This window comes from Marmota monax, unplaced genomic scaffold, assembly GCF_021218885.2.
Source record: "Marmota monax isolate L192 unplaced genomic scaffold, Marmota_monax_Labrador192_F-V1.1 WCK01_AAM20220418_F8-fsc00044, whole genome shotgun sequence".
NCBI classification, from domain to species: Eukaryota; Metazoa; Chordata; class Mammalia; order Rodentia; family Sciuridae; genus Marmota; species Marmota monax.
The window spans coordinates 12396525-12468613 of NW_026695198.1; the positions used below are offsets into that span (position 1 = coordinate 12396525).

At 35.5% G+C, this 72089-nt stretch overlaps 1 protein-coding gene across 3 annotated transcripts; it reads left to right on the plus strand.

Moving 5' to 3' along the window:
* The first annotated feature begins 11554 nt into the window (after positions 1-11554).
* Ubxn2b (UBX domain protein 2B) lies at positions 11555-45516 on the plus strand. Of its 3 annotated transcripts, XM_046428558.2 has the most exons (8): positions 11555-11683; positions 17687-17790; positions 22589-22739; positions 25156-25239; positions 26020-26129; positions 28468-28605; positions 38459-38620; positions 41799-45516. In XM_046428558.2, exons 1-8 carry the CDS (start codon positions 11600-11602, stop codon positions 41959-41961), a joined length of 996 nt encoding a protein of 331 aa, XP_046284514.1. In that variant the 5' UTR covers positions 11555-11599; the 3' UTR covers positions 41962-45516. The 3 variants fall into 3 exon arrangements, with proteins under 3 accessions (XP_046284514.1, XP_046284515.1, XP_046284516.1); XM_046428559.2 differs by lacking the exon at positions 38459-38620; XM_046428560.2 differs by lacking the exons at positions 38459-38620; positions 41799-45516 and adding an exon at positions 26453-26543 and having other exon boundaries at positions 28468-28600.
* Positions 45517-72089: the final 26573 nt, after the last annotated feature.

The following is a 72089-nucleotide window of genomic DNA, read 5'->3' on the forward strand; positions in this document are numbered from 1 at the left end:
ACTGATGTGATGCTTGCATAATTTTGAAACTGCAACTGAGAACAATTCTAACTTCTCTTACTGCTATGAAAGAAGGAAGACCTCATTGGTTGTAGTGAATTTTGCTCCAATTTCCCAAGTTCCTATTTCCTATTGCACTTCTGAGGCCACTACGTAGTATCTTTGTCACAACTTTAGAGTAACATGAAAGCAGATGTTTACTCCTAAGACCACTACTGGAAAAACACTTAATGCTCCCTGCTTTAAATATGTAAATTATATTGAAACAGTCATTAGTGCCACAGAAAGACTTCCCATACTCCTACAGGCACATGGTAGGAATATAGTTCCCCAATTTCTCATTTGTTAGGTGTGGTTATATGGTTCACCTTGACAAAAGAAATGTGAATAGATTCAAAAACTTTAAGATCTGAGCATGATTGGCCAAATTCTGCTGCCCCATCCCTATTGTTCCCAAGAGTGAAAGTGGCACAGTTGTGATCTCTAAGTGAGGATAACAGGGGCAGAGTCTCCATCAGTCATTGTCATCTCTGTTGTTCATAAGCCACTGAGGTCTATGAATGATTTGTCAACATACCATGGCCTTTTCTTACTGACATATACAACACACTTTAATTGTAAATGCAGAAAAAAACCCCAAATCATTCCTCAATGCTGTCCTATCTTACATACGGTTAGAACAAACTAAACTATGTAATACTCAATACTTCAGCAAATTAAAAATGGATATTTCCAATAGGCAGATCTATTAATTAATTGCTTATAAAAGGAATAGCTGGGAGTCAAAAGTAAAACTACAACAAGCAGAAAGAGAATCAATTATATCCATCTGGAGTGATAGTAGCTCACCCCCCTGCCAAACTGCTTTCTGCAGTTTTAGTTATAGTCAATTCAAGTGGGAAAACTTTAGGTGGAAATTTTCAGTAATAAACAATTTGTAAGTTTTAATTGCACCCACATTTGAGTATCATGATAAAATCTCACACCATTCTGCTTTGTTCTGTCTGGAATATGAGGCATTCTTTTGTCCATTGTATCCACAGTGTATATGCCACCAGCCCACATACACTTAGTTGTTAGTAGCCATCTATAACAACTGTCTGTGGTGTTACCAGGCTTGCGTTCAATTAACCTTTAGTTTACTTAACAATGGTTTCAAAGTACAAGAGCAGTGATGATATGATAGTAATTTAGATATGTCAAAGAGAAGCCATAAATTGCTTCCTTTAAGTAAAAAGATGAAAATGCACAAGATTATTTTGAGAGAAACCATACACACATAAATTTAAAATCAGTATATTGTTATAATTATTTCATTATTATTTTTAACCTCATGCTGTCCTTAACTTTTAAACAAACTTTATACATAGGGTTATGTCTTATTTGTGGTTTCAAGCATACACTGGGGGGCATGGAGTGAATCTTAAAGTCCTGAACCATCAAACTCCCAAATTTCCCAGTCAAAATTCTAGTAGAGGTGATTTTACTTCTGTATTTCTTTTATGTCAACCATAAAAATTTAGATCCAGAAGATAAAAATGTCTAGTCATCCTTTTATCTTCTAAAAAGAAGATAATATTAGACATTGGGAACAGCAAAGGGAAACGATTTAAATGACAGAAAAATGGATGTCTTTGCAGTAAGCCTAAGGAAGGGTAACTGACATAAAACTGGAGCCTAGATATGCACTCTTGATATTTTTGAGGGATTAGGAGGGAGAAGTGTAAGTAAAACAGGACAACAGTGTCCACCTTAGAATAAAATTATTGTGGAGTTTAGAGAAAATGTTTTTGTGTTTCTACAGAGTTTGAGGCTTTTGGAATAAATTTTGTGTATCCTGGATGAGCAACAAGTCCTGAGAAGTTAATTTTCAACACTATATTTGGTGAGAGGACTTCAGAGAGACTTGTGGGATGTGTGTATATATCAAGGAAAAATGAGGCCCAGGACCCTGGAGACATCTCTAGGTTAAAAAAGAGACACCAGAGTTCACATGGTTCTTGGGAGAATATATTTCTATTCCAAAAGGTTAAGAGCAAGAACCTGGGATCCTTTCCATTCCATCTCTGTGGAATGAAGTTCATCTCCTCTTCTCCTTCCTTCACTTAAAAGTATTTTCAGTATTTCCTTGTCACCCCAGGGAGCATTGGGGTAAAGGGTCAGACAGAGTTATTGGGTTATACATAATAATAACTTCTGCTTTTGATCCAGAACATTTCATGTGTGAATTCAGGGATAAATTCATGGTTGATATTGAAAACATCACACTTAGAAAAGCTAAGGAAAATAGACCCAAATGCCATTCAGGTCTCTTGACTTCCTAAGGACTCGATATGAGTTGTTCTAAACTCCATAAACTCTGTAGAGTTAAATGCACTTTTCTAGATTTTATGAACACTCTGAGAGGGGAAGGAAAAGTGGTCATGTTCTCACGATTCCATTTTCCAGGGAGTTCCAAACTCTATGGAATTTGTATTTTCTACTCTACATGTTATAGGTGTTGCTTTGTCTTCATTCTTATATGTGAGACTCAGTCCTCCCAGTTTTTTTTAAGACTGTTTTATTTAAAAGAGAAAAATAAATCTGATGGCTTAAATAAAATTCAATTTTATTTTATTTATCTTTCACATAGATTTTAAGCTGGTCCATTCTTAAAAGGGAATGCATAGAAGAGAAAACAAGAATAGCTGAAAATTTAATAAAACCTCTACCAAATGAAGTTAAGAAAATAGGAAATTAGACTCAAAGAAGGTGGAAGAAAGAAAAAATAGATATTAGTAAAATAGAAATCAAACACACAAAAGAGAGAATAGCAAAACCCAAAGTTGGTTCTTCAAAAAGAAAAAAGATTTATGAAGTCCCAATGAAATTAATTAGGTAAAATAGAAAAAAGATAGTATTAATAAAAGTCAAGAATTTTTTTAAAGGTATTGTTATAGTTCTTACATATAATATAAAGTCATAAGAGAACATTATGCCCATCTGGTATAGTTCCAATCTGGAATGTCCTCCTAAGGCCAAGATGTTAAAGGCTTGGTCCTCAGTTCAGCCCTATTGGTAGGCAGTGGACACCTTAAGAGGCAGGGCCTATAGGGAGCATTTTAGGTCATGAGAGGTAGGACTCTGAAGAGGATTATGGGACCTCATCTCTTCCTCCTTTTGTTTTAGCTCCCTGGCCATGAAGTGAATGGTTTCGCTTTGCCACACTCTTCCACCTTGATGTGCTGTCACAGGCCTAAAGCTATAGGGCCAAATGATCATAGACTGAAGCCTCCAAAACTATGAACCAAAGTAAACCTTTTCTCTTTATAAGGTGATATCTCAGGGACTTGGTACAATAATGGAAAGCTGATTAACACATCATCTTATGTAAATAAATTTGAAACTTAAATTAAAAATTGAAAAAGTATAAAACTGACTTGAGAATAGAAAATTTAAGGAAGTTATTACTCTTAACTAAACTGATTTGTAACTTGATAACTTTTCTCAGGGAAGATATAGACCCAAATACCTTTACCAGTAAATTCTACCCAACATTTAAAAAAGGAATAATGACACTGACACTATAATCCAGCTCATCCCAGGACTGAAAAAGGAGAAGTACCTCCCTATCAATTTGATGAGATCATAATAAAATTGATCCTGAAACTTAACAAGTAATTTACAAGAATAGAAAATTATAGGCTACTTTATTCATGAACATTAATGCAAAATTCCAAAAGACATTGGTAGAGGTTTTATTAAATTATAGGTATTCCAGTGATGTCAGAATAGGTTATATAATACCGTTATGGTTAAATATGCGGTGTCCCCCTCCAAAGCTCTTGTGTTAATGAGGAATATTCAAAGGTAAAATAATTAGATTACAAGAGCTATAATCTGATAGTCCGTCCTAGTTTGAATAGAGTAACTGGGTAGTAACTGTAGGCAGGTAAGGCATGACTAGGGGAGGTGGGTCACTGGGGGCATGCCATGTAAGGGTTCATCTTCCTTGTGGCCACAAGCCTTCTCCCACTTCAGCTTCCTGGCTTGTATGAGGTGAGTTGTTTTCCTTGGCTATTCCCTTTCTCCATGATGTGCTGCTTCACTTTGGGTCTAGAGCAATGAAGTCAGCCATCTATGGACAGAGAACTTTAAAACCATGAGCTCCAAATAAACTTTTCCTCCTTTACATTGTTCTTGCCAGATGTCTTGGTCACAGAGACCCAATGATGACTAACAAATACTAATCTCCTAATTGCAGGACAGAAGACTGTTCGAAGCAGATGTCTTAGAAGGGGCGAACACAGGTGTGCCGATCTACATTTACTGACTATTCACCTAATGACTCCCCTAACTCAGTGTTACATAAAAGAAACAGAGATCAAGTAGACAATAGCAGTCTCAGTGAGTTGGGAACTCAGAGGTCAGAGTATAGACCTTTTTAAAAAGCACAGGCACAAGGCTGGTAGCAGCAAGACAAAATGTGTTTGAAGGGGAGTCTCAGTTAAAGACAGACACAGAATTATGAAGCAGAATAAATGGAAAGGACAATTGCCAGCCATATGGACAGAGTCAATGTGGCACACAGCATCAGGGATACACACTGGTGCCTGGGGTTGGTATCTTGAAGTGAAGGAGGCTCTGCTTCAACATTGATATCCACTTCCAGGGAGATGTCTTCATTCCAAGCTTCACTAAAAGTTAAAGGCTGAGACTGGTACAAAGTCTACCTGCCAGATTCAATATTTGCACAAGAGCTGGAGCAGAACTAAGCCTTATGACAATGGGATTAGAGAAAGCAGTTGTGAAGAATTGGGAGCCCAAAATAAATGGTCTCTCAGATTGAAAGGTAAAGCACTTTATTCTCACACAATTTGCAGAGAGAGAGAGAGAGAGAGGAGAGAGAGAGAGAGAGAGAGAGAGAGAGAGAGAGAGAAAGGGAAAGAAAGGAGTGTTTCATTTAATAACTATATATAACACAAGTACAATTTACTGTTATTTTACATTTCTTAAATGTAGAATAATATGTATCACAATTATAGTCAGTATAGAATAATAATGCATCACAATTATAATCAGTAATGTTAGCAATACTGCAACATCTATAGACCCAGATTTTTCTTAGATAACTTGATAGCCATATTATAAAGAGTCTTTAGAACCTATCATTTGCATCAAGTGAAAACCTAGTAAAGTGGAGTTAGCATGTTACTTTCTGGTATCTCCCACACTACTAAACATCAGATATAAAATAAACATTCTAGTATATTCAGTCAAATTGTCCTAGAAATAGTTGTTTAATTTTTGGATGAACACCAAACACTTCAAAGTTCAAGTAAAATATCAAGATTTTCTGGGCCCCTTAAAATGAAAATAACACTTCCTGGTATTCTGAAGCTTAATCCATTATTGTTAGAGTGATAACCTCCTCTACTACAGAAATTTTAAGATTTTTCTCTGTATTATTTATAATTCTTAGCAATAACCATAGAATAAAGCTTATAAGAAAAGTATTTAAATAAATTCAAATTGACTCAAACACACCTACTATAAGGCCACAGACTACTTTTGTTCATTTAAGCAGAAGCAAAAATAATAAACAAATTTGGGATGCATTGGTTGAAACTTATAAAAAATTATTCATTCATAAACAATGAAACCATCTCAATTTCTCTGGTGTCTCTCTATGGGGAAGAAAACGGCCAGAGTGCTATCTTAAATATCTACACTCTAAACATAGAAAAAAATCTTAATATTAAGTTGAAATTATAAATAGAAGAAATTAATAGGCCTCTATGCAAATTAGGATAAAAGTATACTAATGAATTAAATGAAGTGGTACAGTATGGTACAAGGGGATAAATTATGCAGGAATGTATAGGCAACATTATTAATCAACCAAAGCTCTACAGATCAGAAGTAGATAACAACATAGACAGACTTAATTATTGTAAAAACAAGATGTAAAGACTAGAGATTCAAAGAGAACATTCATAGAGCCAAAGACAAAAAATATCTTCACATACAATAATTCAGGAGTAAACCTGGTCCAATTGAGCTGAAACCCTGAATCCACATCTCGCCTTCATCCCCACTGTTTTAGGCAGCTCTTCATCACTGTGACCAAAATACCTGACAAGAACAACTTAGAGGAGGAAAAGTTCATTTTGGCCCATGATTTCAGAGATTTAGTCCATGGTCAGCTGATCCGTATTTCTCTGGGTCTGATATGAGGTGGAAAGCATGGTAGAAGAAAGTAGTTCACCTCATGTGGCCAGAAGTCAGAAAGAGAGAGAGAGAAAAGGGCCTCAGGGAAGATGAGCCCAACCAGGGCAATCCCCCAAAGACCTGCTCCCCTAGCCATGCCCCACCTGCCTACAGTTACCACCCAGTCAGTCCACTCAAACTAGGATAAACTGATTAGGTTACAGATCTCACAGTTCAATCATTTCACTTTCAAACATTCCTGCATCAACACATGCATTTTTGCAGGTCACTCATATCCAAATTATAAGACCCTCTGCCACTTCTATTTTTCAGTCTCATACCTTCCACCTAGAAGATATCTCAGAATGTTTTGCTGGTGCCCCTCTGACTTCCAGTCTCACACTTTCCCAATCCATCTAATCCATTATTAACATATGGTCAGATATTATCATCTTCTCAACAAAAATATTCGATTTTTCACGATGGTTTCTAGAAATAAAGGCCAAACTCCTTAGCATTGCATTTATGATCCTTCTCGATTGTTTCTGACCTCTTATTTCACTGCTTAGAACCTTTAGTTCTTCTCGTCATTCTCCAAACATGCCCTGTACATTCTCCCCTTTGAATCTGTGCCCTGTCCCCTCTGTCTGGTAGGTCCTTGCATCATCTTCATCTGCTGAAAATCTCCCAGTCCTTTAATGGTTAGTTCTGATGCCACCCTTTCTGGTACCTCAAGTCCCCTCAACTTGAATTCATTTTACCTTCTTTGTTCCCATAGTGCTTTTTTATGGTAGCAAATTTAACTTTAGATTTTACAAGTATTATTTGCATGCGCTTAGATTCAGAGGATGAGAAAAAAGATATTTGTTTTTCATACCCTGTAGCATTGGTAAAATTTGGTAGGTTACTGATAAAAATTGTTACAATTAAGGTTTAAGTTTTCATACTTACTGAAATTTCACACAGTGAATGTTTAATAAAATAGTAAAACAAGCCTTTCTAATTCAACTATAAGTCCCCTTTGGGCTCTTTCTGGCTCTTTCAGGCTTGGAGAGGAGTAATTTCACCCACCCAGGAGAAGTTCATTCCTGCTTAGGCACCACAATCAGTGAACACATTGCTGAGAAATTCTACTGCAATTCAGGTGTATTAATTACATCCTATATCCTGTGAATTTTAAAGTTGGAAACAGATAACCAAATGGATTGGAGAAAATCCATTTACATATGAAATTCAAATAGAAATATATTAAGCATTGAAAATAAGCACATTTGTGACTGTGGGGTGGGGATGGAAGATAATCAGGACATATTATCAAGTTTCTATTAAGAACAAGCATTGGAGATAGAGGATGTCATAGTCTAGAGACATCAGGTAATAATACAATAAAAAATCCTTCATGAAAGTACTAAGTGCAGAGTTCTCTAGTTGTATAGGAAAGTCACATTCAAATGAATGATCCTGCAGGATGAAAATGTGTTTATTGGGTAAAAGGAGGGTAAGAAAATTCCATGCCAAGGAATTTTGAGGGGCAAAAGGACATGGTATATATGAAAAGTGATGAGTGGCCAGAGACAGCTAATGTACGTGGGGAGAGAATGAGGTGATGCTGGAAAAATTAAAAGTCTACAAATTAGGAAGAGTTCTATATTCCATAAGAAGGAGTTAGTGTTTATCTTCCTCTGTGTCGTGGGGGTTTGGTCAGAGGAACAACATGGTCATCTTTGTGCTTTTGAGACATCATGCTGGAATCAATAGGGAAGGCAGAGTGGAGGCAGAGGCATGTGGTGAATCAAGTGTGACAGCTTAGGTGAGAAACTGTAAGAATGTGGGTTCTGTCCATGGAGGTAAGGATGAAAAGGAGAAGACATAGTCAGGAGATATTTTGGTGAAGAAATCCAAAGATTTATTAACTGTGAGGTTAAATAAAAAACAGATTTAAAAATGGCTCTGGTTTCTAGCTGAAGTTAGATGATGATAAAAGAAATGATAGAATGAAAAAGTAGCAGTTTTAAAAAGAGAGGTTTGGGTTTTAAATGAAATGTTTCTGAGACATCCAAATGAAAATATCAGTTGGAAAGACAATTAAAAATATATATCTGGAATAAACAACTGGGTACTGGATAAATAGATTTGGGGATCCTAGATGCAGTCAATCCACATTATTTGCAGTTTTGATATTAGCAAATTTGCCTACTGCTAACATTTTTAAAATCTGTCATTCACAATCAGTATTTGCAGTGCTTTTGTGGTCATTCACAGACATGCCCAGAGAAGCAAAAATTGTGAGTCACCAAATGAACATGTTTCCAGCTGAGGTCAAAGAAGCTGATGGTCTGCCTTTTTTGCTTCAGCTCTTAGTTAAACTAGAAACAAATGTCTTTTTTAGTAATCTATTTAGTGCCATGTTTTTAATATCTTTGTGCTTTCCTTTGGTGGTTTTACTATTCAAAATGGCCCACAAGGGACTGGGGTTGTGGCTCAGTGGTACAGTGCTTACCTAGCATGTGTGAGGCACTGGGTTGGATTCTCAGCACCACATATAAATAAACAAAGATCCATCAACAACTAATAAAATATTTTTTAAATGGCCCATAAGTAGAGTGCTGAAGTGCTATCTAAAGTTCCCATGTGTATATGCTTTAATGAGAAAGCACAATGAGTGTTAGATTATCTTCCTTCTGGAATGAGTTGTAGTGCTATTGGCTGTGTGTTCAATGTCAATGAATCAACAGTATATATTAAATGTGGTTATATATTGATCTGCTGAAAATGTAACCAGAAGCTCATAGGAACCCTCACCATGTATTTCCCATAACAACAATGTTCCTGTACTCAGTAGTTCAGTGTTTCCTGTGACTTTGTAGCATGTGTACTATGAATAATGAAAATGTATAATACTTCTATTATTAACATACCTACTATTTAAACACACAGTGCAAATTTACTACTTACTGTTCACTCTGTGATAGTAGATCCGAGAGAGGATAATATAAATAGTAAAAGCATATACAGCATAAAGAGGGCCAAAGTCAGAACCCTAGGGAACATTATTTAGAGGGTGAACAGAAGATAAAACCATAGAGAATGTTCAAAAGGGATGATCAGGTAGGTTGAAAAAGGGTGTTGAGAAGTATCCTGAGGAAATCTCAGGAAAGGGATAGTCATCTGTGTTGGGAGCTACAGAACAGCTCCCAGGAGACAGAAAGATGGTATAAAAAGAAAAGTTTGCACTTTTCAATGCAGTGGACCTGAATTTAAAACTTATTAGCCACCTAATAGTTGAGTGACATGAGAAAACTCAGCCTGTTTCCCTGGTCCTCAATTATTTCCTCTATAAAACAAAAGCAACACCTTCCCAGAAAGCTCTACAGATTATACAAAATAACATACAATCCATAAAAAACACCAACTATATATTCTATGTCCTATAAATATTAAATATAAATATTAAAAAAACAAGCTGAAAATCTCTTAAAAGATAGAGCAAAGCCATTGTTATTATAGTGACCTCTGATCTTGATCTCTGAGATATCTAGCAGAAGTAAAATTACACAAATGTGAGTCCCATTTCAGTTGGAGTTGGAAATAGTTTATAAATGGATAGGCTTGTATTTCTTTCTGGTCGCTCCTGAAGATCTCTGTTATTTATCCTTACCTTCCATGAATGGAAAATGAGCTTTGAAAATAGTCAAATCTGAGTTTGGGTTATGGATCTCTCTTGCCTTCATTCATCCATTCATTCATTCAACACTTATTAAAAGTACATGTTCCATCTGAATCTGGCTCAAGCCTATGTAAATTGATTGTCTAGATATGTTTCTACCCTACTATCCCATAACCATCTTTTGTAATTTCTCCCAAACTTCAACCCTGTATTACGCTGCTGACATAAATAATGATAGTTCAAATATCTATGACTTGGTACTTACCTTTACTTGTGGTCCTTTCTGGTCCAAGTTCTACTTGGAAGTAAGTCCTCCTCAAGACTCAGCTGAAATGGCACTGTTCAATTCTTGTTAAAGATAGAGTTAGGGATTTTTAGTGCAAAATTTTGCATTAAAAAGAGTATTGGAACAACAAATGCAAGGTTTAGAATCTGGTATTCCATTTAGTAGAGGATGAATTTAGTCATTACATATGTTTTCTTTGGTATAACATAGTAATTACTAATTTTACAGAGAGATAAATGAGATTTCATATGGAATACATTCTGGGGCAGAAAAAAATTTCTCTCTTGAGTTTCTAGCTGGGCCTAAGAATTAAATTGATATAAAAGAGATTAACAGGAGAAAAATGTGCAAATTTTAAATAAAATTTTACATGTACATGGGTGTCTACCAAAGAAAATGAAGGAAAATGAAGACCTGAATAAGCATCCGAGTTTATATACTAGACTGAACAAAGAGTGGAAGTTTTGGAAAAGGAACTAGGAAGGTGTGGGTTAGTTTTAAAAGGTCTGTTTGTACAGACTTCTCTGGGCCTTGACTCCTTGTCTCTGGTGGTAAGACTTCTTTCCAGGGAAGGCATCTTTCACATGAGGATTGTTTCTTCCTTTCAGAAAGAGAAAGGAAGGTTAAGAGTGATCTTCTTGCACCTGCTGTTTTTTCAAGTGCCTTTGGCTGAAAAGAATTAACACGCCAAAGCAGCATATTTGGAGGATATATTTTTCTGAGCTCCAACATTTGCATAGTGCGCACAGTAGACACCAACAGAATATTCCCCCTTCAAACCCACCCCACGTTCCTCTTATAACACTTCCTCAAAACTCCACCAAAAATTACATGTTATTGTCTGTTTACATGTTTCTTTTGCCCACTAGATTGTGAGATTCACAATGACTGGGCCTATTTCTTTTTGCTTTCATATCGCGAATGCATAAAAGTACTCGGGATATGACAGATGTTTAAATAAATCCCAGTTGAATAAAGAAGGATTAATGGTCTCCAGTTGGATTCTAAGTTTTCAGGGTGCTCTTTGCTCCCAATACCAATCCATGCTGTGAAGGCCATGTGCTATTCAGTCCTTGACAGGGAGGAGAGAATTTGACTACCACTAGGCAGGTGAGGCCGAATGTTCACCTGATCAAACATCCAAAGGACGTTTTCCTTGCTGAATTAGGAACCGGTAAGTCATCGCTGCTCGTTAGGGCAGTCTACAGCGCCTTCAAGTGTGCAGCAGAGTGAACTCCAGACTGCAGCCGAAAAATATTAAGGAAAGTAGACTGACAGGCGAGAAAGCGCCGGCCGGACGCAAGCGCTCGGGAACCAAGTCGCAAGCGCGCTTCGTTGCGTTCCGCCCAGTCCCCGGGAGTTCACGGCACGGCTCCGCCCCTTCTCGCAGTTGCTAAGCAACTACCCCGGAAGTCGCAGGAAGCGCGTCCGCGGCGGGCGCCGCGAGCCGGCGGAAAATGGCGGAGGGTGGTGTTCCAGAGCCGGAGGAGCAGGAGAGGAGGTCTTCTAAGCCAGGGCCCCCGAGCGCGCGGGACTTACAGGTGCGCGAGTTGCTGAGGCCAGGGGTGCTGTTGCGGGCGGGGCCGGGCCGGTGACAGTGCGAGCGAGCGTGGGTCAGAGGCCGCTTTAGACCGGCTGAGCCCTTTCTGGACTCCCTCTAGGGATGGAATTGAGACTCCTGCTTGGGGGTCACTTCAGGGAAGTGCATTGCACCGTGGTGGATTTGGAAACAGATGCCCAAGTCTCTCCCGGGCGCACCTCGTCCCCCTTTTACCCCGTGTACAATGCACGAAGCAGCTGTTAGTTTGCAAGGGCATTTTGCGGCGTCGGGTGAGCTTCCTTCCTGAGACTTGAGAGAAAGAATTAGTAAGGACGGTGATAAATCCGCAGACACTTAGGAAGTAATAATGGGTGCTGACTTTTTCTTGTCTCAGTTGCCCTTTCTAACTTTATTATTTAAATGTAAAAGTAGTTCCTTTCCATCAAGTACCTTTTTTGGAAGGGGGGAGGGTTAACTAAAGCAATTCATCCTACACATGCGTATAAGGTGGTTGTGAAGAGTGGTCTCTAAAACAGTGCACTTAGAAATGGGGAGGGAAATAAAAACTTTGTATTGTTATAGGACACTGACTTAGTTGGCTAAATACCAGTGCACCAAATCTTATTGTTTATCAGATTCTAACATCACTTGGCTAATGCTTGGCTTTTTTCTGCCCTCTTATAAAATCATTGATAAAACTCAACAAATAAATCTAAGGAGCTGTCACTAAAAATAAATGTGATTGAATCCACAACCATTGACATAAGGTTGTATTTATAGCCACACTTTGATTCTACTTCTTTGAGCAAACATGCTGACCACCTGCCATGTAACTTACTGCTAAGCTTTGGGAAATGCAGAAATAAATAGGACATCTAACCCATAGTCTGTGCTGGATACTGTGGAAAGTTATTAAATGAAATTGTAGGAGGCTACCAATTTAAGTAGGGCATCTAGATTGGGCCCAACAGACGAAAACAAAACAGAACTTAACTATAACTCAGCTTTGATTGGTTACATGTGGCCCTGTACCCACTTTACTAGTTAAGCTGTTAATGGTTGATTGACCAAGCAGTAGCTAATTAAGTTTTCTGTGCCTCCCTTCCATTTTTCTATAAATGTTATAGGATCACATTGTTGCTTGGAGTTTTCCTAACCTGCTTTGGTTTTGGGAATCTCCCCTTCATAAGTTGTTTTGCTTGGCTTTATTTTACTAATAAGTAAATTCTGCTAAATTTAGTTGGTCTGAGGAATATCCCTTTTTAACAGTACAGAAGTGTAAAAGGCATTTCTACCTTTTGGAAACCTTCATACTTTTTTGGAGAAATAGGATAACATTTAATGATGTATCATTGAGGACTGAAAGAAGTAGTTCATAAGGTAGAGAATTTGGAGAATGAAGAGATCATTTTAATGTTAGATGAACTCAATGATAGTTCCAGTGCCTGTAGTTTTTTCAGTAGTAAATAAAAGCAAGGAACACACAGCTTCTATTTACCTCATCTTTTCTAATATAGAACTAAGGGCAGTGTGGGGTGTTGAGAAAATGGATTAGTGGCTAGATCAACTTTGGTTTGCATTTTGGTCCTGCCACTTCACAGTTGTGTGAATTTAGGAGAAGTGTCTTAACTTCTCTCAGCCTCATTGTCATCATTTGTAAATGGAAGGTGTGATAGTGATGGTGTGGGTTGTGGGGATTAAGTAATGCCGATGGAGGGACTCCAAAAAATCCCTATATTATCCTTGGGCTCAGCCCTTTTACTATGTAATCATTGTTTAGTGCCATTAAAGTTAAAATAACCTCAGACCCTTTTCTAATTTAAACCCACTTCTTTTTATGTGCACAGTAAGCACTTGCTACTTGGCAGATTACTTACATACATACTTAATCCAGTGGATTATTAATGATTTGAGATGTTCTGATGTTAATTTTGAGAACCTTCATTTCTCCCCTAAATTGGAAGATTCTTTTTTCATCTCCTATCTGCTTTATGGTAGGTAGGTCAGTAGGAATGTAATTAATTTATGAATGTGATTTGGTATATCAAATACTGTATTTATTGATATTCTTTCCCTTAGAATCTAATTAGAATATAAAAAAACTTGTAAGAAATTTAAAAATAATGAAAATGATGATTATATCAAGAAATAAAGTATATTAACAAAGGTTAAAATAATTGGATAATGTTCTTCCCAACTGGTTTCATGGACATTGATTACTTATGGATTGTCTTGTTTAATCTAGACCTGTGTAAGTGGCTACCCAGTTAAGTGCAGTTTTCAGTAGATTCTTCTTACTTCCCTCCAATTCATGGGACAGGTTACCTTGGCAACAGGTTGGAGCAGGGCAGGTTCTTGATAACATCCCTCAGGGGACAGTCTCCAACTTCCCAGACTCACTCAAAATTGGCCTCCTAGATCCAACGTGACAGGATTTACCTATCTACACTGATTGCCTGTCTAATTCTGGCTTCATAATTATGTTCTGTGGGAAAGTTTGGGCTAGTACTATTAGTGATGAGAGTAAGTCTAAAAACATCTCTGCTGCTTACTAGTATTTCTGAATGTTTGCAAGATCTTTATGTGTTTTGGAGCCCTTCAGTTCATCCACACACAGGGTTTGGCTTTACAATTCATTAAGATATTGTTTGTTTCTGTCGCAGTTTTCCTCCAGAATAAAGTCAAAAGGAAAAATTTTCTGTTCTTAATCCTTTGCTTCCATATTGAGGTTGGAATTTGGGGTAGAGGGTGGATTAGGGATAACCAATATTAAGGAATTGGATTTGAATTAATTTGGATGATCTTGATAATACTGTAAGTCAGGAAAGATTAAGAATGTCTAATACTGTGTTAAATTTGCTGCAAGTATCCTAATCATGTTGTATATCATTATTCTGTAACATTGGTTCTCAACTTTAGTGTGCATCACCAGGAAGACTTGTTAAAGCAGGTTGGGCCTTGCCCCAGCTTTAACTCAGTAGAAATAGAGTGGGACTAGAGTATATGTATTTCTCACAAATTCCCAAGTGATATTGGTGTAGCTATTCTGGATAATAAACCCTTATTACATCCTGTAGTACTTGTCACCATAAGGCTGAGAGTATAAGTATTGCTAATCTCTTGCTGTATACTTGATTGTCTTTAGTTACTTTGCTTCAGTTTTGTTTTTCCATTTTTTAATTTGTTTTGCTTCAGTTTTTAAAGTTTTTCACATATCAAATTCTAAAGGAAAGATTCTTAGTACAGGTTAAGTATTTCCATAGCCTAAAATCTTGGGACCAGAAGTTTTTCAGATTTGGGATTTTTTTCAGATTTTGAAATTTTTGCATAGATTTTACCAGTTGAGTATCCCTAACCTAAAAATCTAAGCCCCCAAATGGTCCAAAGTCTAAAACTTTTGGAGTGCCAGCATGATGCACTCTCTCTGTATTATAGAAACCTTTTCTTAAATTTTGAGATTTTATTGTTAGTATGTTGGTATTGACAGTACTTCAATTAATTTTGATCAATTTAAAATAATATTTTGTTTTTGTGGTGTCATCTGCTATATCAAATATATAAATTACGCTTTTAAAATATTTACTAATGAATTTATGTTATATGATACAACATGGCATCAACTTCCTCTAAATATCATTTATTTATCTCTAAGTTAATGATATGTCATAAGTAACTAAACCTTTCAGCCAGGTAGACTCCTTACTGTGGTTATCATTTTCCCAGTATTCTTATTTTGTTAATATGTTTCACATTCCATGGAGGCAAAGGCATTATTTTATTTATTCATTTATTTTTCAGAAGGAAAATATTATTTGATTGGCAGCATTTATTCAGATTTTCTTAAAGCAGAAAACAAGGAAAAGAAATATAGCAAAATCTCAATTAAAAATATATATATATATCTAAATCTGTATCTCTGATTCATGTGTTAGTCTTTCAAAACTCAATGTGGATGGTAAGTGCCAAATAAGTACTATCTTAGAAATAGCTTGGGAATCTTAAAATGTAAGAACAAAAGTACACAATTACAGATCGAGAGCATCCCTAATCAGAAAATCCAAAATGCTGCAAAATCCTTAATGGTTTTAACACATGAGTATTGGATTTTGGAGCATTTCAGGTTTTAGAATTTTGGACTAGGGATGCTCAACCAGTAGATTCTGTGCAATTATTTCAAAATCTAGACCTTTGAAGCCTAAAGCATTCTATTACAAGCCTTTCAGTTAAGAGATACTTAACCTGTAATGACAACATGATACTTCATATAAATATTGTTAAGGAGATAACATATACTATGAGGATTTAGAAAAGAAAGATATTTAGTTAAGAAAAAAAAAAGCTTTCACATAGGTTGTTTGAGAAGGCCCAAATACAGATAGCATTTGGCATCAGTGGGAATAGGAATAACATAAAAGTAATTCTTAGAGCTGAAATAATATAATCAGCTAAGTAGGAAATCTACCAAAGAACATCATTCTGAATGAAGAGATTTCAGGGAGGTAAAATTGCTGAAAACTTTACATTCACATCATTGTTCACAGGTTTTTTTCCCCCTTTCCCACCTCTTTGTTTTTTTAAGGGTGGGATAATAAAGGACAATAAGCAGATACATAGGTAACACTACTGGAAGAAATCTTGGGAAAAATGAATCATTGATACAATCAGTGCAAAACATTTTTAAAATAATAATCTTTTAGGAGTGGAACCAACTTGCTTTGTGCTTTATGTACCTTATGAAATTTTTTATAGACATTTAAAGATTTGAGAACTAAGGCTAAAAGAGCTTAGGTAATTTGTCCACAATTACACAGTAAGCACCTAAATTAAGATTTGACTTCAGTTCTTTAAGATTACAAAGCAATTTATAATTTAAATTAGAAATCTAAAATTCCATGTTAGAAGTATGAAAATAGTTGTACTTGTGAGGGGGTAGGGTAGGGATTAAAAAAATTAGAAAAAGTAGAGCCTTTCATTTTTGTGTTTTACGTATAATTTATAAGTCTACTACTTCCATCTTCAACAGGTTGGCTCTTCTTTTTGTACTGAGGAAAGAATTTAATTCATGGAAATGTTTTTCATATTTCTGTGCTTCCAAAAGGAGCACTTTATCAGTTTTGTTTGTTTTTGACCAAAAAATCCTAAGGACTATGGTTATGCTAGTTGTAATTGAATAGCCTAGCCACAAAGGACATTAAGGAAAAATTTTGAGTTATTGTCCAGATGTCAAAAGTGAAAAAAAAAAATACTGAAATATTGGAAATACTGTTTTTGAATTCCTTTTCTAGAACAAATATAGTTTGTTTATTTCATTTTGGAGATATCCAGATATATATCTATAATGTATAATTTGGTAACATTGCTATCTAACTGGTACATAAACCATATACACACACAAACACACTTAATTTATTTTCTTATTTCATTTTCAGAAACTCATTTTGCTAAATTTGATGAAATTTTATATCTGGTAGACTTTTAAACAGTATTTTTGAAAAAAATTTATGTGCTTGAAATTTGAAAATACCTCAATTTATTTTAGGAGGTCTGATAAAAAAGCCCATATTCATGTGAAACATTTTCAAGAATTCTTAAGGCTTCTCACTCTCCAGATAGCCCACTTTCTCCCTTGAATATGTATGCCTTACTTTCCTAAATAAGTCTTTGCCTCAAAAAATATATATATATTAAAAGAATTGGAGAATTATGGAGAATTATGCAGATATGAATTTTTAAGTGAATTCTTACCTAATATGGATTTTGAAACTTGGTAATTGAAAATAAGCAACTACTATGACTTCATTTTGCATTTATAAATAGAATTTTGAATAATTTTATTAAATCACAATGAGTATATTTTGGAAGGGTTTATCTTTTGAAGCAACAGTCTTCATTTTTTCGTTTTAAGTCTTTCCCACTCAATTTCAAGTTAATATTTCTATCCATAAGTAATATAGGAGAGTTTATTTCCAGTGTTATGCTTTATAACAAGTCTGTTATTGTGTAGTTGGCCTTGGCAGAATTATATGAAGATGAAGTGAAATGCAAATCTTCCAAGTCTGATAGATCTAAAGCTACCATCTTTAAGAGCCCACGAACACCACCTCAACGGTAAGCTTTGTTTTAAAAAACTATAGCCCTTTTAAAGTTAGTAATCCCAAATTATTTTAAATGGTCTTGGGTTTTTTTTTTTAAAACTATGATTTCTTAAAATTAATATTATTACTATTCCTATTAATATTACTATTCCTAAAATTTTTATAGTCAAAATGCTAAAAGAAAATTACCTTAAATACCTGGTAAAATAGGCATCATATGAAATAATGTCTTGAATGCTGTTTTTCTTAGGCACAATGGTTCCTTTTTTTTGAGTCATAGGACTCATTGAGGATCCAATGAAACCTGTGGGCCCTTTCCTTCCAAAGCAAAAATAATGTGTGATTTCATCCGATTTTAAGGGTTCATTTGTTTCTTAAAGCCCATCCGTGAAGCTGTCTGTCTTTTTGTTGTTCGTTTAAGACTCTATAACTTCTAACTCTACTTCTGTAGTATCATGCTTTGTCTAATAAACTACCTCCTGGATAGTATTTGCTATTGCCAAAATCCCTGAACTATAAAGAGAACCAGCTGTGGAGACTTAAGAGATAAGAATCAACTATACTTTATTGCCATGAATATTTTCATTAACACCTTGTCAGTACTAGAAATCTTATCCCTGTGGAGAAACTTGAATTTAGTTATTATGTCTTATTCTCAGAAAGTCTGTAATTTTATCAAAAGTTAAAAAGTTAACTGGAAATCACTTTTTCTTATTTGTCCCTATACATTCTTTTTGTACGGGAGTTAAAAATGACATGTTTTTCTGGACCTGAATAAAAATAAAAACAATATTGGTAACTTCTCTACCAACTTTTTATATTAAGAATTTGAAACCCACAAAAAATCAAAAAGTTAGTTCAACAAATGAATGCTGTATATAATTCATATGTATTCACTAATCATTACTATGTTAAAACATTATAGTGGTGCACACACACTCTCATTTGATTTACTCAGCTATTTCAAAGGAAATTGTAGGCATCATGGCACTTTACCGCTATGTTCTTCAGCTTGCATCCTCTAAGCACACACATCTTTGTAACCTTACTAACGTATTATACCTTAAAATATTAACAGTGATGCAATGAGATATTGTCTTTACTCTTATACTTCTTACAGCCTTTTCTTGGGATTAGGATCCAGCCAAGAACCATATACTGATTTTGATTATTCCTATTTTGAATCTTTGAAGCCTGACCATTCTCCCTTCCTTTTTATTGTTTGTTTTTAGCTTGCCTACATAATCTAAACTTTATTACGTTGACTTTTTAAAGAGTCTAGACCAAATGTTTTATAAAATATTCCACCTTCTAGATCATTGTTTTCTCATGATTAGATTCTTGTTAAAACATTTTTGTCAAGACTACTAGATAAGTGATACTGTTTGCTTTTTATTATATTACATCAGGAACCATATAATTTCAAGTTTTTCCACTATTGGTGAATATGTTCACTTGGTTAAGGTGCTGACCACCACATCACTCCATTGTAAGGTACAGTTTTTCTTTTGTAATCAGCAGGTTGGTATCTTGGCATGGTTTGAATATCCTATCCTATCATTTAATTCTTATTTGTTACATATACGTATATACGTATAAACAACATAATTTTTATTGCTTCCTTAATATATGCATTCTCCCAAGTTTTAAAAGTACTGAATATATTTTTGTATGCCTAAGTTTTAATTATTAAATATTTGGTTTTTGCTTCCCCAGTTTGAATATATTTTGAATGACTTAATTTACTCTTGGTGTAGCAAATCCAAAATTTGAGTTTTTATAATAAAAGATAAAAGTATTACTAATTTTCTTGCTATCCTTGTATAATCCTTAAGATATTTCAATCCTTAAGATATCAGTGGTTTTACTTTTTTTTTTTTTTTGCTGACATGTTGTTGTTGTTAATAGTTAGATAATGTATTTTGTTTTGGTTTGGTTTTGGTGCTAGGGATTGAACCCTTATGGTAAGCATGCACTCTGCCACTGAGCTACACCTCCAACCAATAATGAGGTTTTTAAGGATTTTGTACCTCAGATTTTATCTCTAGAATTTTTATGTATTAAAAGGATAAACTCCCTTAAAAGGTGAGACTTATTACACTATTTTTAGTCACCTAAGATACAGTGTATAGCAAATTATTGGCAATCTTTTTTCTAAGTGATATTTTTCTAACACTGAAATATAAGCTTTCACATTCAGTATCACCATTTGCCCAGTGTCATTGTATTTCTATTGTTTATTTAGTGTAGAAAATATTGCTTCTGTGTCTACCTCCTTGAACACTGTTAGAAATCCAGACGGTTATATGTTCCTTGTCATTTTAAACTAATAGATTTTCATTGTCTGAAATTTTAGACATAATATTTTTGTTTTTAGTTTATAAGAGAAGGTACATAATCCACAGAAAAACCTTCAAAATACAGTCCAACACCTACCTTAACATATTCACCCACAAAAATCTACATATCACACATAAAATTTAACTGTCCTCTACAAAGTTGTATTCTGGTATTGTTTTCAGAATTAAATGAGATAAATTGTATAAAGTGCCTAGTACACCATTGTACCTTAAAAGATTATTAGACTCTAGCTAGGTTTGGTGGTGTATTCCTATAATCCCAGCAATTGGGGAGGATGAAGCAGCTGGATCATGAGTTCAAAGCCAGCCTCAGCAAAAGCAAGGCACTAAGCAACTCAGCGAGACCCTGTCTCTAAATAAAATACAAAATAGGCCTGGGGATGTGGCTCAGTGGTTGAATGTCCCTGAGTTCAATCTCTAGTACCTAAAGTAAATAAATAATAAAGATTATTAGAGTCTAGGCAAGTAAAGAAGACAAGGAACAAAATTCCAGGCATAGAGGAGAATATAATCAGAATAACAGGAGAGATAGGAACCAATATTTACATGAGTCAAAAATAAGGTTGAATATTAAAAAAAAAAAAATGTTGGTTAAGTTCTTCATGAGTGTATGACCTGTGCTCGCTCTCACACAGGGCCCCACATTTAGAGCCCTGTGCTTCATTTAATGCTTTACTGTTTTGAGAGCCTTAATAATTTTTTAATAAGGGACCTATATTTTTATTTTGTACTGGACCCAAGAAATTATGAAGCCAGTCATGGATATAGCCATATGATGGACATCCTGGAAAGCCAATAAATGAGTTGCGTAGGAACTATGAGCCCTAGTGATATAACTTAAGTATTTGGGTAATTATTGAGAATTAAAGAGACTAGCAAAGGAGAGTATACTCTTATACAATTCATATTAATTTTAGTTTGTTAAAAAGTGCCAGGTTCATGAAGTTGTGATTCTTTTGTTCTTAGAACTACTCCTGTGAGTATTTCTGTGTGAATTGACACTCGACAGAGGAAGGCTTCCATAGGCTCTTGCTTGGGATAAACTTAGTACTTCTCCCTAGCATTGTTGGGATGAAAGTCTGCCTCACCCACAGCAGTTAATGGGGTTCTGCTAGTGTCTACTTGTTTCTAGTTGGATTTTTTCCTTTGACTTACAGTAGACTGAGAGTTGATCAGCTGTTCCCTCTATCCTGTTCAGTTTTGTATTTGCTAATTCTTAAAAAAATCTTGAAGGTGACCTCTATTCCTAGTCTCCAGTGCTGGGATAATCCCTTCCTATCCCATTATAGTATTGTTTTGTGAGTCAGTTCAGTGTGAATTCAGAACTGGAATGGAAGGTATGAGTAATTAAATATGTGAACTTTGATTGGCATCTTATACTATAAGTCTCGATGGGGATACTGTGGTTATATTTAATGAGACACCCTTGATTGAAAAAAATCTTGGAAGTAATCTTAGGTAAAGGAAATTTTTGTGTTTCCCCAGGAGCATTTATAAAGTTGGATGGGGATAAGTGCTACACAGAAAATACACTGAAATTAGTCAGTGCATAGAAAATACACTGGAAAAAACTGCACATGATCCAAATTATTTACTTTTAACACAGGAAATCATAATAGAGTAGGTCTTTTCAATCTAAAAATTTCTGAGGAATAAGTCCTTTTTGTATAGAATTAGATGTTTACATTGTGTAAATCTAGATATCTCTTCACTGACTAGGTTGCTACTAAGTGTGGATTCCTTGGTGGGGAAGACTAGCTTCTGATTGTAGATAACTGCTTTTCCTCACCACATCAAAAGAGCCTGATTTATGAAAAGAGGTGCATTTGATTAGCAGACACAGCAGAGGGAGGAAGCAAGTATATAATTTGCTAGGCTACATGGGGAACTTGCTGTCAGAATCTCTGCAAACTCAGTGAGAATGTAATGAAATAAGCCAGTCCCCAAAAATCAAAGGCCTAATGTTTTCTCTGATTTGTGGATGCTAACCCTTAACAAGGGAGGGTGGGGAGGTGAAGTTCATTGAATTAGACAAAGGAGAATGAAGGGAAGGGAAGGGAAGGGGAATGGGAATAGGAAAGACAGTAGAATGAATTGGACGTAACTTTCCTATGCTCACATATGAGTACACAACCAGTGTAACTCCACATCATGTACAACCATAGGAAGGGGATCCTAATTGGAATGGGTTGTACTCCATTTTTGCATAATATGTCAGAATTACACTCTGCTGTCATGTATATCTAAAAATAACAAATTAACAAAATAAAAGAAAATATAGGAACTGTCTCCTATTTGATCTTTTCCTTAATCTCTTTTTAAAAATTAAATACTTCACAGGAGTCAAGAATGCCTCGTTTAAATAAAAGTTATTTCATGAAAATATGTAGCTTCTTGTGAAGTAGCTTATGTCTGTTGTACATTTTTATTCATGAACTATACCATTTAAAGGTTTTATTCAGGTGAACATGAATATAGTGGTTTACATATTGTTCGACCATCAACTGGGAAAATTGTGAATGAACTTTTCAAAGAGGCACGGGAACATGGGGCCATCCCTCTGAATGAAGCCACACGATCTTCAAGTGAGGACAAATCCAAGGTTGGTGTTATTTCTGTGTCTGATTTCATTAATATTATGTGCAAACATTGTTTTTATAACCGTTTGTTTTAAATATTTCATTTTATGAGATTATAATCTAATAATGACTGAAAATTGAGGCAGTTTCTTAAATTTCTACATAATTTTTTACCTTTTAATTTGGAAATAGGTTCAAAGGAATATGCATGTACCTTTCATCTAGTTTTCGCCAGTGATACCATTTTGCATGATTAGAGTGTAAGATCAAAGCCAGGAATTTGCTGTGGTTCCATATCATTTTATCACTTGTATAGATTTGTGCAGTCACTAACACATTCAATAAAAGTTCTTCGTGGTGTTCCTTTTAATAATTATACCCACCACCTTCTCTCCTATCATCCCTAATCTCTGACCACTGCTAATCTATTTCCCATCTCCATAATTTTATAATATTCAGAATGTGATACAAATTGAATAATATATGACTTTGGGGGTGCATCCTTTATCATTCAGCATAATCCCCTTGAGTTCCATCAGAGTTATTTTATATTTCAGTACTTTGTCCCCTTTTATTCCTGAGTAGCATTCTGTGGTATGGATATACCACATTTTAAGTATTCATCTGTTGAGGCTGTTTCTAGCTTAATTTGCATTTTCTTTTTCATGTGCTTATTTGCCATTGTCTTTGTTATCTTTCTCAATGAAATGTCTCTTTATGGCTTTTGCCTATTTTCTTTTGTTGTTTTTTTGTGTTTTAAGACAGGCTCTTGCTACATTGCCAGGCTAGTCTCAAACTTTTGGATTCCAGCAATTCTTTTTTCTGAGTAGCTGGGACTACAGGCACACTTCATCTTGCCTTGTTCCACCCATTTTCTAACTGAATTGTTTTGTTACTGTTCAGTTTTGAGAAGTCTTTATATATTTTAATCAATATGGATTCTTGGGCACACATATGGTTTGCGAATACTTTTTCCCCCACACTGGAATTTGTATTTTCTTCCTCTTAATGGGTTATTTTGCAAAGCAAAAGTTTTGAATTTTAAAATCCAATTTATCTTTTTCTATTATGGATCATGCTTTTGATGTCTAATTTTCATCTACCTTTAGGTATAAAGATTTTTCCTATTATCTAGAAAAGTTCTATAGTTTCACATTTTATATTTAAACCTATTGCCCATTTTAAATTAATTTTTACAAGGCATGAGATTTATATCAAAATACAGTTTTCTAGATGGGCGAGGTGGCACCCGCCTGTAATCCCAGTGACTTGGAAGGCTGACACAGGAGGATCCCAAGTTCAGAGTCAGCTTAGCAACTTAGTGAGGCCCAAAGCAACTTAGAGAGACCCTGTCTTCAGATGTAAAATAGAAATGATTGGGGATGTGGCTCAGTGGTTAAGTACCCCTGGGTTGGGTTCAATCCCTGGTTAAATATATATACATACATACATATGTTTTCCCCCATAAGGATGTCCACTTGCATTAGCATTGTTTGTTGAAAAGGGCTCTCTTCCTTCCATTGCATTGCTTTAAACAGCTTTTATAACTATATCAACTGATACAGTATTGGTATTTCGAAGACTTCAAGTGTCTTTGTGCATATATTTTTATAATCAGCATTTCTTAGTCTATAATTCCTCCCGTCAAAATTATCTGGGGACTTTTTCTAAACTACCATATGACTTTGAGGCTCAATAGATTTGAGTTGTACCTAGACATGTGTTTTGAAAAAGCTTTTCTGATAGTTTTGGTATTCATTGTTGAGAACCACTATTCTAAATGAAACCTAAATTTTTGTCTTCATTGTTTGTCAACCACTTGAAATTCTCTTTCAATCAGGCCTTAAGGTTATTTTAGTTTATATCAGTTCTCCAATTCTGGAAGAAAAATATGGAATTGATATGATTTAGTTTATAGAAAAGAAAGCAATGTAATCATTAAAGACTCATTCAAGATATAAATGATGATTAAAAGGAATGCTATTTTACTTCATAACTTATTTCTACTTCAGGAATAGAAGACCTTGTGGTAAGTACTACAAAAAAATACAATCATAGCTAACTTCTTATACTTACGTAAACTTATAAATGTGTGGAGCCTTTTTTCAAGGTAGTGTATACTTATTTATAAAATCGTTTCTTTGTTCTGTAAAGCTCTTATAAGACATCATAAAATGTTTTCACATGTTTATACTTGAAAATACATTTCAGTGTATAAATGCATATCTTAGTTTTAGACACTAATGTTTTTGAGACAGACCTTAATTTCTTAAGTACACTTTTCTATAATAGAAGAATTTTATACCTCTATAAAATTTTCCTAAGAAGTATGAACCAATTTGGTAAACTATAATTTATCTAGTTTTAAAATATCAAATATAATAACACTTAGCTTAATATGTCTTGGTAAATTTTTAACTCACTTTCTGTGTATTTTAGTCATTTACAGGTGGAGGATACAGATTGGGTAATTCCTTTTGTAAGCGGTCTGAATATATATATGGAGAAAATCAGCTGCAAGATGTAGGTACAATAGTGACAATGAAACTGTATAGGCGTTTGCCTTCAGTACTATTTATTTTAAGATTTAAACTTAATATCTTTTGTTGTTTTTTAATTAACATTTAATAAACGGACCAATATGTGGTTTTCAGTCTCAATTTTAAGGTTTTTTTAATCTCATTCATGCCTGGACATAGAGATTCATAACTAGTTGAAAGCATGTGTAATTCACTGTCAGAATTAACTTACATGTATAATAATTATTTTAAATTATATTCTGTAATAGTAATACAATGAGCTGGATTGTAAACATAGGACACCTAAAGTCATTCATTGTTTCTGTTGCCTTTGGAAATTTTGGAGTTAGAATTTCATTTTAAACATTAATAGTTCCTTGGGGTGTCACTAGAAGTTCAATCTTGCCTCTTGGCTTGAATATTTAAGCTCTGGAATACAGAAGAGTTTGGGTACAGGTGGAAGAGTAGTGTAGGAGTAGCAGGATGCCAGCTGGATGCTGTCTTGTTGCTTTTGTTTTCTCAGTGTCACATGAGTAATTGTACTTCAAGTCCAGGATCCACCTGCAGGACCTTTAGTATTTGCAACCTTTGTCAATTTGATAAGCTAAAAATAAATCTGCTAAGCAAACACACAGGGTTTCATGTCTTTTAATTATGAATAAAGAATAGTGCAAATGGCTCTCTATTTAAATAAATAAATGGTGTAATATATTTTGAGATATCACATTTGAAACTTAAAACTATGGAGATGGGTTTTTTAACTTTTTATTTCTATGTCTAAAAGGTTCAAATTTTGCTTAAACTGTGGAGTAATGGCTTCAGTTTAGATGATGGCGAATTGAGACCTTACAGTGACCCAACAAATGCTCAATTTTTGGAGTCTGTTAAGAGAGGGTAAGATATTTTATTTATATTCTATTTGTTAGTTGGAATAGGACTTTTTAATTTTTATTTATTTTTTTAAACAGACTACCATTTAGTAGTGCATTACTAGTTTTTAAGAAAGGGCTACTGGAATATATTCGATAACTGACTACTGGGGAAATGCTTAATTTTTTTCTTTGTGGGGAAGGGGCATTGGATATTAGCCCCATTTTAAATCTGATTGAAACTGTGGATTCAACTCCAAGAACAAACATCTTAATGTAATATGTCATTGTATTAATGAGCACGTAGCTGCCCATCTACTAAGCCACTGTCCTGCTTACTGTTGACAGGGTGACTCTCATTGCATGTATGCCTGAAATTCAGCACCTTATATTAGAAAGCTTTTAAAGTGGCATTACTACTGGCAGAAGATTTCAAAAGGTTAGTTTGAAGTTATAATTTGTGGAAATAAACCATACAGTGCTCTGACCCATCCAAAGAACATTGTAACTCACCAGACCTTCTTGCTAAAGGATGGGAAATAAATTGATTTTACTATAATAAAAGCTCTTCTGCATTGTGGTTTCACTAGCTGATAATGGGATTATTATCATCATCATTCGTAGTGTAGAACTACAACTAAATGCATAAGATTGACTCTCAGTTAGGAGATTTAAATAGCAGTAAGGGACCAGAGTAGATTATACTCTGTAGAAATTGTAGATGGAGCCTTTCCAGGTGATGAAACATGTTCAGGAAGAGTGGCTGAAGTGACTCAATTCTTTGGAGTTGAAGTGACCAAGACGGAAAGGCATTTGAGAAGATGAATTAGCAAAAGTTTTGAAATAAATTCTGCACAGATATTGTCGGGATACCAAACAAAGGCAAGATATGCAATAAACAGTATATTGAACTCACTGAGAAGGTGGGTAGCTGTCCTAAGCAGCAGTATATGATGGTAGCAAATACTCACGTATAATAGTTTAAGTCAATTCTATGGTCTCGAAAACTTACAGTCACTGGGAAGAGCTGGGTGGGGGAAGTGTATAGCTGCTAAGTGAGAACTAGTATTACTGTTGAAATTGATACTAATTTCAAGATGGTAAAAAGACATATTAATGATTTGATATTATGAGATTGATAAAAACTAATTTTTTCTAAAAAATAATCCATAAACTTTGTAGATTAATTTTCAGACAAATGCTATATTTAAGAAATTTTTAAATTTGAACCATACCATATCACCAAATACAAATTATTATCAAGAAAAATTTTAGAAAAGTCTCTTTGAAGAAAATGAATATCAGCTAGTAGTTCTTAACTATAAAAACTCATTATCTTCTTTTTATAGTATTTTAAATACTGTCTTCATTATCTTAAAAGAACTTATAGATCATTTATATTCTGCTTGTACACATTATTTCTTTAAAAAATGGATATATTATCTAAAATATATTGAAGAAATTAAGGAAAAGAGTTTATCACAATTTGTATTTCAGTTTGTAAATGCCCAAATATGAGCACACCATAAGTAGTAGACATAAGTTACAGCCATGTATAGTAGTTAGTGTATACCTCTGTGCAGTCTAGCACTTCTCTAAATGTGACAAGTATAAACAGAATAATGAGGTATGTGAAATCGTCAGCTTAATTACAACAAGTGACATTGCATTCAAGGACTTGATCAAGTTCCAGACAAAACAAAATGCAATCTTCCCTTGGTTTGTGTGGTAGATATGCCTGGAAATTTCAAAATATATTAATGAAACACCTCAAAAGTGGATTTTATTTGTAGGACAGAAGTAGATTTGGAGCTGAGACATAATACAGTGTTGTCATCCATGTGAATCTCTGTCGGGGCACATGGTAAATTTGTGGAACCCAAGACAAGTCTTTGTTGTGTAAGACAAGTGCCCCCATTGCCTGTAGCTCACATCTCCTGCGCCTGATGCTGAATGACAGCTGTGCTCACCAGTCACCTAGTGATTCAGGAACACCTGTATTAGTTTTCAGAACTTCCTTCAGGGAGCTTAGAAGTAGACACTTAAATTAACAATTTGTCCTCATAGGAATTTTCTAATGCTAATTTAGCTATCAACTGCTGTCTTACAATTTTAAAAATTTGGTTGTCACAGTGATAGCCAAAACATTGCTTTGCTGAGAATAGCTAAGAAACTGTGAGATAAGAAAGAGCAACTTGGACTGATCATGGAAATTTTTATAAGTTAAAAACTGTTGTTTTTTAGTGTAGCTTATAATCGATAACAATAATCTCAACAATGTAGGTTAAGTTTTGAAAAACTTAAAAGCTTCCTCCCCACTCCTTTTTTATTTTTATTTATTTATTTTTTGTTTGTTTTTAAAGAGAGATTCCTCTGGAGCTTCAGCGACTGGTTCATGGAGGCCAAGTGAATTTGGATATGGAAGATCATCAGGATCAAGAATACATAAAACCTAGATTGAGATTCAAGGCTTTTAGCGGAGAAGGGCAAAAACTTGGAAGGTAAAATTCCTACAATGAGAAAAATTCTTCTTTGTTCAACCAGAATTTTCTTAGAATAAAAATACCAAAATGACTTGGGCAGTAAAAACTGAAGTATGAAGACTTTACTGGTGGAATCATATATGCAGAAAGGGGAAATAACTAGGGAATGATATTGGCCAGATTATATTGTGTGCACATAAGAATATATAACAACAAATCCCACATCATAAGTAGTAGTTAGACATAAGTTACATTCTGTATAGCTATAATGCACCAATTAAAAAGAGGGGGAGAGAAAACAATGAGTCAAACATGCAAATCTGATATTACTAGCAGGCAGTATTTAGTAGCGATTATCACATTCCTGGTCCTCTAGGCACTTTGCATGCATTAACTCAGTAACAACTCTTTGATGTAGAGAAATATTATTATTCCATTTTGCAGATGCAGTAGTTTTCCTTAGGTGATTGAGTTGCTCATGAGCTTATGGGATTCAAACCCTGACACTCTGCAGTCTATACTTTTCACCACTACTCCTTGTTTCAGATTCCATGGTTTCAAAGGAAAATCATAAAGAGTTGTCAAATAGATAAAACAGTGTATATCTTACATCACAACTTTAAACATGCATATCTACCCTAAGTAACCAATAAGCTGTGTTCCTGTACTAAATAGGAGCAGTGTGCTTAGATGAGTGGTTTCCAATGATTTTTAAGCACCCACATTTTTTCTTTAAGTTATGAAAGCCCAATATGCAAAACCTGAGCTGTTCATAAATCTTATACATTTGTACAAATTACCCTCTATCCACATATTGTAGATGATGTGAAATTGTGGAATTGGTGATGTTTCCAAAGTATACATCTTTCGAGCTTCTTTTTCCTCCCCCACCCTCTCAGTGCTGGGACTGAACCCATACTAGGCAAGTGCTCTACCTCTGATCTATATCCCCAAGTCTTCTTTGTCTTGTGCACACTATCTATTCCCTTCTCCTTTCTCAAAATAGGAAGGGGTTTAATATTGCTTCTTTATACTTTGCTACTCCTAGTCTCCTTTTCTGTATACTTTTCTCCTGCTAGAAACTGGTTCCTCAGACATACCAGGGAGCCTGGAATTTTCGTTGACCCAGCTTTATTTTTTAGGATTCAAACCTGTCAAACTGTACTTGGAGTTTTTCTCCTTCATTTCTTCTTACTGCCAACACAAGTCAGGACCACCACCACCACTCCCAGCCCACAATACTGGGGGTTGAACCTGAACTCAGAGGTGCTCTACATCCTAAGCCCTTTTTATTTTTTTATTTTGACACAGGGTCTTGCCTGTTAATCATTAGCCATATGGTCAGAGTTCTTATTATAGAACCAGGCTGGCCTTGAATTTGCAATCCTGCTGCCGCGCGACCAGCACGCTAGCTTCATACTAGAGGTCCTAAACATAGAAGTTAACTAGTGAGATCAAAGTAAAGACACATAAACTCAATTTACCTTTTTCTTGCCCAGCTCAGAGACAGCCCTTCCTGGCTCCTGCCTCGAGCCACCTGGTGTGGTAGCGAGGTTTATACAAGAGATCAGCAGGAGAGAGGAAGAGCACGCCAGAGAGTGGGATTTTATTGGGGAACAAGAAATTCAGGGGAAAATTCCATCCAATGAAGGTCAAGGGGGACAGCATTCCAAGGTCAAGGTCAATGATTGGTCTCGGGGTCAATGGTCAGTCACACCCCCACATGGACGGGCTCTCGCACCTAAAAAGGGTGGGGATAAGTTCTGACACAGCTGGCCGGAACGCCTCACACTCAGTCAGGGAGGTACTCAATCACGTGTGAGAACAGCTTCCCACATCCTGCCTCAGTCATTCTGAGTTAGTGGGATTACAGACATGCATCACTGTGCCCAACCAAGCTTCTCTTGCATTGTGTTATTTCTTCACTCCTCTTGCTTATATACCTAGGAAACAGTCCTCCCCCATCACCACCACATTTTTTTTTTTAAGCCCTTCTCTCTTTGGCTTGGTATTTATTGAGATTATGATTTTAATTAGAAGGAATAAAATGCCCAGTCATCTCTTTGCTACATACCTATTCTTTCTTTGTTACATAAATTTTAACCAAGAATTAATATTGGAATATACATCCTTTAAAAAGCATACTAAATCAGAATTTAGACTGAAGAAGGTAGTATAAAAGAAAAACAGGGCTGGGGTTGTGGCTCAGTGGTAGAGCGCTTACCTAGCATGTGTGAGGCACTGGGTTCAAATCTCAGCACCGCATACAAATAAATAAAAGGAAAGGTCTATTGACACCTTAAATAAATAAATAAAACTACTGTTTATTAAAAAAAGAAAAGAAAAACAACTAAGAGCCAATGATTATAATATGCAAATTCAATTTGTGAAAATAAGAGTATTATATGATGATAGTATCTCTCACAAATCTCAGCCTTTTTCCTTGTAAGACAAATAGCTAGAGAAAATGACAGAAAAGAAAGAAATATCTAAAAGAGTGACCAAGATCAGTGGTGAGAATGCCTGTTAATCATTAGCCATATGGTCAGGATTCTGATTTTATAGAAAACAATCTACTTGCTATTTTAATTAGTAAGGGGTTTCTTACATAGTTTGTAAAATTTCTGGGAAAAAGAAAACCAAGATTTTCTTGGTCAGGAGATAGAAACATAATATAGCACTATTCTGAGAAAGTACCCCCTGCCCCCGTCAACTGTCCAGTACCCACAAAGCTAGGGCAGAAACACAAGAACATTCCATCATGATTTCTGTAGAAGAGCTGAATGCCTCCGCCACCCTGGTGATCAGAAGAGCTGCATAGCTTCCATTTCATAGGACTTACTTTGACCAAACAAGTTTAGTCTTCCCTTGGTGTCTATAAGGGTTTGGTTCTAGGATCCCTGTACATACCAAAATCCATGGATACTCAAATCCCTTTATATAAATGGCATAGTATAGTCATGCCCTGCGTAATGACATCTCCGTCAAAAACAGATCACATATATGGTGATGGTCCATAGGATTATAATGGATCTGAAAAATTCCTATTGATTGGTGGAATAGTCACTCTAACATTATAGCACAACATAGTACATGTTTGTGGTGGTGCTGGTATAAACAAACCATCCATGCTGCCCCATACATAAAACTAGGGCACATACAATTACTTGCAATGTATAATATTTGGTGACAAATGACTAAGTTACTGGTTTTTATATTTACTATAAGTTTTATTGTTGTTTAGAGTGTATTCCTACTTATAAAGAGAAAATTTAACTATAAGGCAGTATGCTGTATTTACTGGCAGCAGTCTTAGACATCTCATGTTTATCACTTCTCTTACATTATTTTCTTTATGCTTGATTTGATTTGATATTTTGTTCATCATAGATCTAGGTCAGACAGCCTATCCCATATATGTACGCTGTATAGGCTAGGTGTGTAAGTACAATCTGTGAAAACACAGCAATGGAATCATCTAATGATACATTTCTTAAGTGACACATAACTATTTTCTTATAACTTATGCACATCCTCACATACACTTTGTCATCCCTAGATTACTTATAATACCTAATACAATGTAAGTACTATGTAAATGGTTACTATACTTTGTTTAGTGAATAATGACAATCCATAGATGTAAGAACCCTCAGATATAAAGCAGATGGTATAGGTTTGTTTGGTAAGAGGGTAGATTTATAAAACCCAAGCTACAGGGAGTCTGAGAAATGTAGTCTTTAAATTTTTCAGCTTCACATATATAGAAAATTTAAACTAGAAAGAAATTTGGGTGATAATGTGAGCCTTTATACGGATGAACTCAAATGTTGATTGAGTATCTAATATTTCTAAAAGAAGTGAAGGATCTCTAAAGTTTACATTAAGGTTTTACATTAAGAAATATTTTATGAGACAGAAGGTGGTAGAGCGCATAAGGCCCCAAGTTTAATCCCCAGCACCAAAAAAAGAAACAAAGAAAGATATTAAAATAAAAGTTTCATAGTTAAGCTTCATCTCCTTAGAAAGTAGCTTTCTAATATGATTCATTTCCCCAGAGTTCTAGGCAACTATTTACAAAACACAGAAAAAGAAGCAAATAAAGCAGAAAGGGCATTTTCTTCCATGGATGTCAGTCTAATTACAAATTGAACATTACGTTGATGAAAGCTAACAGTTTTTTATTGTGATATGTCAATAATTATGAGGTAAATTTAAACACAGTAAAAGCATTACCCAGTCAGTACCCTCACATAACAGAAGCAAAAAATTCATAGATGGGAAACTGCACATTTCTATAATGAGAGAATAAATGTATTATTGAATAAAAGAGCTTGGTGAGCTAGAGTAAAGCCCAAAAAATAAAAGACCTAAAAAACACAATCATTTTGATAGGATGGATTATAAGACATTCACCAAAGGCTTTTGAACTGTAATAAAATGATAAAGGTGGTAACTTGAAGCAAATCTCTTAATGCCTAAAAAAATAGTCACCTCCTGTTTCCTCTGCTTGCTACCCTGTCCCACAAAGCCATTGCACTTGAATTTTGACTTCATCTTGGTCCCTGGACCCTTAAGGGTTCTCTTCTCTAATGCCTAATAGCTCCTTCCTGCCTTTCTTTTTTCTTATCCCAGTTTTTTGGCAGCTCTCACCTGACTGCAGCCTTTGAATCATCTGCTCTTGTGGCTTGGTGCTGCTGGGTATAGCCTCAGCTATACTAGACAAGTAGTACTGATTCTTCCCCATTCTCACAGGACTGATTCCAGAGGCCACTTGCTTTTCTAAGTCTTTGGTCTACCTGTGCTTCTCATGCCCTGCAGATTTCTTTGCTTCCAATTTTTTCTGAGGAAACAGAGCCTGACAGAAACTTTCTTTTTTTTTTTTCCAATCTTTTCTTTTTAGTTATGCATGATAGTAGAATGTATTTTGACATATCATACATACATGGAGTGTAACTTCCCATTTTTGCAGTTGTACATGATGTGGAGTTATACTGGCCATGTATTTATATATGAACATAGTAATGTTACGTCTGATTCATTCTACAGTCTTTCCTATTCCCCCTTTTCCCCTCATCAATTCATTGAAACCCGCCCCCCACCTACGCCTATTTTGAGTCAGCATCCACATATCAGAGAGAACATTTGGCCTTTGCCTTTTGGGATTGGCTTATTTCATTTAGCATGATAGTCTCTAGTTCCATTCATTTACCGGCAAATGCCATAATTTTATTCTCTTTATGGCTGAGTAATATTCCATGTGTACATTTTATTTATCCATTTATCTATTGGGGAGCCCCTAGGTTGGTTCCGTAGTTTAACTATCATGAATTGAGCTGCTATAAACATTGATGTGGCCTCATCACTGTAGTATGCTGATTTTAAGTCCTTTGGGCATAAACCAAGGAGTGGAATAGCTGGGTCAAATGGTAATTCTATTCCAAATTTTCTGAGAAGCCTCTGTACTGCTCTCTATAATGGTTGCAACAGTTTGTAGTCCCACTAGCAAAGTATAAATATACCTTTTCCACACATCCTCACCAACACTTATTATTACTTATATTCTTGAAAATTGCCATTCTGACTAAAGTCAGATGAAGTCTCAGTATAATTTTAATTTGCATTTTTCTAATTGTTAGAGATGTTGAACATTTTTTTAATATATTTGTTGACCAATCATATGGCTGTTAGTTCCTTTGCCCATTTATTGATTGGGTTATTTGCACTTTTGGGTGTTGTGTGTGAGTTCCTTATACATACACCAGGGATTAATGCTCTGTTTGAGGTGCAGGTGGCAAAGACTTTCTCTCATTCTGTAGGCTCTCTGTTTACATTCTTCATTGTTTCATTTGCTGTGAAGAAGCTTTTTAGTTTGATTCCATCCCATTTATTGATTCTTGATTTTACTCTTTTTTTTTAATATTTTTTTAGTTATACATGGGCACAATATCTTTTTTTTGTTTGTTTATTTATTTTTACGTGGTGCTGAGGATTGAACCTAGGGTCTCACACGTGCGAGGCAGGCGCTCTACCGCTGAGCCACAACTCCAGCCCTTGATTTTACTCTTGTACTTTAGGAATCTTGTTGAAGAATTCCTAAGCCAACATGATGTAGATTTGGGCCTACTTTTTCTTCTAGTAGGTGCAGGGTTTCTGGTCTAATATGAGGTCCTTGATCCACTTTGAGTTTTGTGCAAGTGTCTAATTTCATTTTGTTACATATGGATTTCCAGTTTTCCCAGCACCATTTGAAGAGGCTATCTTTTCTCCAATCTATACTTATGGGGCCTTTGTCTAGTGTGAGATGACTGTATTCATGTGGGTTTGTCTCTGTGATGTTGCACCATTGGTCTTCGTGTCTGTTTTTGTGCCGATACCATGTTGTTTTTGTTACTATAGCCCTGTAGTATAATTTCAGGTCTGGTATTGTGATGCCTCCTGCTTCACTTTTCTCAATGAGGATTGCTTTGTCTACTCTGGGCCTCTTATTTTTCCAAATGAATTTCATGGTTGCTTTTTCTATTTCTAAGAAGAACATCATTGGAACCTTAATAGGAATTGCATTAAATCTGTCTACCACTTCAGGTATTATGTCCATTTTGACAATATTAATTCTGCCTGTCCAAGAACCTGGGAGATCTTTCCATTATTTAAGGTCGTCTTCAATTTCTTTCTTTAGTGTTCTGTAGTTTTCATTGTAGAGGTGTTTCACTGCTTTTGTTACATTGATTCCCATATATTTTTTTCAGGCTACTGTGAATGGGGTAGTTTTCCTAATTTCTCATTCAGTTTATTCATCACTAATGTGTAAGAACACAATTAATTTACATATGTTAATTTTCTATCCTTCTACTCTGCTGAATTCATTTATGAGTTCTAGAAGTTTTCTAGTGGAGTTTTTGGGTCTTCTAAGTATAAAATCATGTCATGAGCAAATAGGGATAATTTGAGTTTTTCTTTCTAACAGGAACTTTATTACTCTCTGCATCCAAGTCTATTCATGTCTGTATGTACCCTTCTCACCTTCATTGAATTTGAAGAAAAATGTGGTTTTCCTCCTATTTGAGAGAATTAGTACCCTCATGTCCTTTCCTCTTATTTGCCTAGAAATGTTGTTTCACCAATTAACTTCACTTTCTTTAAAAAAAAAAAAAATTTAATGTGAAGCTTAAAACATTAAACCATTATGTAAAAATATTACTATGGTTTGATCAATTGAATGACAAACATAAAGTTTTAAGTAGCAAATAAGTGTGACTTTGAAATCTCAGTAGTAAATTTAATTTTCTAAAATGGTTTGTTTATACCATATCTTCATCTCATCCACTGTTTATCTCTGATTCTGAGCACATCTTTTGATCTATGACTCACTCCTTTTTGATAAAATGATATGGGGGCCTATATGATCGTGAAAATTCGTCCATGCCTGTTTCAAATGTTGTTCACATAATTTTATTTTGACATACACACATTTTAAAAAGAAACACATGATCATTCTTTCCCTACGTGGTTTCCCCATTCTGTACTTTCATGTTTTAGAAGAAGCTTGTCTGATTGGAATTTCTTAAACACAAAACATTAGATTATAGAAGTATCAATCTGAGGGAGTTTTATATCTTGGAAGCAAGCCCAAAACATTCCTCGTTTATCAGTAGGGTTAATGGGGCTAGCTTTTCTTTCCAGAGTTGTCCTTAGGATAATAATTTTAAAGTCCAGAGCTCACCTTCAAGTAGTAACAAATGCATAAGATCATTGAAATGCCTTTGTATCCTAATGAATTTAATAATTACAATAATGGTGCTCTTGTCTCTTTTACCAACAAGGAAACTTGGGCACAGTGAGGGTTAGTGACCTGCCCAGGGTCACACACCTTATCAGTGGCAAATTATAACTAGGTAATCTGACTCCAGGATGTATGCTGTTAACCATTATGTAGCACTGCATCACAGCATGATTTAAAGGAAAAAATGTGATGTTGATGATGGTGGTAGATGGTGTTAATAATAATAATGTATGTAGCTGATTATTGGTGAGGCAGAGAAGGTCCTTAGCATTCTGCGTCTTCTCTTTGATTTTCTTCCCTCTGCTTTGGGTAAAGGACACTGGACTATTGGTACAATAAACCAGCTTGGTCATGCAACTACTTAAGTCCTCAGTTCCAAACTTGAGGGAAAATTTTTCTTAATGTCTGGTCATTTATTATAAATTGTTATTTTTTTCTTTTTTGTGTGTGCCATATATAGTCTTAGTTTCTAAAGTCTGTGTTAGGAAGTTGCTGAAGATGGGAAAGTGTTAGCTAAAGAAAGGAAAAGTGAGTTGACTACCTTACTGTAAATTCTGAGAAACTTTTTGAATAGCAGAAAGAGGTTTGAAGAGTTTGGTTTTATTTTGCTCTAAAGCTCAAATGTTCGTAGAACTTTCATATAAGAAAGTAACTCATAAAGAATCCTTCTAAATCTCAATATTTTAAAATAAATGTTAATACTCTGAAAGAATCCCCCAAAATGAGAGAATATTGATTTTATTTTTTATAAAGAATTTGGCTTCATTTGTTCTAATTATAACCAAAAGAGCACTCTATTTTGACATAAGCTTTTTACTTGTAATGACCGATCATCTTGTTAGCATTAGAAAGTAATGATAATGCTAATGTCACTAGTAATCAGGGTCAAATAATAAGATGTTCCAAGAAATTTCATTATAAATGTATCACCATGAACAAAAATATATTCTTTCTTAATACTTGGGTTTTTCTTTTTTGCAAAGCAGTAACTACTGAAATCAAATATTTTTAAATAATACTGGCCAAACAATGTTGTTTAATGCTGTTAGTATGTGCAATAATAGCTACCACCTGAGACATTGTTTCTACATGGCATATTAAGGACTTACTGGGGTAATATGCCTTAGTAACAATATTATCTTCCCCTCCCCCATTTTATAAAGGATAGAACTAAATTCAAAGAAAGTGACTTACTCAATTTTACATAATTAAAAGCTGAGATTTGGAAAAAAGTTTATCTGTCATTCTTTTTTTTTTTTAGTACATTTATGTATTTTATTTATGTGGTGCTGGGGATCGAACCTAGTACCTCACACATGCTAGGCAAGCGCTCTACCAGTGAGCCCCAGCCCCAGCCCTTGATAAGTGTTATTTTTATAAGTATGTACAGTGCCGAGCCTGACAATTTCAACTCTTCCAATATACTCCATGTGTCCGCATGCCATACCACACGAGGGAAGAGTCAGATAATTAAATTAAATAGCCTTAGCCATGGTTCCAAGGACAATAATACAATGATTTAGGACAATAAGTGGCTTTTGAACAGCTTCAACTAGAAGCAACCAGTTACACAGATGAGCTCGGTAGTCTGCACACGGGGGCTCCAGACCCCTTTCCAATGGTTCCTTGATTCAGTTCAGTTTGGCGTCTGCCTCCATTGCTTTTGGAATGGCCAGGTCTGGTGGGCAACCTCCAGTTGGCACTATTCTGTGTGTCCTCCAACAACGCTAGGTTGACATGTATCTGTCATTCTTTGACATCAACTCCAAGTTGCTTTGGTTTCTAACTAAACTATTGTGCTAAACAGTCTGTTGAAATATCACAGAGATAAAGATGCAAAGGATGCAAACTTAGGTTTTTGAGAGATTAGATAAATAAATGAGCATCATAGGATCCCAAAGAATTTTAATATAACAAAAGAGATTGAAAGAAGTGGAGGAAACTAAAATAAAATCACATTCTTCTTTGTCCAAAAGTCATATGAGGGATAACTTCAGAATCAGCTATAGATATAAGTGTTTATTGTCTTCAGTTAGTCATGGCTAATATATTCAGTTGTGTTCTAATTCTTAAATTCTTCCTTCTTAGCCTTACACCTGAAATAGTCAGTACACCTTCCTCCCCAGAAGAAGAGGATAAGTCAATACTTAATGCAGTTGTTCTTATTGATGATTCAGTGCCAACTACAAAAATTCAAATCAGGTTAGCAGATGGAAGTCGTCTGATACAAAGATTCAATAGTACACACAGGTAAGCTTCTTTACCAGCCAAGCGTCTAGTTTGCTGTTACTAAACTAAGTAACACTGTATGCAACTTGAGTAATACATAATATGACATTCTGTAGCTTCACTTTCAAAGTAAATTTTTGTCAGAAAGAAATATTTGAAAGGATAAAAGCTGCTGGGCATGGTGGCACTTACCTGTTATCCCACGGTCCTAGGAGGCTGACACAGGAAGCCAGCTGCAGCAACTTAGTGAGACCCTCAGTAACTTGGCAAGACCCTGACTCAAAATGGACTGGGGTTGTAGCTTAGTGGTAGAGCACCTGTGGGTTTAATCCTCAGTACAAAAAAAAAAAAAAAAAAAGATAATAGCTGTGCATAAGAAATGAAATAGATGATAATCCCTGTAAACCATCCAAATATTAATGTTAATTCAGCTATCATACAAAAACTAAGAGCTATAGTTTTGCATTGTTGCTAAAACCATATGAAGTAGAATCAGATGTAATTTAATATAAGTTTATGTGCCATTAACTATAATACTTCAGATAAACTTTTTTTTTTTTTAAAGAGAGAGAAAACTTTTTTTAACATTTATTTTTCAGTTTTCGGTGGACACAACATCTTTATTTTATTTTTATGTGGTACTGAGGATCGAACCCAGTGCCCTGCGCATGCCAGGGGAGCACGTTACCGCTTGAGCCACATCCCCAGCCCCAAATAAACTATTTTAAATGTCCCTTTAATATTTATTTTTACTTTTTTTATTCATGAAAAAAGACTGTAAAGAATACATTTATGATTTTAGTTGAGTTACTGTGCATGTGTAAAAGTGATTTTTAGAATTATTTCTACGACTTAACACTTTGCATAGTTTTAGACTCACCTTTCCATATGCCAGTCCAACTTACCTTTTTCTGAGTCATATGCTGCTAATATATTCTATAAACTAAAAAAACTATGGCCTATACTTTAAGTGTAATAATATTGTTAATACTTTTTTTTAATAAGTTGTCTAAAGATTGTTTCTATTTTACAGTAAAAGTAAATGTTAGGTACAGTCCAAAGTTAATATTCATATTTCACTTTGAAGAACTAAGATGAATTCTTCCATTGAAAGTTACAGCATATTTATTTACTTATTGTAGTTGTAGATGTATAGCATGCCTTTATTTTTTTTTTTTTAAATTTTTTATTGTTGGCTGTTCAAAACATTACATAGTTCTTGATATATCATATTTCACAATTTGATTCAAGTGGGTTATGAGCTCCCATTTTTACCCCATATACAGATTGCAGAATCACATCAGTTACACATCCATTGATTTACATATTGCCATACTAGTGTCTGTTGTATTCTGCTGCCTTTCCTATCCTCTACTATCCCCCCTCCCCTCCCCTCCCCTCCCCTCTTCTCTCTCTGCTCCCTCTACTGACATTCGTTTGTCCCCCTTATATTATTTTTCCCCTTCCCCTCACTTCCTCTTGTATGTACTTTTGTATAACTCTGAGGGTCTCCTTCCATTTCCATGCATTTTCCCTTCTCTCTCCCTTTCCCTCCCACCTCTCATCCCTGTTTAATGTTAATCTTCTTCTCATGCTCTTCGACCCTACTCTGTTCTTAGTTACTCTCCTTATATCAAAGAAGACATTTGGCATTTGTTTTTTAGGGATTGACTAGCTTCACTTAGCATAATCTGCTCTAATGCCATCCATTTCCCTGTAAATTCTATGATTTTGTCATTTTTTAATGCAGAGTAATACTCCATTGTGTATAAATGCCACATTTTTTTTATCCATTCATCCATTGAAGGGCATCTAGGTTGGTTCCACAGTCTTGCTATTGTGAATTGTGCTGCTATGAACATCGATGTAGCAGTGTCCCTGTAGCATGCTCTTTTTAGGTCTTTAGGGAATAGACCGAGAAGGGGAATAGCTTGGTCAAATGGTGGCTCCATTCCCAGCTTTCCAAGAAATCTCCATACTGCTTTCCAAATTGGCTGCACCAATTTGCAGTCCCACCAGCAATGTACAAGTGTACCCTTTTCCCCACATCCTCGCCAGCACTTGTTGTTGTTTGACTTCATAATGGCTGCCAATCTAACTGGAGTGAGATGGTATCTTAGGGTGGTTTTGATTTGCATTTCTCTGACTGCTAGAGATGGTGAGCATTTTTTCATGTACTTGTTGATTGATTGTATGTCCTCCTCTGAGAAGTGTCTGTTCAGGTCCTTGGCCCATTTGTTGATTGGGTTGTTTGTTCTCTTATTGTCTAATTTTTTGAGTTCTTTGTATACTCTGGATATTAGGGCTCTATCTGAAGTGTGAGGAGTAAAGATTTGTTCCCAGGATGTAGGCTCTCTATTTACCTCTCTTATTGTATCTTTTGCTGAGAAAAAACTTTTTAGTTTGAGTAAGTCCCATTTGTTGATTCTAGTTATTAACTTTTGTGCTATGGGTGTCCTATTGAGGAATTTGGAGCCCGACCCCACAGTATGTAGATCGTAGCCAACTTTTTCTTCTATCAGACGGCGTGTCTCTGATTTGATATCAAACTCCTTGATCCATTTTGAATTAACTTTTGTGCATGGTGAGAGAAAGGGATTCAGTTTCATTTTTTTGCATATGGATTTCCAGTTTTCCCAGAACCATTTGTTGAAGATGCTATCCTTCCTCCATTGCATGCTTTTAGCCCCTTTATCAAATATAAGATAGTTGTAGTTTTGTGGATTGGTTTCTGTGTCCTCTATTCTGTACCATTGGTCCACCCGCCTGTTTTGGTACCAGTACCATGCTGTTTTTGTTACTATTGCTCTGTAGTATAGTTTGAAGGCTGGTTTCGCTATACCGCCTGATTCACACTTCCTGCTTAGAGATGTTTTTGCTATTCTGGGTCTTTTATTTTTCCATATGAATTTCATAATTGCTTTCTCTATTTCTACAAGAAATGCCGTTGGGATTTTGATTGGCATTGGCATGCCTTTATTTTATTTGCTTATTTTTGTACACGGTGCTAAGGATCGAACCCAGTGCCACACACATGCTAGACAAGCACTCTGCCACTGAGCCCAAGCCCCAGCCCAAAGCATGTTTAAATCACAGTTGGAATTATGTAATTTTTTATTATGATTATATAATTATAGCTAATAGCTTGCATGAAAATATGCATTTTCTATAACAAATTATTTTTATCTTATTTCTTTAGGATACTAGATGTTCGGAACTTTATTATACAGTCCCGTCCTGAATTTGCAACTCTTGACTTCATTCTGGTGACTTCATTTCCAAATAAAGTGCTGACAGATGAAAGCCTGACACTACAAGAAGCAGATATTCTTAACACTGTGATACTCCAGCAACTAAAATAATATTGCTGCTGTCTATGCAATAGCATATAGGAATAGTTAATGTGCCATATTAATAAGAAAACTACTCCCAGCATAAAGACAACCAAATTTTTTTATTATTTCTACAGATAAGTTTTGGTTTTATTGTTTTTCTATCTTCCAGCCTTTAGATGAATTTGGACTAGGGATAGATCTTGAGTTTGTTGCAGGGCTGTCTTCTGTTGATAGTTTTTAAATTCCTAGGCAAACCTGTTTATTACATGCCCAGTGTTAATGTAGCAACATTTGTTTGCAGAGAAAATGAACAAAACCCCTTTTTGATAAACACATTGATGAAATTCACACTGAATTTTCTTGATGCAGTAGTGACCAACAGTCATTAAAAATTCTTTTGATAAATAAGTTGAAATTTTTCTTTAATATATACTGAAAGTATCTGTATTCTGATTTTGAAATTGTTTGATCATATAATTATTTCTCCTATTAAGGTTTTACACATTCCTTTAGTTAACTGATTTAGCTATATTGGTAGTATTACAAAATATGATTTTTCCTTGTATTTTGTAAGTCATTGGTTTTTGAGAAGATATAGTAAGCAGCACTTTAAAATCAAGTAATTATAATCTCTCCCAGAGCCTGACTTGATCATGTTCATTTATTCATTCAACAGATATTTCTAGGGGATCAACTAAATACTATTGTTAAGTGCTCAATCCAGAATGTATTCTACTCCAGGAAAAAAAAAAACAAAAAACAAAAAAACCTACTCTATAAATACAGGAATATAAATTTAGTCAGATAAGACTGAATCTAAAGAATTAGCCCCATAAATATTTGCCATTTCTGCTGAAGCCAGGTACTTCCCAAATGGGGAAAGTTACATTAGGAATGAGGAGAAAGCTTTTCTTTTTCCCAGATGCCACTTCACCTTTGATCATCACTTCTGGTTAGTTTTATATTGTTGCCATAACAAATTATAGAACTTATAGTTTAAAGTAACAGGTGTGGTATCTTTTAATTCTATAGATAAATGAGCATGGTCTTCCTATGTCAGAATCAAGTGCTGGCAGGGCTTCATTCCTTTGAGGGGACTCTAGAAGCAAGTCATTTGCTTAGCCTTCCAGCCTCAAGAGTCCACCTGCATTCCTTGGCTTGTGGCCCCTTCTGTCATTTTAAAAACCAGCACCATTGCATCTCTCTTGACAATGGCCTGTAACACTTTTCTGATTTTAAAGACTTGTGTGATTAGACTGGATCAACCAGATAATTTGGGATAATCTCCCCCATCTTAAGAACCATAGTAATCATATCTACAAAGTCGCCTTTACCATTTAAGGTTACATGTTCACAGGTTTGGGGATTAAGACGTGAAAATGGAGGAGACAAGTTAGTCTTATGCCTCTCTCAAAGATTCACATCCATTCCATGTAAAAATCTCCCCATCCAGAGGTGCTCAAAATTTACAGCCTATTAAAACATCAACTCAAGAGTCTACAATATTACTTGAGTTGCACCAGCTCAAAACCCAAGTTTCATTTAAATTATCTAAGTTAAATATAGGAGATGATCTGGGTATGATTCCTAGGCCATAATTCCTTTCCACCTTTGAACCTAGAAATTATCTGCTCTGAATTGTTATGGCAGGACAGCTGTAGAATAACAGTTAAACTCCTATTCAGAAAACAGGCAATGGAGTGAAGAAAGGAGCCGCTGGAGCAACAGTTTATAAATCCAGTCAGGCACACTCCATTAGGTTTCATGGCCTGGGATTAATGTATGACTCATAGCTCAGTCCTCTAGGCTTGTGACTCCATCTCATCATCTTTCCTTTTCTCAAAACTAGGACATGTTAGCAGCTGAATAGTTGTATCACCTTGTTTGTTCCTTCTTTAATGTCATATTCTATATCTTTCAGATTAAGATGGCAGACTTTCTGATGGTATAATATTGTCAAAAACTTGTGGGCTTCCTGCATATGTTGTGGAGCTCCATTAGATAGAAGACTCCTCTACACATCTTCCTGAATAGTCTCATCTCTGTTTTTAGCTTTTCCTGAAATAATTGAAATCTGTGAGTCACACCCTTAATATCTTCAGAGAACCTTCTGTGTGATAGAATACTCACCTCTTGATTTTTCTGGGGTATCAGCAAAATGTTATATAGCCACACCCTTATATTTCTGTAGAGCAGGCTTTCCTGACAACGACTCGCTTAATTTTAATGTCTTGCCAGTGGGATAGGCTGAGAATTTCCTAAGTCATCCAGGCCTAGATTCCTTGTGTTTATCTGTCTACTTTTACATTGGATTACAATCAGCAGGAAGAAAGCAGATCAGATCTTCTGATCTGCTTGGAAATAACAATGTTTAAGTTTATAGTTCATAAATTATTTCTTCTAATAATCTATTCTCAATCAATTTAGCTATTCACCCTAGAGAATACCTAAATCACTACCAAGCCTCTTAACTTCCTCAAGCCCTCCTTTGCATTAACTTCCAGATTTCTGTGAACGATCTGTTTAATACAAATGAGGCTCTTACTGTCACGTTCCTCACAATTCTTTCAGCCGCTACTCACTGCTTAATTCTAAAGCCATTTCTACCTTTTTTTGGTATTTGTTACCTGCTACCAAAAAGCATTCCACTTTCAGGTATATATGCACTGCCAGTTGACTTGAATGTGTTTCTGAGAGATTTGAGAGTCACCTTTCCCTGAGATCACTGGTTATTTCAAGGAGTGAGCTAGGTAGAGGTTTTAATCTTGGGAGTGCTACTAGAACTATTGCAGGATCAAAGTATTGAATCTGTCCCTTCAGAGAATTCTTCTCAGTGTCGCATAGAGGAAGAAGATTCTTCCTAAGTTTCTGTGCTACAATAGGAAGCCCTGTTCCTTTCCACTTATTAAAAATAACATAAATAATAAGAGTCCAAATTCAAAAATACTATCAGGGGGAAAAAAACTCACTTTTAAATAGAGCAAAATTATCTTCCTAAGGAAACAAGAAATGAGTTTATTTTCTCTCAGACAACAAGTCTCACTATGTTGGGAGGCTGGCCTCAAACTCCTGGGCTCAAGCAATTCTCCTGCCTCAGCTTCCAGAGTAGGTGGGATTATAGGTGCATGCCACCAGGCCTAACAAAAATAAACTTTTTAAATAAAAGGGCATTGCCCTGTTTTGGATTAACAAAACAGGGGAAAAAATAAACAAACCTTGTAAAATTATTTCAGATTTCCTTCTGATTTCTTATCAGTTACGTGGAGTGCCTATAGATGTACATATAAAAATAACTGCCATTTTTGTGTATAATAGTCTTCCAAAGTAGATTTACTTTAGAATTAAGTATAGAACGTTTGAACAATACTTTCACATGTGCTGCAGTGTTTTATTTCACTCAGAGTCATTTTCCTGTATTATTTTTACTATCACAGTCATTGTAACTTTAAAATGTATAATCATCTCAAAAAAGATCATCACAATAAAATGAACAATTAGACAAATGTGAGACAGTTTTGCATGATATATATAATTTAAAAGTTTGAAATGTGTGTATACCAATAAAGAATGTTATCACTGAAAGCTTTTGAAAATGTTTCACAGTTTCTTTGATTTGCAGTTCTGGTCGAGTAATTGATTAGATGATTTTAAATGTGAGTAACTTCCTGTGATTTAATTGTGCTTTGTCCGTATTTTTGGAGGGCAGAGAAGGATCTCCTTTGCGTGAACTTAAAGTTTCCACACTTAAATTAGCTATACAATACATTTTCTGTTGGTAAATCATTGAATTAAGGAGTGTTTTATTAAGCAACATCAAAAGAGGGGTAGGAGAGTAAAGTGTGGGACCAGTGCCATTTTTCCTCACACAATTCTCTTTCTTGTTCTTCTATGACTTCTCTACCTACAGTGGCACCATAGCACTGGTGAAAATGGCCTACAGTTCGAGAAGATATTTAAGACAGTGACTTTTTTTCACTCTGCTATTCAGAATAGAGTATTCAAAATGTGTGCTGCATGTACTTTTTATTTGATGTCTCTGTATTGACATTTTGGTTTGTGATCTCTGTACCTATATAGTGTAATTTTCAGTGTACCTTTTAGAACATAATTATAAGATGTCCATTGTGACTTCTATATTTAATATCTTTCCCATTTTATTTTTCAGTTTCATCTTTGGGGAAAAGGCTTGATTCTTTAAATGCTAATAGGTTTTGTCATTTTTATCCTATAATCAGGAATAGTAAAAACTGTAGTTCTTAGTTTTCTATAGGAATCTGTTAATTAAAAAGTAGAAACTTAATAAGTACTGCAGATATTCAAGTATCAGGCTTAAAAGTAAAATTTCAAGCATAGTTGAGAATAAGTGGAAGTCCTGCTGGCAGTAGCCTGGAATTTTTAAATGGGTCTTGGGTTTCTGAGTAAAGGTAGTAAGATGAAGTAATATCTTAAAGAAATGTTCATTCTTTTTACAGATTTATATCAGGTTCAACATTCCGTGGGATAAGATGGTCATTTTTATTAACGTAATAAAATTATATGTAAATACGATGTTTTATATATGCTTTTATACAATACATAATATTGAGACTAGGAGGGATTTTTCACCCTTGAAAACTTATTCTAAATTTTCATAGTGTTAGATGTTAGTGTTCGAAATACTGTGTAGATAGCAATTCAAACTAGTTTGACTATATTCTTTAATATTAAGCATGTGATTCACTTTCATAAGGAGTACATATTTTAGAGATAACTGAATTTATCATTTACTGAGGGGCTACCTACAGGGTTTTACATTTCCGGCAACATATTGTGATAAATGTCAGTTGTTATTACAGTTTGTCATTCTGAGCTCAGCTTAATAAATGCAACTTCTTAAGAGAAACCTCCTTTGATGCTTCAATCTTAAGTCATTCCTTGTCTCTCTGTTGCTCCTTATCGTTATTAATACCTGATATTTTCATGTTAATTTGCTTAACTTTTGTTCCTGTCTGCCCTCTTCCCATTCTGCCAAACTCTGGGAAAGTGATTCTAAGAGAACAAGGACTTTGTTTTTATCTAGTGCTGTATCCTTAAAGCAACAAGCAGTATCTTAGCCCTAAGCCATAAGAGTCACTATGCATTAATGGTTGATAATAAATCAGCAAATGAAAAATGGAACCCTCTGGATAGTGAAAGAATATATTTTTTTAAGAGAGAGAAAGAGAGAGAATTTCAATATTTATTTTTTTCATTTTTTGGGGACACAACATCTTTGTTTGTATGTGGTGCTGAGGATCGAACCCAGGCTGCACGCATGCCAGGCGAGCGCGCTACCGCTTGAGCCATATCGCCAGCCCAAGAATATGTTTTTAAGATGAGAAACTCAGAATAGTGCCAACAGAGTTGATGAAAGCTTTTCTTTTCTTTTTTTCTTTCTTTTGCAAGCTGCTGAGGATAGAAGCCAGAGAAGTGTTTTACTACTGGACTACACCCCAGACCCATTGTACATTTTGATTGGGTTTTAAAAGGAGGAAGATGAAAAGATTCTGGAAGTGTCAGCCTCAATTCATTTGCCAGAGTAGTATCATCTGCAGCTGTCAATGAAGTGTCCTGCCAGTTCTTTACGATAGTATTAGGTGAAAACAATTATGGAAAGTCTTCATGAAGAACCAACAGTGTGTGAAATACCTGAGATTTATGCATGCCAGTTGTGATAAGTGATGTTATTCTAGACGTGGAGACAGAGTACCACTCTAAGGAAGATGTAATGGAAATACCTTAATCTGTTTAGTATCTCTTATTTGATTACTCTGAAATAACCAAAGTTATGCTGGTTATTTGTCATGTAATCTAATTGCACACAGTATGGTTTTTCTTTTTTCTTTAGGTAATATAGTGCTAGACTGTATAATAGCTTCTCAAAATAATTTCAAATAATTTAACATTTTTAGACATTGGTATTTTAGTTTGGAATTAATACCACATTATTTATCTGTTATTTTACTACAGATATCCCAGGAATGTGAAAGAGGAGTTAATGAAATTTAACCACAGCAAATTGAGAGTATACAATTTTTAAAATTGAAAAGCTACAGAAAGTAATGAGACTAAATTAGAGGTTTTAATCACATGGAACTCATGACTCTGAAATGAACCCATTTTGAGGAGCTGTTGACTTTGGCTACTATTGATTTGGCTGAACTTAGAAAGAATACTCTCACTTTCGTTATATATTGTTCTTGCTCTCTAAATTAACTCCATTATGCAATATTCCACTCAAGCAAAGGTGGCAGAAATGACTGAAGTTACAGATTTCCAAATAACCTTTATAAACAGATAAGAATGTCTGCAAACATGCTTAAGTTTCAGTGTTCTTGGATTATTTTTCAGAAAAAAAAATGATGTCATAAAACTCTTAACTTTGATATTTCTTAAGAGTACCTTTTATATAAACTGTTCAGCCAGTGCTAAATTTCCATAGATTTCTTTTTACTATAAATATAAATCTCAAATATTTTTGACATTAGAAATCACACTAAACCTTTATATTCTAAGACATCAGGGGTTCTCTAGGTGCAATCCTTGAAATAAGAAGTGATTTTTAATACAGAACTATATCCACAAGCATCTTAATCATTTTGTATTTTTGTGTTTGTTTTAGTCTTTTTGTATTTAATGTAATGAAAATGGCAAAGAGGTTTGATTGGATTCTGGGTCATCTCCATAGCCCAAAGAGTATGCAATGTGCATTAATTTTATCTGACCTTATGCGTAAAGGACACTGGATTATTCATAAACTAACTTTTTTTCTTCTCTAAGTTAGTTTTTAAGTTAAGAGTATTTAAATCTATTATTTAAAATAATATAAAAAAGTTTGCATTTCTAGAAGTTTTTAAATAAATGTGTTCAATTTTTATTTCATACCTACAAATAGGTCCCCTAATTTTACTAGTGCACATGGGTCCTGAACCTCAGATTTTAGTTAGCTAATTGCATTTAAGTATATGAAAAAGTGTATTTTCTCATCTTTCTTCCTGCTTTAAACAATAGTGCTTACTTATATATGTCAAAATATATAAAAATCTTATGTATGTAGGAGTTAGTAATGAGGGTGATTTTTTTTTGGGGGGGGGGTTGTTTATATACTCTTAAATCTCCAGCCAATGCATAAGCTTTCATTTCCCATTCTTTTCTTGCATTATTCATGGATTTTCTGTGTTCATATACATTTTTTTTCCTTTTTTTTTTTTTTTAAGCACTGGGAATTGAACCCCAGGAAATTCTAGGCAGGTACTCTGGCTTCCATATACTTCTAAACTTCTAAATATGACTTCAAAGGTTTTCTGACTCAATGGGCACTTTCCTTGTAACAATAAGTACTTTATCCTAAAACATGTAAGAAGAAAAGCCTAGTGTGAACAGGATCTCACCAATAGCAGGGACAAGGCAGTGTGCTTTCAGCACTGATGATTTCCTCACACTGAGGGTTAGAAAAGCAAAGCTGTATAACAGACATATCTTTTGTTAGAACATCTTTATATATATAAAATCATACTCATTGGTGCCAATTCAACTGCCAAATAAAATGTTAAATGATTCTCCAGAGTCCTTCCAGTGTATTTTAAATGATTTAATTATAAAAATCAGTTTGTAATCAAAACTTAAGGTCATCTAATTTTAAATGGAGATATATCTATAAATACCAATAGTTTAAAATTCTGTATACACAAAATCCTGAAATATCTCCACTTTATCATTTCAGTTTGTGTAGCTTTTTCCTCTATACATTATTTCAGATAGCCTTGACAAGAACTCTGGAACATAAAAGAAATAATTCCCATTATTTTCATGGGGAAAAAATAAATGACTTGGGCAGACTCCTCCTGTACGAGATGTAATCAGTGTCTCCTTACCCTTGGTGTGGTTCAGATTCCACAGTCCTACAGTTTGGGGTAATGTAGGTGTGGAAAGACTTGACAGTTTACCTGTCAAAGGATCACAGCTGACACTTCTATACCAAAGACAGGTTAGCAAAGTTTTACATGACATTGGGAGCTACAGAAATGAAGGCCCAAAGACTCAAGGAAAATTGTCCTCTGTTAACATTTAGGTTTTATGATGGACAGTTGTGTAGAAATGTGATTAAACAAAAGGGTGTGAGGGGAGAAATCTAGCAAGGCTTGTCTGTTCAGATTCTTGTCCTTTGTGATAGCATTCCCTCCTCCCAGGCATGAGGCAGAACTCCTCTGATGTGAGGGTCTTCCAAAAAAAAGAGGGGTTGGGAGAACAGAGAGAGAAACCCCTAGGCAGCATGGCTTGCTTTTAGGAAGAGAGTTTCTAGTTTCTATGACCTGCCTTTAGGAAGGTTTCTGTGTTTCACTTCTGCTGGGAATAGACTCAAGGCCTCACACAAGCTAGGCAATAACTCTACCACTGATCCACATCCCTATCCCCTATTCTACTTCTGAGGGAGAAAGGAGGGAGTCGGGAGTCAGAGACCTTGCCTCTGAGGAAGCTTCTGGGGCCTTGCAATCTCCTTTAACTCAAAGTACTCAGCCTACCAAAGTGACAGACTTGTGTTCTAAGCCCCAACATCAACATCTTTCTCATTTCCTAATAGTGATCTCTAGTATACACAGGTACTGTGATATTCATTTTATAGAATGTAATAAAATGGGTTTCTAGCAAATATGGTAGAAAATATCCTCAGATGAAATATTGATTTAGACGATTCATCAGTTTTGTCCATTTAACTTCTATGAGCCATGTTCTAATACATTTTAGTGCTTTATTTAAAGTTTTCTATTCAATGTTTACATTTTTGTTCTTCTTTTCCAACCTATAATAGTAACTTCATTCATCAAGAATGATGTGACAGAAAAAGAATACTCAAAAGGTTCTGACATTAATGCTGCTAGACCATTATGTCTGTTTTTAAATGGAGATATGGAATACCAAATTCTATTTTTACATTGTTCTACCACAAGAATTCTATATTCTTAGTCAATGAAAGCCTGAAAAGAGATTACTACATCAGATATTGGTGGGAATAAATCAGAAATATCAAAAATAGTACATTTGTACAATATGACTTGAATCTTATACAACATCTGAGGATGTGAGGCAAAGGAAGAATTGTGCTTCGGCCTACAAATATGTGTACGTGGGACAGTAGCCACATCAGGTAATAGCAGTGAAGAAAGGTGTGGGATATTTTTAAGATGTTATCATCTGTCAATAAATAATTAGGGTCACAAGCACTGTTAGTCACAGCCCCTATTAAAGCAAAATTAAATAGTTACCTTTGATATATTAACATCAGGATATAGAACATTGGTTATTTATCCTTATCTCCACCAGGGGGAGCATAAATACTGGGAAAGAATTTTATCAATATCTTTCCCTTAGATGCTTTAATAAACAGAGAATCAAAGTTATTTTTTTTTTAATTAGAAGTAGGTATGACCCAGATGACACTATCACTAAGCAAAGCTTCATGTGACCTGCAATATAGATAAGGATACTTGGCTAACCATGATTTAGCATTTTTAGAAATGTAATAATGTCAGTTTGTAAAAGTATTGATGTGTGTGTATAGTAAGCCTTGGGTTTTTGTCAGCATAAATATTTCCCATTAAACATTACATGGAAGTTCATCATTGAATGGACTGTTCACTGACCATCTACCTGGAAAACATTTTAGGTGTCCCACTGAGCCCAACCCCCTCAATAATACATTCTGCACTGAAATGCACTGTCATAAAATTTACTGTGCCCATTTCCCTGTTTTTATTCATGCTATATCCCTTCCTTATGTATTTTTCTACTAAATTCCAATTTCTCAAGATTTCAATTCTTGGTTCTTTTCTAACTTTGCAGATACCAGATCTCACCATAGTAAATTCTACTATGATATTTACCTTTTCCTCTACCAAAACCAGGCCTATTAGCAGCTATTAACAGCAGAATTGCAAAATGAGAATTGATATTAGTTGAATGTCCTAAATTCCTCATTATGCTTCTACCACCTAATTTATTAGGGTTGGCCACAAGAAACAAAATATGTATGTGTGTGTAGATATGTATACACATGCATATTTGTGTGTTGTGTGTATTTATCAGAGTGACTTATTTAATCAGAGATTCAGTAGTTCCTCCATGGCTGGAGAGCTGGTGAAATCAGTATATGTTTGGTCCAAGATTCTGGAAGCCTCAGAACAAGAGGAAGCAATGATGCAGTTCCAGTCCAAAGCTGAGGGTCTATAAGCCCCCTGGAGAGTGGCTGGTGCAAATCCACAAAGAGTCTGGATTATGAAGTGCATGATCTATGGCTAAAACAAAACTAAACTAAAACCAAAATATCCACTCAAGAAGAATCTAGTATACACATGTATTTGAGCTTCTCCCTTCCAATATTTTTTTCTCCCAGGTCCCCAGTCTATTGAATGGTGCCACCCACTTTCAGAGTGAGTCAGTTGTTTTACTCACATGCCATGGTCTCTGGAAACAGGCATAATGTGTTTTATCAGTTTCCTAGGCATCTTTTTAAATTTTTATTCTAATTTGTTATATATGACAGCAGAATGCATTATAATTCATATTACACATATAAAGCACAATTTTTCATATCTCTGGTTGTATACAAAGTATATTCACACTATTCGTGTCTTTAAAAATGTACTTAGGGTAATGATGTCCATCTCATTCTGCCATGTATTTTTACCCCCATCCCCCCACCCACCCCCTTCACCTACCTAGAGTTACTCTAATCCTCTCATGCTCCCCCTCCCAACCCACTATAAATCAGCCTCCTTGTGTCAGAAAAAACATTTGGCATTTGTTTTTGGGAGGTTGGCTAACTTCATTTAGCATTATATTCTCCAATTCCATCCATTTACCTGCAAATGCCATGATTCTATTCTCTTTTATTGCTGAGTAATATTCCTTGTGTATATCTATTGAAGGGCATCTGGGTTGGTTCCACAGTTTAGCTATTGTGAATTCTGCTGCAATAAACATTGATGTGACTGTGTCCCTGTAGTGTGCTGTTTTTAAGTCTTGGTATAGACCAAGGTATGATAGCTGAGTCAGATGGTGGTTCCATTCCCAGTTTTCCAAAGAATCTCCATATTGCTTTCCATATTGGCTGCACCATTTTGCAGTCCCACCAGCAATGTATGAGTATGCCTTTATTCCCACATCCTTGCCGACACTTATTGTTGTTTGAATTTTTAATAGCTGCCATTCTGACTGGAGTGAGATGAAATCTTAGAGTAGTTTTCATTTGCATTTCTCTAATTCCTAGAGATAGTGAACATTTTTTCATATATTTGTGGATTGATTGTATATCACCTTCTGAGAAGTGTCTGCTCAGTTCCTTGGCCCATTTATTTATTGGGTTTTTTTTTGGGGGGGGGGGGTGTTTAGCTTTTTTAGTTCTTTATATACCCTAGAGATTAGTGCTCTCTCTGATGTGCAAGTGGTAAAAATTTGCTCCCAGGATGTAGGCTCTCTATTCATCTCACTGATTGTTTCTTTTGCTGAGAAGAAGCTTTTTAGTTTGCATCCATCCCATTTATTAATTCTTGATTTTAATTCTTGCACTATAGGAGTCTTATTAAGAAAGTCAGGGCATCAAAGGCATTTCTGTATATCAGTGAAAAATTCTCTGAAAGGGAAATGAGGAAAACTACCCCATATTTACAATAGCCTCAAAAAATAAAATACTTGGGAATCAACTTAATGAAAGAAGTGAAAGACCTCTACAACGCAAACTACAGAATGCCAAACAAAGAAATTAAAGAAGACTTAGAAGATGGAAAGATCTCTCTTGTTCTTGGATAGGCAGAATTTATATTGTCCAAATGACCATACTACCAAAAGCACTATACAGATTTAATGCAATAAAAATCCCAATGATATTCCTCATAGAAATAGAAAAAGCAATCATGAAATTCATCTGGAAAAATAAGAGACCAAGAATAGCTAAAGCAATCCTTAGCAAGAAGAGTGAAGCAGGTGGCATCACTATACCAGACCTTAAACTATACTACAGAGCAATAGTAACAAAAAAGTATAGTATTAGCACTGAAATAGATTGGTAGACCAATGGTACAGAATACATGACACAGAGACTAACCCACAAAATTACGGTTATCTTATGTTAGACAAAGGTGCCAAAACATACATTGGAGAAAAGATAGCCTCTTCAGCAAACAGTGCTGGGAAAACTGGAAATCCATATGCAACAAAATGTAATTAAACCTCTATCTCTCACCATGCACAAAACTCAACTCAAAGTGGATCAAGAGCCTAGGAAGTAAACAAGAGACCCTGTGTCTAATAGAAAAAGTAGGCCCAAATCTTCATCTAGGCATCTTTTAATCCTTCAAGTTCATAAACAAGATAAACCATCACAAAAAATCTCAGCAAGATCTAATTTTCTGTTCTCTAGAATGAAGGGAGTAGAACGCTGCCCTGGAATAGCCATTATGGTAAACAAAATGGAGACATTGTGAAAAACTATCATGTGATCCAGAAATTCCACTGCTAGGTATATATCCAAAGGAAATTAAAGCACTGTTTGGATGCGAGTTTTTCACTTCCATGTTCATTTCAGCCAATTATTGTTTATAATAGGCAAGATATGGGAACAGTGTAAGGGTCCCACAACAGAGGAAAGCAAAAGAAGATGCATGTATGCGTACAGCCTTTTAAAAGAAGACAATTCTTCCATTGTGATAATACAGATAGACCTGAAGGATGTCATGCTGAGGGAAATAAGCCAGATACAGAAAAATAAATACCACATAATCTCACTTATATGTGAAATCTAAAAGAAGTCAAACTCACAGTAGAATGGTGATTACCAAGATATTGGGTGGGAGAAAAGAGAGATTGATTACAAGGTTATAAACTTTCAGTTATAAAATGATAAGCTCTGGAGACCTAATATACAGCATGGTGACCAAAATATAAGTACTGTAAATTTTAATTTGCTGAGATGATATTCCAAATGCTTTTTATTTAACCACCAATAAGGTGATGGGTGTGTTAATGAACTTGATCATGGTGCTCACTTCACAATGTATGCATATGTCAACACATCACACTATATACCTAAAATAGATACAAATTGTATCAATTATAATAAAGCTAGAAGGAAAACAAAATGGTTCTTCAGTTCTCTTTCACTAACCAACAATGTGTCTGAATATGTTATGATGTTTTATTTATTCTCATTCTTTTAGGTTGGTTTAAAAACAAAATTGAGAATTCTTAACTGAAAATATTTCTGTACAATAAAATCTGTGTAATCACTGATAAAGGATAGTATTAACAAATAAGCTAAAGTAAATGAAAATGTTGCATGACCAGAACAATTTTCCTAAGCCTAATGATTAATAGCTTCTTTAAAAATAAAAATGTATGTTAGAGTCTAAATACCCAACTCCAGTCAACAAAAATTATGTAACGACAGAACATTCTATTCAGTCATTTAAAGAACATCTAGTAGGGTATTTAATAATGTGGAAAAAACTGCAAGATGAGACCAAAGTTAGAAAATATATTTACCATAGGACTACAGTTTAGACTTAAAAAACAAACAAAAAAAACCCAAAAACTTTCCATTTCAAACCCAAATTTTGTTCTCTAATACCATTCCTCATTAAAAATAATCAGGGCTCCTTAAAGAAATGGCTAATTTCATTGGAACAAGGAAACACAGGTAAGTCCAGGTTATCTTCTGACCAAAAGTAAGGAAACGTGAAAGAACAATGGAGTCATATCACAGAAAAGAACAAAGTCAAGTTGCTGCATTCCCTATAGGTCTAATTGGGCATTATTTGGTCCTCAAGAGATAGGTAACTCAAACATATATGACAATCCATGTGTCCACCATGACTGTCAAGTCTTAAAAACCTTTTCATCACCATCTGAAGTAGCCATTAAAACAACTTCTTACTTTGAAAATGGGTAAGTAAATGTGAATATTATGCATTGAGCTTTCCTTTCCAGTTAGACCTGTGTTTATGAATTCCTGGCAGCCCTACTTGATGAGTCAGTCAGCTGATATATGTTCATGATAATAAAAATATAAAATCACTATTTTGGAGCCCCTGTGAAGTTATTCAGGCAGCAATTATCCGGCAATCAATTGATGGGGAAATAAATTTTGTTTATGGTTTTCCCAACTAACAAAAAAAGTTACATTCTTATAAGAGGAAAATCATAACTATACAACAGCAGAGGAGTTCTGAGGATAAAATCGTACAGTGAAGAATAAGTTCTTTATTATTCTATAAAGAAAATATGGTATATATGCACAATGGAATATTACTCAGCCTTAAGGAAGAATGAAATTAAGGCATTTGCTGGTAAATGGATGAAACTGGAGAATATTATGCCAAGCAATAAGCCAATCCCAAAGAACCAAAGGCCAAATGTTTTCTCTGATATGTGGATGCTAATTCACAATAAGGGGCGGGGAGAATAGAGGTATTTTGAACTAGACAGAGGGGTGTGAAGGGAGGGGAGGGGGAACTGGAGCAGAAACGATAGTAGAATGAATCAGGAATTGTTACTCTATGTGTATATATGATTACATGACCTGTGTAACTCTATGTCATGTAAAACCACCCGAATGAGAAGTTACACTCCATTTATGTACGACGTGTCAAACTGCATTCTACTGTCATATATAACTAATTAAAACAAACAAAAATATATTTTAAAATGTTCATTCTAATTAACCAGACAGCACCCATAGTGGTGGAAGGACCAGCTATTATCCCTCCCCTCATTCTTTGCCTGTGTATATACATTCACCATACCACTCTCAACCAAAAGCTTTAATTTGAATCTATCAAGTCTTTAGTTGAAACTTTCAGTTTGCAGGAAAAAGAAGAATACTTTACAAGTGGCCACAAAGAAGCAATCAGACAAATCCAGAGGTGAAACACTCTACAGGATAGGTAGTGTCATAAGGAGACATCTAGATTGAAGAATAAAGAAAGGCAGCCACAGTGGCGTGACTTGGACTGGATCCTGTATGGAGAGATGAGCTGAAACTGATATTTGGAGAGCACTCATGGAATATGGGCAAAGTATATTGAAAATAACCATTAATTTTGTGAAGTGTGATATTTTTGGCTATGAAGGAAATGTATCTTTTAAAATATATACTAAAGTAAAAATTCTTTTTAAAAATGCTGATGGCTATTAACACCATGTTAGTGGTGGTTTAGTATAGTACAGGCTTTGGAGAAGGCCTGGGTTTGACAGCTAACTCCATTTACCAGCCACTGAACTTTGATTGGGGCTTTTAAACTTTGTTGCTTCTTCTTACTGCACCTATGTTGGATAGATACTGGGAATCGCATGAGACAATATGTAATTTTCATAACTGCCTTGTCCCCAATAACATCCTGCTTTCTTCTAGATTCTTCTAAATCTCTAATTTTTTTCTTACTGTTTTAAGCCTTCACTAATTTCATAATCTTCACTCATTTTGATATTTTTGTTCTCCCTCTGTGTACTATCAGAACTAAGCATGAAATTATCCATTATCTGTGTTTGTGCCACTTAGTATGCCTATTACTTAATTATTCACTTCTTTTAGGTCTTTTTGGCATGGAAAAAAAAAGTCAACAATCCCTGACACTTTGTAACTTTGAAAATCTTCATTTAGGACAATATGCTTTTTCTTACTCACTTTTCAAAATCTCCTATAGCTATTTGTTGCCTAAAATCCTGACTATTCGCCTTCTGTTCTCTTCCTCTTCAAACTGAGAAATAGGAGAACTACCTCTTGTCCTTCGGTGTTCCTACACTTTTTTTTTTTTTAGTTGTAGATACATTTATTTTATTTTTATTTTTATGTGGTTTATTTTTATGTGGTTCTGGGGATCAAACCCAGTGCCTCACACATGACTGAGCCCCAATCCCAGCCCCTGTTCCTATACTTCTGCTCTCTTTATATTTCCTTTGTCTTCCTCCTCAGTGGAATCTAAACCTATATTTCCCTTGGAAGTGCTTTGCATAAACACCCGAATTGCCTCAGCGCCCACTCTTCATCCAATTTCTCCCCAATTTGGGTTTAATTATTTCACCTTCAATTGTCAGAATCAACCATAAAGTGTTTAAAAGTTTTCTTCCTTAACTAAATCTCAGCTCTTCATTGATCTTTAATCTTCAAATTTTTCATTTGCTCATGAATGTGATTAGAATCTAATCTCATCTGTATTAACTGATATCTGACTTAACTTTTCCAGTAATTCATTCTTTTTTGATTACAGCCTGCTTGTCACGCTTTCTCACTTAACCCTCGTTTATGATTTATGCTTTCCCATATTATATGAGTTTTTAACTCCTCCAATATCTGTAAAAATGCAGAAACATTGTATTTTCTGGAGCAAATTCACCAAAGAAAACTGATTCTGTTGAAGAACTTATGTCAAAAAATAAAATGATGATAGAGCAAAAGTAATTCCTTCAAAAACTCCTACTTATTTCTTTATATATCTGAACATATTCATCCACATATAGGTAGAGTGGCTAGTACACGGCAAACAGTTTTTTAGGTTGTTAAGTCATCAGAGGTCTTCCCCACCCCAAGTGCAAGTATACAGTACAATTCTGTAGCCTAGTGCAATAAACATTGCCTTGGATTTAGACAGATCTGTTAATTCCCAGCTCTGTCACTCATTCCTGTGTGGCTCCAGAAAAGTTGCTCAGAGCTCTGTCTGGTCTCTTCATTTATAAAATGAAATGGAAAAAAGAAGCTAATAATGTCTTTTAAGACTCAGAAAATCAAAACATTATGTAGAGATATTTATGAATTTATTAACAACAGCCCTCCCCCCCCCAATAGAAAGAGGGAAGGAGGGAGAGAGGGAAAGGGAGAAAGAATGGGGGTGGGGAGGGAGAGAAAAAGAAAGTATTGTAGTCCTACTAGGAAGTAGCTGTGGTTTTCCTTCCTTTTAAATTCGGGATGAGATTTATTAACTTCCATTCCATGTCCTGTGGAAGTCAAGAGTCCTGCCCGACATTTTTGCACATTCCCAGCAGACGGCATTTTCCTGAGCATCCTTGCCTATTAGTTTGATTTATGAACCATCATCCCACCACCCCTCATCTGTGGTTCCTATTCATACTACACTGGCACCGATGTTGAACTTAGAGATGTCTGTAGTTTCTGCACCCACTCTACCTTCTCCAAAAAGCAAAGCCTTGAAAAAACAAAACTTTGCACACATGGTCTTCTTTCTCTGGGCAGGCAACTTTAATAAAAGGAGATTACGGAGGAAGGAGAAAGAACTATTATAGCAACACAATCAACTGCATGGAATACTCAGCATTTCTGTTTTCAGAAATCATTCCAACCACCTGTTCCTAAGAACTTTCTTTGTCTACTTTGCCCCATGCTCTATGCCATCACATCTGGACACATGTTTCCTATTTGGAGTCTAAATGTTTATCAGAAATCCAAATTCTCTTTTAAATAAAGCTAATTACTTATTCTTTGACTCTAATTATAAATTTAGCCCCCAAATCAAATTGATTGGGGTCCTCAGTAGAAAAGGGCAGGGTGGAAAGAGTTTATTCAATAGAATCTGCCTTCCTTAAAACTTGCAGTAAATAGCATGTTTGGGATCTTAAGAATAGTATAGCTATAGCACTGCATTTTTTTAAAATGCCACTGCACTAGAGTAAAAAACATAATATATAAAATTACCTCACCATCAATTCAAGAAGTAAAATATACAAAAGATCAAAGCTATGTACAAATGTAATCTGGAATCAATGTTCCCAAATAGTTGTAGTGTTTTTAAAAAAATTAAAAAGACCTTGACAAATACTGTTCAAGGTCTGTTCTTATCAGTAAACGGCCTTGATCTTGGCAGTTGGGTCCAGAGTTGATCTGGCTCTGTATGTAGCCTGTTGGCTCATGTTGAATTTAAACCCTGTAGTTCTTCTGCAACAAAATACTTGGCCTTTCTAAGCTTTCTAGTACACCTATGCATATTTACTTCTGATACTTCTTTGTTCTAATAGATGTAATCATTTATTTAGCTTTTTTTTGTATAAGCCCATAATTGTAGAATCTTTGAAAAGTGTGCCATTTCTGAGAAATAGAAAAGGGGAAATAATATCCTGTATTCAATTAACACATCTCTGAAATCAACTTTGGTTCCTCATGCTTTACTTGCAATTTATTTTTCAAGAACCCGAGGTGTAGTCAGCAAAATAGGAACTCAAGATGAAATGGAGGCTGGACTACGGAAAAAGTTTTTGCTATCTGTTCTTAAGCTTCAGAATATCTAGAATCAGTTAAGCAAAACAAGACAAACAGTATGTATCATGTCTTTAGTCATGAATCATCTCACCAGATTAACATCCTAGGCTGACCTCATCAGAATACATGTGTGAAGTTATTTCTCAAATGTTCATGTCTCATGTGAGCTTCTATAGAAATAGTCCAGTAGATAGAAATGGCATGGATTAGGTAAAAGGACAAGATACTACCTGAATTCTATGACTTAACCATCATGGAGAACTTAGACCAATCACTTTATCTTTGTAAATCTTGTACAGCATTATAAACATTTTTACATAATCTATTATCTGTTGATTTACGTCCTTTACACTGCTCACTGATATCTGCAAAAGAAAAGGGGGGGTGTCATTCCTTTTATTTGTTTTAAAGTTTGTTTTCATCTCAAGGGATCAAGTTCTTCTAAAATAACTTGGAATGCGATATAAATAAATAAATAAATAAACAAATAAATAAATAAATAAATAAATAAAAAAAACTGTTGGTAACTACCAGAACTCCTTTCAACATTTGATCATCATAATTACATGAAACTTAGCAGCCTACTTACTTCTCCAAACAAGGAAATTAATATTGATGTGTTCCTTTAAAAATTCTTTCAATTTTCAATGTTTTGAGATTTCATGAGGTTTGTAACCAGGATAAAGAGAAAAAACAACTATAGACAACATATTTTGCGTGTTCATTTATGTCCTTAGTTAATGGCTTTTGCATTCTTGTTTTTTGAATTGTCTGTCTTATATTTAGCTTAGGTTAACCTCCTCTGTGCTGTTCTCTGCATTCCCTGAAAAATGTCTGAAACACATCCTTTCTCCTTTAGTTTTGAACTATAAACAAAATTTTTTGTCTTCAGAAGTACTGTTTGGGCACTATATTTGAGCTCCTAGGTAGACTTGATCCTTTGAACTCAGAAAACAGGCCTTTATGAGGATAAAAAGCATGTAATAGTACAACATCACTTCTGCTCAGAAGCCCACCCAGACTCAAGGAGAGTGAAAATTGTTCATGTCCAATTTGCCATAACTTTGTTTTCCAGAAACAACACTCTCAATTACCTAGAACTGAAAGGACATTTCTAAAAGCCAAGGACATTCTGTAGAGTTATGTAGAGCATTGGATCTAGGATATAGTCATTGTGATAGCTTACGAGGAAGTTTGTTTTCATAGTTTTGTTTCATCTTGTTTTGGAATTAAACATACCCAAACATTAGCACGATGCTATTGCCCAACTTGGAGGAACTATTTTCCTTGTTACATGTCTTCAAAAATACCCACTCCAGGTTATGATAAGCTATTTCATGAAGCATTGAGGGCAGTTTCAGAGAGAAATAATTCTTTTTTAAAATAATTAATGTGTATATTGGTATTCAAAAGTACTACTATATGCTAAAAATAACCTTTCAGGGTCTGGCATTAGTGCTTTACCTACTTATCAACTAATGCTTTTACAAATTTTCAATCTAGTGACTCCCAACTAACATGAAAACTAGTTAACAACAGATAATCAGAGCTTTTTAGAACACTTTGCCTGTGACATTTAAGGTTTCACAGACACTATCAGCAGTTTCTAAAACAACAAGTATCTGAGCGAAGCTGCTGGATCTTTTTAGAGCAACAACTTACACAAACTCCCTTTGTCAGCTTTGGAATCAAGCCATGGACTGAGGTAACACTATCAGATGAAGAGACCCTGTGGTTGGGAGTTTCCCAGGTACTGTGCTGCGAATAGGTGACTGTAGGGCAGAGATAGCACTTGGTGGCGTGGTTGAGTGCTGGAACAATAAGAGCCCCTTCCCAAGAAACAGCTTCAGGCACACCCCTCTATTTACTCTACATGTGGCTAAAATAGAATTATTTTCTAGGTGTACCAAGAAGAAGGAAAAACGAAGAAAGACTCACCTAGATAATAGCTATCACCAAATTTCTAAATAGCCAAGTTGGAAAGTCATCTGGTCTAATATCTAGACCGATTTATCAAAAAATATGTTTTCTAACAGCGGTGTTCCAGAACATCCACCTGGCTGTGTTGGTCAGCTTTCTATCACTGTGATTAAAATTCCAGACAAGAATAACTTAAAGGAGCAAATTTTTATTTTGGGTTCTTGGCTTCAGAGATTCCGTCCTTGGTGACCAACTCCTTTGCTCTGGGCTAGAGATGAGGCAGAACATCATGGTGGAAGGGCGTGGAAGGGGAAAGCTACTAAATTCACAACTGCTGGGAAACAGGGAGGAAGGAGCCAGGGGAAAATGATACAATCCTCAAGGGTAAATCCTCAGAGACCCACCTCCTTCAGCCACAACCCATCTGCCCAAAGTTACCACCTAGCACAGTAGCCCTTTCAAATTATGAGTCCATCAGATGGTAACCTACTGATTACATTATAGCTCTCAGAATCTAATCAGGAGCTTTTGGGGTAGTGGGGGAACTAGGGATACCTCATATCCAAACTATAACCCTCACTTTTTTTTAGTAAAATATCCAAAACATAAAATTTACCACCTTAACCATTTTTATATGTACAGTCTAGTAGTGTTAAGTATATTCAAATTGTTATGCAATCATCAGTACCATCTGTACCCATAACTGTTCATTTTGCAAAGCTAAAACTCATTAAGCAACAAACAGCTCCTCATTTTTCACCTCCTTTAGCCCCTGGAAACTACCATTTTACTTTCTGTTTCTATGAATTTTGACTACTTTAAATACCTCAAATAAGTTGCCTATAACCAGATTTTCTCCTTTTCTAGGGCTGAACAATATTCCACTGTATATATGTATATACCACATTTTGTTTGGCCCATTTATGTTTTGTGGATGTTTTTATTACTTAATGCAAGAAATAATACATTTCTCCTTCTGGAGAAGATCAGGGTACCTAAAAGCCACTGCATTATGATTCATTTTCATTTACCATCTATTTTTAGGTAAACACATCTGCTTATATGTTAGAGACCATACTTGATTTTTTTCTTTCTTCTATGGATGTTACATAATGAACCTGGGGAAAAATTATTAGAACTCTAGAACAGGCTGGATCACATGTCTATGACATTGAATGACAAGCTTTTGATGTTTGGGTTCATTTAAAAATTGTTATTAATGAAGACTCAGTTACCAGTGACTTACTAGATATCTCATAAAATATAAAGAGAATCTAAGAAGTAGGAAGGGAAGGATTCATTAGAAATGGAAAAACAACTGGAATCAGGAGCTCAAACACTATCGAGACCTTCTCTCTGATATGTATTTTGTAGGCCTTAGCCTTTTCCACGTGAAAAAACAAACAGAAAAACATCTAGACCTTCACAGCAGAGCCTTAACAACCATCAGTGAGGGTTCACTCCCCAACACCCAGATGTGACTATAAATATAATGAATATCCATCTTTCCAGGGGGGTAAATCCAGGAACCGCAGAAAAGACAGACTAGAAATTCTTTACAGAGAACAGTCAGGGTCTACTTAATGACAGACACACATACACACACACTGATAGATCAGAGAATTCTTACAGTACATATCTGTAAGATTCCATCTTTGCTGTGGGGCAGGGACTATTGTAATTCTTTTTTCAATGAAAGATTTGTTGTTGTTGTGTCTTTAATGAAAGATTTGTTGTTTTTTGCCTTTTATTTTATTAATATATGTATCACAAATTGTATATTTATACAACTAATTATTTCTATATTAATTATATTAAATATATTAATAATATATTGATAATATAATTATATTAATAATATCTATATATATAACTAACTTACATAATTAATTAATATGATTTTTAAATTTTATATAATAATACATAATTTTATATAATAGATTTTATATTATTTATTTATATAATAATTGATTTATTGTTGTTATATAAATGTATATATGTAATATAATTGAAAACCTATGTTCAATGCATCACTGTGCCCAGCTATCCATTTTTGATTGGATCATTTGTATTTTTATCGAGTTATTTAAATTCCTGATATATTTTGACTGTTAATCTCTATTAGATATATGGTTTCCAGATATTATCTCTCATGTCTTAGTTTGTGCCTTCATTCTGTTGTTTTCTTTGCTATGAAGAAACTTTTTGATTTGGTGCAATCCTATTTGTCTATTTCTATTTTTGTCGTCTATGCTTTTGAGGTAATATCAAAAAAATGTGAGAACCAATGTCAATATTTTTCCTTATTGTTTTCTTCTAATAGTTTTATACTTTTAGGTCTTTCAAGTAGGTGTTTAGTACACTTAGAGTTGATTTTTGTAGATGGTATGATAAGGGTCCAATTTCATTCTTTCACATATGGATATTCAGTTTTCCAAATACCATTTATTGAAGATAATCCTTTCTTAGTTGTGTGTTTTGGGCATCTAGGTGGAAGATCAAGTAGCCATAGATGTGTAAATTTATTTCTGAGCTTTTTATTCTGTTCCATTGGTCTACATATCTGTTTGTGTTCCAATACCATGCTGTTTGATTACTATAGCTTTATAGTAGATTTTTTTTCTTAATGATATATTTTTTTTATTTGTTTTAATTAGTTCGATTTTGAAGTTAGGTAATATGCTGCTTCTAGCTTTGTTCTTTTTGTTCAAGACTACTTTGGTTGTTTGAGATTTGTGTTTCTATATAAATTTTAGAGTTGTTTTTCTATTTCTGTGAAAATTGTTATTATAATTTTAGTAGAAATTATATTAATCTATAAATTATTTTAGGTAGTACGGTCATGTGTAAGTCAATTTCTATTGCTATGAAAAAATACCTGAGAAAAACAACTTAGGGGAGGAAAGATTTATTTGGGCTCACAGTTTTAGAAGTTTCAGTCAATTATCAACTGATTCCATTGATCCTGGATCTATAGTGAGGCAGTACAACATGGTAGAAGGGCACGGCACGGAACTCATGGCAGCCAGGAAGTGAGAGCAGAGATGACAGGCTGGGGACAATATAAAATCCCAAAGGGCATACTCCTACCTTCTCCGATTCCTACCACCTGATTCAAGTATGAATTCATCAGTGGATTAATCCACCGAAGAGTCAGGACCCTCATCATCCAATCACTCCCCCACATCCCTATCTCTGAACATTGTTGAATGAGGAACCAAACCTTTAATACATGATTGAAACCATAAAGTTTTGCACCTTTTCTCAAAGGCTCATGCCCACCTCACAAAGCAAAATGCACTCAGTCCATTTCCAAGAGTTCCAATAGTCTTAATAATCCCAGCATTGTTCAAAAGTTCAAGTCCAAAGCCTCTTCTGAGACTCAAGGCAAACTCTGAGCTGTAAGCCCGTGTAAAATAAAAAAGAAAGTTGAATAAGTCCAATATATGGTGGGCACAGGATAAATATTCTTATTCCTAAAGGCATTAATGGGGGCATAAAATGGAAGGATAACACCAAAGCAAGAACAAAACCTAGCAAAACAAACATTGAATCCTGTAGCTCCATACCTAGCAACAGAGGCTCATAGTGGGAAAATGTGGGCTCCAGAGGGTTTATGCAGCCCCACCCCTATGGCCCTGCAGGTTGTAATCCCTATGGCCTCTCCCTTGGGCTGTCTCTATTGTGCCTGAAGATTTCCTCAGCAGTTTAGGTTTCACTCTTACATCCTCATATCTTGCTTTCTTGAGGCTTCCTGTAAAGGATTCTGACCCTGCCACACATTGCCTGGTCTCCTTTGAAATCTTGGTAGAAGTCTCCATTACCCTGTAATTCTTGCATTCTTTTTTTTTTTTTAAATCTTTATTTTATTTTTATGTGGTGCTGAGGATCAAACCCAGCGCCCTGCGCATACCAGGCGAGTGTGCTACCGCTTGAGCCACATCCCCAGCCCTTCTTGCATTCTTCATGCCTGTTAAACTAGCACCATGTAGAAGACACCCAAGTCCTGCTGCCAGTAGCGACAGAAACCAGGGCTCCTTGTCCCATAGCTGCAGTGGCCTCTGAGTGCCTGGATTGCTAAACATGGAAAAAGTAATCCTGGGGAGATCTTTCCCCAAGAAGCCCTGTGCAAGCTTGGGGTCTGACCAGTTCCTAAAATGTCCTCAAGCATCTTTCTCAGTGCAAAGTACTTGACTTCTTTTTCATGTTACTAATTCCTTCAACAATCACATCCTCCTTGGCTGCAACTTTAAACTTGCTCTTTTTCTGGCCAAACTGCAAGTTTTTCAAATCTTCCTGCTCTGCTTTTTTTTTTTTTTTGGGGGGGGGGGGGCTGGGAGAGGGGTGGTGGTGCTAGGGGATTGAACTCAGGGACACTCAACCACTGAGCCACATCCCCAGCCCTATTTTATATTTTTATTTAGTGACAGAGTCTCACTGAGTTGCTTAGTGCCACACCTTTGCTGAGGCTGGCTTTGAACTCATGATCCTCCTGTCTCAACCTCCCAACCCGCTGGGCTTACAGGCATGCACCATGGTGCCTGGCCCTGCTCTGCTTTTGATTCTCACAGTTAACCTTACTAAAAGAAGTCAGCAATTCTCATGCCATTGCCAGAATGCTGTGCTGCCTTAAATTCCTTCACCAGATTAGTTTGTCACCTGTAAACTCAGACTCACAAAAGAGTCAGGGCATGGGCAAAAAATAGACTAGCTCTTTTCCAAAATGTAACACATGTGGCATTTAGTCTAATTCCCAACCAAGTCCTCATTTGCATCTAAAACCTCATGAGTAGTCCTTTACTGTCTCCATCCCTATCAGCATTCTGGTCTTGTGAGTTCACACCAGAGCTCTATTTACAACACTGTAGGATTCTCTAGCATGCATCTCCAAATCTTTCCAAACTCCCCCAACAAACCTGTTTGTTTCAAAGTCTTCAGAATGACATCATCAGGGATAGTCACAGCAATGATTCCACTTCTCACTATCAATTTTCTGTGTTAGCTTTCCATGGCTGTGACAAAATATCTGAGAAAATCAACTTAAGGATTTATTCTGGCTCATAGTTTTAGAGATTTCAGTCCATAGTCACTTAGACCAATCGCTAAGGGCCTGTGGTGAGGCAGAACATCATGGTGGGGAACACGTGGCTGAGCAAAGCTGCTCACCTCATGGAAGGTGGGAAGCAAAGAGAGAAAAATAAAAAGGAGGGAACCAAGGTTGAGATCTAGTTCCCAGGGCATACCCCCAAGGACCCCCTCCCTTCAATTCCCATATTTCCCAATCTTTTGTTCCATTATGAACACATCAATGGATTAATCTGTTGAGGAGATCAGAGCCTTCATAATCCAATCACTTCCCCCAAAGCCCCACCTCTGCACGTGATGCCTTGGAGACTTTCAACACCAGAACTCTGACAGACATTCTAGATTCAAATCATGACAGGTCACTTTTGCAATTTTTTTTTTCAATTCATGAACATATTTTAAAAATTTATTTGTATTTTCTTCAACTTTTTAATCAATGTTTTATAATTTTCAACATACAGATATTTCAATTCATTGGCTAAATTCATTTCTAAGTATTTTATGCTATTATAAATTAGATTGTTTTCTTTCTCTCTTGATAGTTGATTGGTAGCCAAATCGGAGTTTTATTGCAATTGTCCAAGCTTTTGCTATACCATGAGCTCAGATGGAATATAACACATGTTACAACGATTTGTCGCCCTAATATTCTTTAGGCTCTTCTCTAGCTCCTTTTATTTGACTCCTCTGCCCCAGTCTCCATCTCCTGTCCTTCCCACCTGTGCTCAAAGAGGGTTAGGATAAGATGGAAAGCAATATTCCTCTCTCACTTTTACCTATGCCAGATAGTATAACTCAGAAAGAATTCTTCAGAAATAATTTTTTCACCATCTTCACCACAATTGTTAACTAATAAATTGAGAAGTAACTTGGGGTTTCCCAACATCTTTAGCACGTTAGTACTGGTCTTTGGTGATCTGACCTTGACAAGACTCCAGACATTTTAAAATCAATATTATATCCCCCAGCAAAGGCCATGGCCCTGAGAGAAATATCCTCCCATTCCCAAACCAACTGCTACAAAATATGTTGTATTAGTCAATACATGATACAGCCCCTCCTCCATTATTTTAAAGAGGGCAGTCTACAAGTTGAAAAGAAATACCATAAGCACACAGTTTGAGAATTTTAAGTTCTTCTATTCTTCGACCATTACCCTTCTGTTCCTAAACACGGGCTTTTAAGTTGGACTTCCAGGTGCAGATCATTGACTTGGTCACAAATTACTTAACTTCTGTAAGCTTTAGTTTCCTCATTTGTAAAAAAGGAGATAATAGCTTTACCTACTCCTCAGGGTGATTATGAGGGTAAACTGACAATCCATGAAAGCCTTCAGGACAGTGACTGACACATAATAAGCAAGTAATAAATTTACATCATTATTATAATTTTCTCTCAGTTCAAAACATTGGGCAGAATTAGATACCTAAGATTTTAATTTGATAGAATAAATCAAGTAATCCAAATTCATGGAAACCTCACTAGAATTCCTCCTTTGCTTCCCATTACTAAACATTAACAACAAGAACTTCTAGGTGATTTGGTATTATGAACCGTGGAGGATGGAGTGACTGGGTCATGGAATGTTTAAAATTCTCATACTGCTATGATTTGAAGAGAACCTATTTTGGGAGATGTACCTCTGTGCCTTAGAGTGCTCTTTACTGAATTATGAATTTTCTTTACTGGTAGTGGCATGGCTTTCTGGTCTAGTGGGAAGGCACAGATGTCCCCTAAAATCAATAATGACTTGCAGTGACATGTTTACTTTGACTTTAGTCCTATTGGAATTCGGTAACCTTGGGCTAAAATTGACAGTTCTCAAATATATTCTTTCTGAAGGGCAAAGTCAAGAGGTTCCCCATCCCTGATTTTATCCTCAGGAATAGGAATGGAAATGTCAGAAATAAGATTAATATGTGTTTTCCAAGTTCTGACAATTTCAATTTGTAGAACTTCTCAGAGTGGGACTCTGGTTCACGTAACCCTGAACCCCCTTTCATCTGAGGCTCACGCCATGAGAAAAGAACACTTGCCCTGTTCTGCCTGGGCAATCAGTTATAATTCTGCAATTCTTGATGTTGAACCATTTTATTTTTCTTTCAGTACAACCTCACTGTGGATCATGCGTTTGGTAAATAAATGTATTGCTACCACATACATTAAGGTAGAAAATACCCATAAAATTATAATATCTAGAGCATTTGATGAACTCTTTTAATGACAACTGCAACTTCTGTAAGGCTTACTTAGTGCTTCAAACACTTGTTTCCTTAGCATAACACCTTTCTGTGGTCAGTACTTTATTGTTACCTTTCTAAAGGTGAGGTCATTAAGGCACAGAGAGATAAAGAGCATAAAGAGATAAAGATACAAAGAGATAAAGAGCATGTGTCTAGTAACTAGAGGAGTAGAGAAGTGATTGCAGACTCCCTGGTTCCAGAACCCACCCTCCCAGACTCTGTGTTAAGCAGCCTCCAAGATGACTCCAATGATTCCTGCCTTTTGATAATCATGCCCTTGTGTGGGGGTTGAAATTTCAGACTTCTAAAGAATAGGATCTAACATAATTATGGAATATCCCTTCTAGATTAGATTCTAAAAGGACTGAAGGATCCATTTATGGGGGGAGCCAGTTACAATGCTGTGAAGCAGCCCCACAGAGAAGATCACAAAAGTAAGCTTGGGCACAGATTTCTAAGGCTGACCAAGAATAACATGAGCAATAACAGGAGTAGACTTCACAGCCCCATTCTGTCCGTGAGATGACTGCAACCTTAGGAAAGACCCCGAACTCCAGGCACACAGCTGAGCAGGTCTAGATTCCTGAATCCCAGAACTCATGAGTTGCTGTTTATTTGTTTTAGGGTAACTAGCTCCATAGGAACACTAGAGCCACTAAACCATAGTGGCAGGTTTTTTGTATATTTGTTTTAAAACATCATAAGATATCACAATTAGACATTGCATTTCTTTAAAAGGCCTGCAGTTGGTGAGAGCATTTAGCTATTTGTGGTGTCTGGGTTGACTCACTCTAAGCTAATTCTTTATTCATGTTCAAGGAGGATAATTTCTATAACAATTTCACGGTAATTCATTTTTTTTTCTGAAATGTATCGAGTACGTTTTGAAACTGTAAATTCATTCACTGATTCCTGTTATCTATTTCCTTTCTCAGAGAAAAGCATTTTTCCACACTTACCTTACTGGAATTATATGGACAATTTTTAATGCAGAGTATCTTTAGTGCCCCATTCTATAGACTCTGAACCTGGGAAGTGTCTTGTATTCCTCTTCTCTTTTCTTTCTTCTTCGTTGTGAGGGAGAGATTGAGAAAAACAGAAGGAAATCTATTTGCTATCTTTTAGCAATGGACACAAATTACCATATTCTGACCAAAAGTTTTTCCTAGATTCTTATGAAACTGTCAAACTATTTTCATGTGACTTCAGTAAGTTTTTCGATATTTATCCATGTACTTAGATATACAAGAGACTGTTTCATGATCTTGATCATCCAACATGTACATGTTTTGCTTATGTTTAAACATAAGAGCACTTTAGCCATCAATAAAAATTTAAAAATCTTTGAATCATTGCCCAGTTTTTTTCTTAAGTCTTTGTCACACAACCATGAGAGGATCCTGTAGAATCTCCCTTTGAGAATTTGCTATTCACAATTTTCACAATTCAGGAAGGTCCCCCAGAATCTGTAACATTGAGTAATTTACAGTTTTGCCAACTGAGGTTTCTGTACAAGAATGAGACACATACCTAGCAAGTAGGCACCTAGCCATTAGCCTGACATTGGCATCTTAACTTATCTATTTGTACCAGACATATTTTAGAGGGGAATTGCATGCTAGAGTGGTGGTCTTAGAAATACATCTCTGAGTGAAATGTTTTTGTTACTGTTCTCTTGTTCTAAAATTTTTTGGCCTGCTTCATTTTTAGTTTCTCATCTAGACTTGACTTTTTTTGTTATTAGAAAATACTTTCCCCTGCTCCTATTTCATATGAGGGCAAAGCATTACTTAGATGGGTGCCTGTGCACATACGCGTATGTGCTCGAACATATTTTAATAATGCCGTATTCGGACAAGGCTTCTGTTTTCTGCATTCTGGTCAGCCTTTCCCATGTCCTTAAGTAACTTTATATTCAAAGGCTATTGATTCTGCATCTTCTGCCAAAATTTCAAACACCATGAGACAGCACTGGAAGACATCCAGTGAGAGTTTTTAGGTTGGGGCTCTGACCCCTAGGGTTGTTTTTCAGGGTTTGTATGGCAAGCAAGGGCTGATTTAAAAAAAAAAAACTCTTGGTGTTTTGTAAGTAAGCAGTCAGGTAAGAGGCACCATAATGTCCCTGAAACAGAGCCAACCTACAAACAGCAGCTGTCTCCAGGTCTAACAGCAGGATTGTAGGGAGATATCCTCTACCCCTTAAAATTCTCTAACACAGAATTGGTCTTTTCATCCTGCAATTAGAAGCTACACTTTAAATATCCACCCCACCCCAAAAAAGATGTAGTTATATAAAGATATACTTATATAGTTATATAAATTCACACTTGGGATAGATGGAGTTAAAATCAGATCCTTCTGGGCTTCTAATGTGATTAGACTAGACTCTGAACATGGCATGGGCAGGAAGCGGGTCTTTCCATCTCTGTAAATCACCATGCCAGCACTGTGGCTGGTGCAGCCTTATCTCTCAACAGCCCTAAACCCTCTCCATAAAAAGAAATGAACACTGTGAGATGAGGAAAAGGACACCAAACCCAACACACTTCATGCTTTTAACTTGTCTTATGGCCAATGTCAGATTAAGATAATGTTGGATTAGTCCAGCTGTCCAATGTGGGCGATCCTGG

Bases quoted from the DNA above. Each gene is read 5' to 3' on its own strand.
- Ubxn2b (XM_046428558.2), top strand. From the start codon at position 11,600: ATGGCGGAGGGTGGTGTTCCAGAGCCGGAGGAGCAGGAGAGGAGGTCT. The intron at 11,684-17,686 runs GTGCGCGAGTTG...GTTATTGTGTAG, and splicing joins CGAGCGCGCGGGACTTACAG to TTGGCCTTGGCAGAATTATA. The intron at 26,130-28,467 runs GTAAGATATTTT...TTGTTTTTAAAG, and splicing joins TTGGAGTCTGTTAAGAGAGG to AGAGATTCCTCTGGAGCTTC.